Here is a 72,089-nt window from a genome sequence, read left to right as displayed (position 1 = left end):
AACGGCGTTCTGGCTGAGTCTGGCTTTTTAAATGAGAGGTGAGCATTTCAATCTAAACATACGCATGTGACATTTGTTTTAACATGAGAGCACCAGAAACCACAGATGTCTGCTGGCTGGCTGGCTGGCATGCCACAACTGCAAAACTTTTTTCTTTAAGCAAGGAGGAACATATATCAAGCCATGGTGATTTTTCCCGGACCTAGGAATAGTGGAAGGGAAAAGGCAAGCAGTGCCTTTTATCTGAGCCGACATTTATATATCTTGCTCTTATTGAGTAGGTATGCAATCAAGCGAGGAAGACGTTTCCTTGCTCACTTGATAGGGCATCCTTTCCTTCTGCTTTTCAAGTCTTTTACTCGTCTGGAGGTTTGAATGCCTCTGCTCAATCTCTACCTAGTGGTTCTTATTGTCCTGTGCCATGTTTGTTCTTGTCTCACAGCTTCTTTCTCTATAAAAGTTATAGCATGTTATAGCTTTGCAATTCGATGTTCCCTTCAGGTATTCTAGTAGTTCTTCACATATCATCCCCACTGTTATCTAATCTGGAGGTCAAATTTGTGGTTTTGGATTCAAAGTTACTTGAAGATAGTTTTTTTTTTTAATGACAAAATATCAGTGCTTTATTTTTTTTTTCAGACAATGGGATGAAAATAGCAGGGAAGGTAGACACTTTAGAGCAGGAATGGGCAACTATGGTCCCTTTACTATCTGTGGACTTCAACTCCCAGAATTCCTGAGCCAACATGGGAGTTGAATTCCACAGGTCATAAAGGCCCATAGTTGCCCACTCCTGTTTTACAGGATCTTCATTTGTCAACTTTTAGTCAGAGACACTGAAATATCACTCTTTTAAGGCAGAGATCTCAGGGATGGCACCAAGACCTCCGGGCTATCCAGCAAAGGTTCTGTGACAATCTTGCATGGAGCCAATGCAGAAAGGTCCTATTCCAACTTAAAATAAAAATATTTTCAAAGCTGTCTAATGTTTTATATAACAAAACACTGGTTTGCTCCTGTGGGTGGCTGATACATCTGATCCCTGGATTTTGTCAGGAGACAGGAAGGTTCTATAGCAGTGTTTCTCAAATTTGGCAACTTTTAAGATGTGTGGGCTTCAATTCCCAGAATTCTTCAGCCAACATGGGTCATTGGAGAATTATGGGAGTTGGAAGCCCACACATCTTAACATTGCCAAATTTGAGAACAATGGGTCAATAGCTAGTGGTTGTACTTCACGTTTTCCAGGAAGGACCAGTTCTCACAGACTTCAGGTAAACAACTTAGTTGTGTCAGCTTTGTGGTTTGCTGGCAATAGTCTAAAGTTAGGAGAGGCAGCAGATGCCAGCTGGCACAGTGAGATACAATATTGTAAGATAAATATTGTAAGATATAATATTGTATTATAAAAGGCTGGCATTGAGAAAAAAAGCATTTCAGGTGAACCTCTTTTACCAGTTGCCTTGATTAATGGCCATTCGCTGCTATGACAGTGTTAAAAATGTAACCTTGCAATCAGTGCTGATTTTTATGAGCCTCATAACAAAAGAAAGCTGAAATAAGATCATAAGCACAGTCACAAATTCACTTAGCACCCTGCTTTGCTTTATGACTCAGGTGCTGGTCTCAACTGTAGCCACTAAATGAGGACTGGCCTTATAGACACCCCCATTCTTAAAAGCAATCAATGTTTGGGCCATATATTGGGCCTGGCACCGATTCACTTATTGTTAAAGGATTTAAACTTGCTACAGTCCTGCAGATTTCAAAGGCTATGATTGATCACACACAAAAATATCCTAGATTGGTCAACTTTAAGGCTGAATTTTGAGGGCTAAGAGCTGAACCGAATGCCCAAGGCAAAAGATGTAAATGAAGGACTGTGGCTGGCCACGTGCAAGAAATTGACAAAATGATGAAATTCAGATTAATGTTTAAAAGCTCTAATAGGGAGTGTAATGAGGTGATAAAACCCATTGGCCATTGCTGTCATTGTCAAAGGACCCATTATATCACTCATCCCACCCACCCCCCAGCTCTCTCTGCAAGTTGCAACATAAATAATGTCTGTTTCTGCAAAGTATTTCAGTGCTATCAAATTCAGTTCAATTCTACGGAGCAGAATCTATTTGGATTATCATGTTATATAGAACATGGTGATGTCATTGTGGCACTGGGCCACTCTTGGGAAGATTTAGGCCTAATTTTCATTTAGCTATAAAAAAAACACCTACTGGATAATTTGGGCCCAATATCTATGAAATAAATGCAGTTGGTTGAATTGCCATGCATTTAAACCAGGGGTCTCCAACAGGAACTTTAAGGCTTGTGGACTTCAACTCCCAGAATTCCTCAGCCAGCATGGCAGTTTCTGGAAGTTAGATCCTCCTAACTAGAAGCAAAGTTAGATTTGGATCAGTGCTTCAGGTCTGGATCAAAGAGGTTATGTACATCTATGGAGCATGTTGCTGTGGAGCTTTGAACCAGGGAAATGCCTGCAGACATGTTCCATGAGCAGGAACCTGAAGCTCAGACCAGGAGATGGAGGGGGAATATAAGACTGCCTCCAGCCTCTGTAGACCACAAAAAACAGCTTTAGTCCAATTCAGACATCATCAGCAAATAGACAAATCAATACTCTGCACTTGCATAATGATGGAGATGCTGGGATTTGAGCTGATTCTTAACTGGCACAAAAGGCTTTTCTGGAAGTATTGTAGTTATAAACACAGGGTGACTAGGTAGCACATTAGACAACAGAGATGGTTTAGCTAAAGAGTTGCCGAAGACAACAAAGGTTTTTGGTTTTTTTTACTTAGCCTGTTGTGTGAGCAAAGTTATGTAAACAAGGCACAATATTATGGTTAATAGCACAAGGGAATTTTAAATTAATAGGATTGGGAATTGGTTGCACCACTCATTGCACAAGGTAGGAGCACTAAGCCTTCTAATTTCATTCTCCTGAAAGAGAAGTTGCATTCTATTTCACTGTTTTGGAAAGTCACTTCTACTGCAATCTGGCATATTTAAATAATGGTAATACTTACTCCAGGAAAATACTATCATGGAATGCACACCCTTTATGCATATAGGGGGGCTTACTGGGAGCTCATTCGTTCAGTCACAAATACATGCAGTACACACACTGAACGCATTTCTCCAAAAGATCTTCAGTAGAGTTGCTGGAACAAAAAGGAAACTTCAAGATTTCCTTTCCTCTTCTGAGCCTGCTTACAAGGTGGTTGTCTTCCCATTGTCCCTAAAGAGAAGGAAACCTCGTCTCTCCTTCCCAGTGTTTTTTGTTCAAAATGTCTACTTTTCATCCAGCATTAGCATCAGGAAAACAGTAACGTATACATTTGCTGGACACTTGATCAGTCCCTAAATTTAAAAGGCTACCAAGGGACAACAGTATGTATGGGGCGGGAGTGGGGTGGGGAAACTCATTTATTTATCTTGTCGAGTTGTTGTAACTGCTAAATAACAAGCTTTTGAATGCTGCATAAAGGTTATGTATTGGTTTGATAACATGCCTTGAAGAATAGTTGACTACATCTCATTAATTAAATATGGGTTTTAAAAAGAAGGCTGCTGGCACGATGGGCTGTTCTTTTCCATCACTCTGTGTCATCTGTCTTGCAAACTTTGGAGATGCTTTCCAAGAAGAGCTTTCTCCGGCTCACCAGTAGGCTGTGTGGCAAAGATTTCTAGTTAGAGGAGGAAGAAATTACTGAATATAATGTGGATTAATTTTGAGTAAGCTGATTATATTTCCATTGTTTCAGCGATTTGTTTGCACTCGCTTCTTAGTATCTAGTGCGTGGAAGGGCCAGAATAGTTGCTTGTTTTTCAGAAAATTCCACATGGATTTGGTCATGCAATAGAACAGTTTCCTTGAGGGATTGGCTTTGGATGACAAACAGAACATCTCACTGCACTCTTTATATTTGTTATTGCCTGAAAATTAGCCAGAGCCACTTTGCTTTTCACTCTGCTTAAGAAAACTGTGAGAAGCAGCAGCCTCATTAGAGATGCCCATATTTGGAGTTAAAAAGAGAAAGCTGCAGTTGTCTTGATGCTTAAGCACTTGTCAAAGGTGTCTAAAGGAGACTTGTTTAAACTACAGGGTTCAGACTTTCCCAAACACATCAGTGTTTACTTCTGACAGAGAATTAAAAAATGTATGTATGTAATGTGCGTGTATACACACACACACACACACACACACACACACACACACACACGTTTATTTATATATTTATATTTGCTGTGAGTGCGCACTTCGCACGAGCACCGCAGCATTCAAAATACAGCAATTTGAAGGTCAACTGCTTTCTAGAGCAGTCCCGATAAGTAGAACAGCTGAGGCGTGGAAACCAGCTGTGCCATGCGAATCAACTGAGCCAGAAAGAAGGAAATATAGGACAGAATAGGGCGGGGCCGGGTGGGCGGGGCCAGCTGATGGTTGGAACTACTGAACCGGTCTGAACCGGCATCATCCCACCGCTGCTTGTGGTAAATATTAAATGCAACAGCCCAGTATTGATGAGAGTTGCAATCCAATATATGGGAACAGGATGCCAGGTTGGGAATGCTACTCTATCACAATTATTAAGCTCACGGGAAATCAATATTTGAGAAAGGAAATGAGCAGCCTATGACTTAATTATCAAGATTTGGTGCTTCCAAACCCAACAGGAAAGTGCAGTCACTAATTCAATGGTGACAGCTTTTTTCCCAAGGATCTACAGGAAAGACTGCTGCACTGTTTAAACAAGGAACAGGCAGTTCTTTATTTTAAAAAAAGGCTACTTGGGGTTGGAAATGATGGTACTCTTCCATGCGTTATATTCACTTTCGTTGTATTTTACTTTGGAGATAATGATTGTATTTCCAATCCAGCCTTGTGCTGCATCAACCCCCTTCATAGTGGCTTTCTGTCTTACAGGCCATATAGTCCCAATATGATCATATGACATAATTGATCATAAAGATAATGCTGCAGTCCTGGTTTGTTTTCCAACTGACCAGCTTCCCATTTATTTATTAGCTTATTTTTTAAAGCAAGGTGAAAATCACAAAATTGTGCCTCCCTTATTTTGACCATGTCACATGGGGGAATTCACTGGAGAAAACAGTTATGCTTGGAAGCTATAGAAGGAAACCGGGCCAACAAAGAATACAGTGGCTGGACACCATCAAAACTGACAATAGCCAGAGCACAGAACTACTCAAAGAAGTAGTGCAAGACTGGAAAATGTGGAGAGACCTGGCCCATAAAATCACCAAGAGTTGGACATCCCTGAATGGATAATATCATCATGAAGGACTCAGGTTGGAATTAGGAAAGTTGCTGCTGACACAGCAAGTTGCAGCTGTGATGAGTGTAACAAATGGTGGGACACTGCTGCCTAGCAACAAGAAAGTTAAAAGTTAGAAGGACACACTAGAACAGGGGTGTGTTAAACTGGTGGCCCACAAGCTGGATATGTCATGTACAGGCCACGCCCACCCCAACTCCAGAAGGGGGAAAACATCACGTAACGACAACATGACGCTGTGAGTTTGACACGGGTGCACTAGAAGTTCAAATCAAAATATTCTCAAAGATCCATCTCATCCTTTTTTTTTTAATTGTTACCATCTGGCAGATGGTACAGAACAATAAAAACAAAAACAAGTAGGTTGAAAAACAGCTTCTATCCCAGGGCAGTAGCTCTTCTGAATTCTGCTGTATAGTGCAGTATTGGTGCGGTGTCGAGGGTTTTCGGTTCAATGTGCAGAGGGTGAAGGGTGTGTGTTTGTGTTTATTTATTTATTTTCATGGTCATGGTCATGATGTGCACTGAAGATGGTGTTTGATTTTGTTGTACAAGGTGCAATGACAATAAACTAAACTAAACTAAACTAAACTAAACTAAATTAAACTAAACTAAACTAAAGGAAGCTAGCTAAGGCATGTAGATATAAACGTTGGTAACTTCTAGCTTACTACAATAGTAAAAGACTCGCCTCTTTTGATATAAAGGCTTAACGTAAACATACAGTGTGTGAAGAAGGACGGTAAAATAGAAGAATCCAATCAAAAGGAACATATGTCAAGGAACCAACGTGGGAATCTTAGGGTATTAAACTTCCTTAATCATAACTGTATGCATTTTTTTTTGAACTTGTGCATTATTCGAGGTCTTGGTTTCTTTAACTGCTGAGACCCTTTTGCTGGCATACTCCAATGATGGAAGCTAGAAAAGCCATTCCTCATGTCTGGTGGCCTTTATTGGCTTTGGCACCAGGCTAGGACCCCTTTTGGGTACAACAGTCCAAGTGAAGTGAGGCAGAGGACCTGGTCAGAAGACCAGGGTGGTGTCTGTAGGCATTTTGGACCCCATAGATGCAATGTGGGAGAACTTAGAGCATGGCAAGAGAGAGAGAGAGAGAGAGAGAGAGAGAGAGAGAGAGAGAGAGAGAGAGAGAGAGAGAGAGAGAGAGAGAGAGAGAGAGAGAGACATCAGACTCCCACAAATACCCATAATGCAAAACAACTTGCATTTTCCAGCCTCTGTGCCTTCTGGTGCAAGAAATGGCAAGATATCTCTCATACCTGGTGTGAAGTGGGAACAATATCTTTAGGCTCTGTATTTAATAAGCAGATAACAAAGCACCTGTCAACCTACTCAGCATTTGAGAGGTGACTTCGATGGCAGGGTTTATAGACTTATTTCCCATCAATGAACAGCCCTGGTGGCATTAATTCGTCCCATTGAAACAAATGAGTCTGTGGATGGATCTGGCTGCATGGCTTTCTAGGGAATTCATTCTGTATCTTTCATGTTAGCGATATCTGAGAAAAACAGGAAACTGTTTTCCTATCTCATTCACATAATAGATAAGATGAGAAATTAGCTGCTGGATGAGCATCCTGGGGGCTGTTTATTTTGTCACAATAAATAAGGTTTGGCTGAGGCTGAGGCTAAGGCAGTGTACGTGTGTGCCCGTGTGTGTATGTGTGTGTGCTCATGTGCCTCACAAGCCCACCCAGCTAGATTTGCCATGAAAGCAGCTCATTTTTCTCACCGCCAAGTCAAACTCTCTCTGTGAGTAGGGGCTGCTGGGTACATGCATATAAAGGGACATATTTGCTAAATGTAGCCATTAAAATTCCTTGAGGATCGTGAAACTATTTTAACCGGTTCCATTGAATGAAGACACTCAGGTCATAAAACAAAATTATTAGATGTCAATTGGAAATAAGAAAGATGCCACCTACGTCCATCAGGATGATCTCAAGCACACATGGGCTATTTCATTTCTTCCAGAGAAGAAATGAGAAATAATGAGAAATAATTCTCATTTTCTGGGGCTTTTTAAAAATGCATTATTTGTGAAATTCTCCAAATGCTCCGTTACCCTCCTCATCAGAGGTGGTGCTTAGTAGGTTCTGACCAGTTCTGGAAAACCTGTAGCAGAAAGTTTGAGTTGTTCGAAGAACTGGCAAGTACCACCTCTGACTGGCCCCGCCCCCATCTATTCTCTGCCTCCCGAATCCCAGCTGATTGGCTGGGTCTTCTTTTGTTGCCCTGCACAGGAGAACAGAGCTGGAAAGCAGGTTAGTGGGGTGGGGAGGGAATGGGAGTTTGCAGTAACCTTCCCCTGCCATGTCCACCAAGCCATGCCCACCAAGCCACGCACACTAAGCCACACCACACTTACCAAGCCACACCCATAGAACCAGTAGTAACAATTTTTGAATCCCACCACTCATCCTCATGGCCATGTGTGCTAAAGCGGATGGGACCTGATATCATGAGAGGCTGCATCAGAGATGATATTCAGTAGGTTCTGACCAGTACTGGAGAACCGGTAGCGGAAATTTTGAGTAGTTTGGAGGACTGGCAAATACCACCTCTGACTGGAGATTTTATAGTAGCCTTCCCCTGCCATGCCCACCAAGCCACACCCACAGAACCGGTAGTAAAAATATTTGAATCCCACCACTGGGCTGCATATATTCTCTGCCTTCTTTGAGATCAGAAAAAAAGTGGTGAATGAAAGACAATAGCAGCTCCAGAACATAAAAATCCAACTGGATCTAAAGATCTACTTAGCTGAACATCCTCTTCCTCGTGATGTTCAAAGGCACTGTCCTTTGTCACCTCAGCTACTGCAGTACAGGAAGTCCTTGACTTACAGCCATTCATTTATTGATTGTTCAAAGTTACAAAGGCACTAAAAAATAACTTATGACCTTTATTTGTACTTACTATCTTAGTAACATCCCCATGGTCATGTGATCAAAGTTTGGATGCTTGGCACTTGACATGTATTTATGTCAGCTGCAGTGTCCAGGGTCATATGATCACCTTTTGCGACCTTCTGACAAGCAAAGTCAATGGGGAAGCCAGTCTCACTTAACGACCATGTTACTAACTTAACAACTGTAGTGATTCACTTAAGAATTGTGGTCACATGACTGGGTGGGCATGGTTTGGTGACTGGCAAACCAAATACAAGTGGTCCTCACTTAATGACTGGTTGCTTAGCAAGTGTTCTAATTTATAACTGGCCTTCCCAGAATTACTTGACCTGTTTTTGGAGTTTTGACACCCATGCACGCACACACACACACACACACACACACACCCTTCTAACCCCGATGGAGCAGGTCATTGGACTAGAATCGACAAAGCATCTCTGATTAGATTCTAGAAGTGTATAGAATCTAATCAGAGATGCTTTGCCGATTTCTTGTTGATTTGTTTTATTTATATTTCTTTATTTTATGTTGCTGAATTGCATGTGTGTCCCTTCTTGTGCACAGCCCAGAAGCTTTTGTGATTCTTTGCAGCAAAAATTACTGACGTCTGGCTTTGCTCTACTTTTCAAAGGCACTGCCACTGCCACATTCTAGGTGCCGGCCCTGCAGGTCCATCCCACTGAGCCCGCTGCACTGGAGGGACCTGCCCAAGCAAGTCCGAGTGGAGCAGTGCACCAAATCAATTGGGTGAGCCTGGGAGAGGGAAAGAGAGAGAGAGAAAAGAGAGAAAGAGAGAAGGAAGAAAAGAAAGAGAAAAGGGAAAGAAAGAAAAGGAGGGGAAGAGAGGGAAGGAGAGAGAGACCTGATACATCAGACTGAAATGAGGCCTAGTTTAGAGGCCCTTTTCCACATTGAAACATCTTTGCCAGCACATTGAAACATCTTTGGCTTCTATTAATTAAAAGTTTTGTGGACGAAACATGGCCAAGACTATCAGGAAGCTCTCACATTTGTTGAGGCTTTAAAAAAGGATCCATTGGACCAGATCTCCACCCTAAAAAATTACTTTTCCCCAATGTATTACAGTGCCAATTCTGAAGAAGGCAAAACCAAAATGCACTGGTAAATTACAAGGAGAACACAGACACACACACACACACACACACACTCCCTTCTAACCCTGCTGGAGCAGGTGATTGGACTAGAATAGATATCTCATTATCTTTCTCCTCCCTCCCTCTCTCTTTATTTCTTTTTCTTTCTGTCCCCTCCTACCATTCCCCCACTCTTTCTTTGTCTGTCCCATTTTCTTTCTGTCCCTTTTCTCTTTCTCTTCTTCCTTCTCTCTCTCTCTCTCTCCCCCTCTCTCCTCTCTCTTTCCCTCTCTCAGGCTCACACCATTGACTTTGGGAAACCACTCCATTCGGACTTGCTTGGGCAGGTGCCTCCAGTGCAAGGGGCTCAATGGGGTTATCCTGCGGGGCCTCGTCCCAAACGCAGCGTTGAGAAAGGAGAGCAAACCAGAGCGGCTTTGCTTTCCTTTTCAAACATACCGCCACTGCCGGGTTCGGGGTAACACCCCGCAGGATCACTCCTTTGACTTGAACACTCTGGTGCAAGGGGCTCAATGGGGTGATCCTGCGGGGCCGCGCCCCGAATGCAGCATTGGGAAAGGAGAGCAAACCAGAGCAGCTTTGCTCTCCTTTTCAAACATCCCACCGCCACTCAAATGCAGCAGCGGTGGGATGTTTGAAAAGGAGAGCAAAGCCATTCTGGTTTGCTCTCCTTTCTCAACGCTGCATTCGGGGTGAGGCCCGGCAGGATCACCCCATTGAGCCCCTTGCAACGGAGCATGCAAGTCAATGGGGTGATCCTGTGGGGCCTTGCCTCAAACGTGGTGGTGTTGGCAGAATTTTTTTCTCACCCCTGAATTGTGCCCTGCAAGGGGCCCACCTCCAGCGCCCCTTTGCCACCTCTTAGCGCCCTGCTGCCAGCCACCTTGCCTCTTAGCGACCCCCTAAGGCAGTGATGGCTAACTTATGACACGCGTGTCACTCGTGACACGCCGAGGCACTTTGACTGACACGCCTGTTGGTGTGGGGAAAACCTGTACATTTAGAGGCTGCCTGTGCTCTGCTCCAATCCCTGTTCCCTGCTTGTTGTGTGGAGGCGTGGTGTCACCACTGCCGCAAGATCTTTGCAACAGAGAACCAGTTTTAACCGCCATAAACTGAGGTTTGTCAGTTTCATTACCCCAGGAACGCTACAGGAGGAAAGGAGATCCATGAGGTTCACAGCCCTGAGGTGGCCTTCCGATCCCCACATCCTGCACCTGCAGCCCTGAGACCAGGGAGACGAGTTTCACAGCCCTGTGTGATCACCCCAGCCCAGTCCGTCATAAACCAAATTATTGATATTTCTTGAAGTGACACACGAACCTAGGAAGGCTACATTTTTTCCCGATTTTCGACACACCAAGCTGAAAAGGTTAGCCATCACTGCCCTAAGGCATCCCACCACCCCCTAGGGGGCAGTACCACCCACTTTGGGAACCACTGCTCTAGAATATAAACTGATAGCAAACAGCACTCCTTACTAGCACTGATGATGTTACCTAGTTGGGTAATGCAACATCTGCAAGGAAACAAGCAAGCTCAGAGAGCACCAAGGACCCCTCATTTCAACCCTGAGCTACAAATATTCTCCTTTATTTTTGGCTCAGTTATAGGTGTAAGTTGAGGACTTCCTGAACTCTTCAAATAGATCCTGCCTTTGGACCAGGAAATTTCCTTTAAGACCTTTCAGGGACTTGTCCTTCAAGAACCAAAAAGATCTGTAAAGTCAACTGAGCTAGTAGATAGTTCCCTAATTATATATGGTGACAATCTGTGTAAGATAACTACCGTACCACAAGAGTTTCAAACCAACCTAGAGTCTGTTTAATAAAAGCTAGAGCCAGAACAGGAATCTCCTTAGAGAGTTATTTTTTTCAACAACCATCCTGCAGTTTCAGACGTTTGTGACAGTTTTGCTACCCTGCATACCAGGATAAGAAATAGGATAATTTTTTAAACTCCTTTTTATTCCCTAGCCCATATTTTACTTTATTATTTGTCAAATTTATATACCACCTTTTGTTCAGGAGCTTAACCTATCTCTCCAGCCTTTATGGGCATGTCCCACAAGTCATAATAAGCAGTACTTGGCACTGTAGGAAGTTAGGAACACTCTCTTGCTAAGTCCTTATCAACACACAGAGTGACTGGCTTTATGTATCTATTTCCTAGCTATTTCTCTGCCTGGAAACAACGAATCTTCCAGTTTATTGAAACTGTCATTGAAAGCAAATGACAAACTGTTGTGCTACAAACAACCTTGGGGAAAAAAAGTATCGCATTCATTGTTTGTCTGTAGATTGGATCAAAAACTCATCAGCACTTAGAAAAATCTTCTGACTTTCTATATTTGCCCTGTACTTGATAGTATCGGTATGTTTCTTTATATTGTCTCTTCCCCCACACCCCGAAACAATGTGTTCTGATCTTGTATTTGGCTGTCGACCTATAGCTCCTCAGACTCCAAAGCACCTAAAGGTTTTATTAATGCAACAGCAAAACATATGATTTTAACCTTAACTCTTGACCCTCGGTTGCAGGTAAAAAATCTCACATACGGAAAATGACTACAGCGTGTTGTTTAACAGTACAGCGTCCCTTCTTTTTTTTAGCTTTGAAATCCAGTGGTTCAGATTTATTTATTTTTGACAGATATTACTGTTAGTATAAGCCCTGTGGAAACCAGCATTTAGGGCATGGTGGAATTCAGATTTTATCACTGGCCCATACAATAATCTTTATAGCATAATCTCGGGCAATCTTATAATTCATGCTTTCCAAGAACATTGCTCGATACCAATCCCTTGCTATAATGTAAGGGGGCTGTCTTGACACTTGGAAGAGGAAGAGGAAGATGAGTCCATCTATTTTTTTTTCCCAGAGAATCAAGCCCTGCTGATTTTATGGATGCTTGGCTGCATGTTCAAGAGTTGTCTTTCTTAGATGTCTTGCTTTTTTCTGAAATGACTTCCATTAGGGTTGGCATTTCATATGACCATGGTTCATGAGTACTGGATGCCATTCTGCACATTTCTTTCTATATCCCCTTCTACTGTCTTTTCATCATAACGGTATCATTGCTTATCCTCATAAGCATTCCCTGTGTGATGGCAGTAGTGGTGGGATTCAATTTTTTTTACTACCGGTTCTATGGGCGTGGCTTGATGGGCGTGGCATGGCGTGGCTTGGTGGGCGTGGTAGGGGAAGGATACTGTAAAATCTCCATTCCCTCCCGACCCCACTCACCTGCTTTCCAGCTCCATTCTCCTGTGCAGGGCAACCAAAGAAGACCCAGCTGATCAGCTAGGACTCCGGAAGCAGATAATAGATGGGGGCGGGGCCAGTCAGAGGTGGTCTTTGCTGGTTCTTCAAATTACTCAAAATTTACACTACCGGTTCTCCAGAGCTGGTCAGAACCTGCTGAATATCATCTCTGGATAGCAGGATATAAAAGACTGCGTGCAACAGGCAATGTGGGACTGGAATGGGTGACTTTGATTCCTTACTGAATAGCAAAACTTCAATCATGCAGGTTGACAGGCCTGTGATCATTCACCAACTCCCTAAATATATACATATACAATTTTGTATTTATTACGGAAACTATCATATGTCCCATATGCAGCAGTTCAGGGTCTTTTGAAAAGTAACCCACTACCAGTAACTATACACATCAACACAAGAAAGTGTACTGTAACTTTTAGAACTCAAGAATCTCATTGTTTCCTGTTCAGTTTCAACATTTGTTCTCCCCCCGCCCCCTACAAACTGACTACTGGACTATAGTTCTGGCTGAACTGTAGTTTGGGTAGCATAAACCTATTGATGAAGTTTTGTCATAGCAGTCTATTGCCAAAATGCCAGAACATTGTTTTTGTTTAGTTGCAGACAAAGAACAAGCAGTGGGTTCATCTATCATCTTGAAGGCATCTGCTTGCACTTCAAAGTGTTCTTTGAAGTTAAAGAGCCACAGTACTAGAGCAGTAGTGAGGTGCTTTTAATATCTCCCATAGTTTCAGGAGGTGCTCAGGGCCCACTTTCATTCAGTCTCAGGAGTGCCATTATGGAAGACTCATTAAGGAAACGTTGTACAGCATGGTATATCATTCCAAGAAAAAAGCTGTATTGCCTTTTCTTTTCAAGTGCAGGCATCCTGGCTATAGTCTTTAACTTCAGCTTATCTGGGTTCACACCATCGGTAATGATGGCATGTCCCATGTAGCTTACCTCATTGATCATAAACTACATTTTGTCTTTGTGGAAGTGAACACCCAGCACATTTGCTCAAATGGCATTGACGTGTTTTCACTTCCTGCACGTCTATCTTGGAGGAACAAACAACTTTCCTGTCATGGCTTGTAGCTAAGCTTGTGTTGTGGTTTTGGCTCTACAGATATTCACAGCCTGACTGGCAATAAGCTTGGGATATTCCAGTTTTCCTTCAGTCTGCTGAATTTGACGTTGAACACAATTTTAACATATAGCATCAAGTCTTCCCTGCCCATAGTTCAGCATCTCTTATTTCTTTTTCTTTTTTTTGAAAATTTTATTTGGGTTTTCACAAAAACAAAATACAAAAACATCTTTTTTGAAAATAGCATGGTCCCAGGTTATCACTTCTTCATACAGACACAAAACTCAATTTCATGCTCATTTTTATATTCTATTCCATATCTTATTACCATTTTATATTTTCTACATAGTTTTTCCACTCTTTTAATTTTCTCAACTTTGTTTTAATTATCTCATCTCAATTCAAATCATTATATTTATACTTTTGTCTGTCCTGTTTCAATTTCACATTATCTTTTCTTATTAAGCAATTTTTTCCCTGTAGTTACCAACTAGAGTATGACACCTTTATATCCTTTAATTTTATCCATTCAAACTCTTATTTAAGCTTCAATGTATACCTTTAAGATTATAGCATTCAATATAATACATAACTTCAAATCGAGTTCTGCTTGGTACATTCTTAAAATAGAGATTATATTCTTAAAAAGAAAAAATTATATATATATGTAAATAAAACACACATTCCATTCCAATTCAATTCTATCATTAATATGCTTTAAAATGTTAACATCTTTAACATTTCTTTTCAATTAAATATCATACTTCCTTGGGAACACTTATAAACTTTCCATAGTTAATTCTTTTTTTCCCCATATTTCTCACTTATATTTTTATAAATCATTACTAATAATTAAAAATGTTCCCTTTTAATTCTCTCAATCATTTTAATTCATTTATTTATTAACAAACATCCCACTACATTAAATATTTTATCCATCATCATATTTTCTAAAATTATTTCTATTTGTAATATAACAATGCTATCTTATGTACCTTTGCAGAATCCCTTTTGCAATTAAATTTGCACCCATTATCTCTAAACAAGCTTATGGTTACAATCCTTATATCTTTTCTCTGTTTCTCCATTTCTTGTTTCTGTTTTTTACAACTTCTTTTCCTTGCCTTCTTCCCCCTCTTCTTCTCCTTCCCCTTTGTACCCCCTCGTCTCCCTACTTCTCTCTCATCTGTAATCCCCTCTTCTGTTGCTTTCTAATATTATACTTATCTTTCAAATTGTTCTTCTTTTTGGTTGTTTTTTCTAATCTTAAACCTTTCACTCTCTTTCCCCCCTTTTCTTTTTTCTCCCCACTTAAAATTATTTGATCATTAAAGATGGCCTCTTCTTTGTCCTAATCTTCTTGTTCTGCAAGCGTTTCTTGTTGTTTCTCATCGTTCCAAATCTCCATTTCTAAGAATTGAAACACAAAGCCAAAAGAACTTCTCCCTTCTTGTGCATCTTCTTTCCATTTTTTAAGTTCCATTTTCAGTTCTTCTAAGAGTGATACCATTTTAAAAACTTTTAAACAACCACTCAGTTAATTTTAGTCATCTAGATGCAAAAACCAAAAATCACCAAGTAATCCAAATAATCCAAGGCTGTTTCTACTTGCTTCTTTTTTCCACTTTTTCTTCCTGGGGTTCTATTATTTTGTTACCAAGTTTCCATTAAAATGTATCTTTGAGGAATCTTGTTAAAATTTCACTGTAAGTTCCTTTTAATTACAGTTCCATTCCTTAATTCCAGGCAGTCTCCTCCATTTTTCCAGATCCTGCCCTTTTATTCTTTTTTTTTCTCCTTTCCAGCTTTTAAAAACTTTTAAATGTCCAGAAATCTTTATTATCCCTTTGACTTTTATTTTCAGCTTAGATGCCTATTAATGTCAAAGTGGATTTTTTTTCAATTTCTTGCTTAAGTCTCTTAGCAATCAGTATAAGGAAGGGAAGAAAAAACTAATCCTTTCCCTTCTCTCTCTCCTTCACAGCTTCAAAATCTTCTTTGGGAACAATGTTGTTGTTTAAATTCCAGGGTACCTTATTTGTTGCTTTTGCTGTTTGACCCGGTCAACCAAAATTTTCTCTTCTTATCTTCCTCCTGCACATTCTTTTCCGGTCGAGTTCTTTGTGGTGGCCGTTTCTGACCACCGCTACAACCGCCTTCGGGAAAGGGAGTAATGGCCAGCTGGGGAGGAGAGATGTGGCTCTCCTCAACCTTGCTGGCAGTCTTCCCCCTCTTCACCACCTCTACAGGGTGGCTTAGCCCCAAAACCAGCTGGCTCGGGGTGCTCCAGCGACAAGCATGGATCGAAGCCTCGCAGAGACGAGGTTTTGGTCTGTCGCCGAAGAAGCTCAAACTGGAAGCCCCAGAATCTCTTATTTCTGTTACAAACTTATCTCAGCCTATGCTCTCAGGACCAGAAGGAATGCCTTTTTAATGGTTTGGTTTGTCTTTGGTTCAGAGTAGTTTCTGAACGTCAGTATACTCTTTGTCAGGGTATCTCTGGTTAGGTATTTCTCGTACTGTTGTAGATTTATTAAACCTCTCACCTAACCCAAAGGTGCTTTTTCAAGAGGCAACTGGACTTTCTTGGTTTTCTTTGAAGATGTTTCGCTTCTCATCCAAAAAGCTTCTTCAGCTCTCTCGCCTAACCCCAATCCTAATCCTTGTAACTTCAGCACATCGTGTTCTTTACTCACAGGTAGAGCTGTAATTTCTGTTCCCTCTAGTACCATTTTCCTTAGCCTGAGTTCTAAAGGAGGTTTAAATTCTTCCTTTTCTCCAAAACCTCCTCACCAGTGGTGAGATTCCATTTTTTTTTACTACCAGTTCTGTGGGCATGGCTTGGTGGGCATGGCAGGGGAAGGCTACTGTAAAATCTCCAATCAGAGGTGTGGTATTTGCCGGTTCTCTGAACTATTCAAAATGTCCGCTGCCAGTTCTCCAGAACTGGTCAGAACCTGCTGAATATCACCTCTGCTCCTCACTGGAGAAACTAACTGGATAGGTTGCAGACTTCGTCATGCTCTGTTCCCAAAATGTGCTCCAGTTGGCTTGGTTTCCTCTTTTGACTCACTGGGGGCTGCCACTGCTAGAAGTCTCCCCTTTTTGACACCCTGTCACATATCATCAGAAACAACCTGCTTTGATCTTGGGTTGCCCTGCCTACCTTTAACGCAGGAATCACTCCAAATGGAAGGAAGGCAAATTACCAGGGACTCCATTATCACAAGAGCAAACTCAAGAACTGTAGCCTGGGCTGCACATCTCCAGCTCCTCCCAGTCCAGAAATACAGATAGTGACTGCAAACTATTCTTCAAAAGTACAGTAACAAGCCTCATATATGGATTGAATCCCTATCATGGATGGCTTTAGAAATCCCTGGTCTCTGCAGAATAGGACAAACTGAACACTATTGCATGAGGTCTTTGGGCCTAGCAAAGCAAAAAGGGTTGAAGATCCAGTACTGGTTTGGATAAAAAAGAATGAAGCACTTATGGGTCCTCAATGGTTTTGTTATCAAAGCCACCCACTTATACCCCCATTCACTCTATCCCTGAAAATAATGTGATGCGAGTGACTTTGGGGAAGCACATATGCCCAGAGTCCACCCCCACCATTGGAAACCCACTGGGGTCTTTGGGTGGGGTGATTTGTTGCCCCATGTCAATCTGGGCAGAAAAGATTTCTGTACCTTAGAAAACTATGAATCAAGCAGCATGCTAGCTTTTGGCCATTTCATCCTAAGGGGAAGCCTGAGACCAACCCAGGACCTCAACTTGTACCTTTAAGCAAGAACGATCCTTGACTTCATTTATTGAGAAAGGTATACTTTCCTAAAGGTCAAGTGAAATACAATAAAGCAAAGCCAGAACTGAAATCCATGTGCCAATATGTAAGTATAACCCCTCCGAGGCACTTCTCCCTGCTGGTCTCTCATTGTCCAATTATATTTGAATGTGGTGTTTTGGGAATGGTCTCAACTTTGGGCTGGCCAGTATGCAGCTGCATGCCATTCCTAGCCATCTGACCTTGAAGTTGTATCTCTAGAAGGTAAGGTGAATACTGAACTGTCCCTCCTCCCATCTACCTCCCCACCCCCAGAGTTCAGGGCAGACTGGCATCAAGTGATAGCAAGCACAGGCATGAGATAGCAGTTCTAACACCTCACACCTTTGTGACTCTCATGCTAGCTTTTGGTACAAGTCCCTTGTTGCTTTTGCTTCTCTAATCTTGGGTGTTTTACTGGCAGTCCTCCTTTGGCAGACATCGGGATGTCTATCACTGTCTCAATCAATGGAAAGAGTCCATAAGGCACTGCTACCCGTCTTCAGAGTAGACCCGAATTTTTGAGGAGTGGGTCTGGGTGAAGAGTAAGTTTGAGTAGCAATGACTGCCTGGAACTTCACAGACTGTCCCACTTATTCAGTGAGTCTGGGGTGCATATCAGTGAGAGAGACAATGTTGGTTTGTACCAGAGAAAGCTTAAAGAACCAAGCCAGATGTAAGCAGACATGGCACTTTGAGGACAATGCCACTACTGTGTGCTATTGTTTGCTGGACACTATGGGGGCAGACATTAGATAGGTCAGAAGTAGCTCCATTGTATCCAGTCCTTGTCTGTCTAGAGAGGAGTTAGAGGCTTCCATGCCACCTGAAAGCTTGCCTGCTAATGGGATTTGTATTCCTTTCTTCTCCTTTTTTTTCTGGGGCCCTGCGATAGCGTTCTTCCAAACCCACGAAGGAAAAGCCAGGTGATGTTTTCCTGAAGATGGAAAAGTTTAATTCCACAGCCGGCCTGGGTTGTGTGAGGGCCCTGCCTCCTCTCACCTTCATCAGGGCCTTGAGAAGAAGTGTGAGAACTTTTCTGGGAGAAAGGAACAGAGGAGAAAAGGAGGCCCATAGTCAAAACAGGATGTTTTCTGTTTGCTTGTTTAATGTGTATAAAACTAAAGAAAAGGGAAATCAATTATGACTCTTACCTGAATTTTATTTCCTCACCCAAAACCAAATTACTCAGCAAACTTATCGCTTGCTATTGCAGGCCTTGGTATTAAAGAAAACAATCAGGGAAGCAGGATTAATCTCTGACAGCTGCCTTATCTTTAACTTGCACCTTTGTTATTTTCTGATGAGCTTCTCTTTTTTCGCTGCCTCGTTGTACCATACCTCACTGGTTCCTTTCATTTTATCGTCAGGCAGGAGCGAAGGACCTTTCAGTTTATTAAAAAACCTTTATTTGTGAAGAACAAAGAGGCAGAGAGAAAAGGCAAACAATGAGGTCAGACAATCTCCTTCTTACCAGGAGTCACTCACCTGTTATTTAGAGCGTTATCAGGGGTTTTTTTTGGGTGGGGGTGGGGGTGGGGAGACTTGCACCATTGAAAAATGGGACACTGACAGGCTACTCTGTTAAAACGAAGACGTGCAACACACCCCACACAAAACCAGCCACACTCTGATGGGCACAGATCACCCTCAAGACAATGACCTCGTCAGTTGTCAAAGCAGCTATATTTTCACTTGCTTCCTGGGGGCGGGGGGATTTGTTTTACTGACTTTCCTGTAGTTAGGCAGTTAGAAAAGCCTCCCTCCCCCCCAAAAAAACCCTGTTGATAGCTTCAGTGGCAAAATGTATGTGAAAATCATACCTGCAAGAAAGAAAATGGCTTAATCTGCCAATAAAAAGGGCTGTGTTGTGAGTAATGTTTTCTTACATGCTTTTCCTTTCCTTTCTTTTTCCATTTTCCTTTTGCCAAGGTACACAGCAAATGCATTGTGATTTATGCAGTCTGGCCTCTGCATGCTTATTCAGATGTAAGTCTAGTTGACACCAATTCCATTAGCCCAAAAGAGAACAAAGCCAATTATTCTAAATGCGTAAGGGATAATTGCACAAAGGACTGCAGTCTAAACCAACGGATCAAGAAAATATTTGCACTTCACTTGATTTTATATTACATTGTGATTATAATCATATCTCCTCACGTTTAAATGGGGTTGTTTTTGCAGCTGAAGGAACAGGGTTGGAAAGATTATCCAGTAATATGATGGCCAAATTTGGCTCTAGGTTCTGCCTCCGCTTACTTTTTCCAGTAAGCAACCGAGTTGGAAGATAAGTTAAAAACAATTTATTACAGTCCTCTGATAAAAGTGGGGTCTCCCTATGAAAAGAGGGAATTTGGAAAAATGGCTTGTATTTACTCTTATAGTTAGCACAACAAAGAGTATCAAGGCAAAAGTTGATTAATTTAGAAATAGTCTTCTGTCTAGTTACATCACAAGAATTAAAGCATCCATTAATATGTGAGCATGGGCCATAGAAAAGAGCATTGTGTTCTGAATAAAACTAAAAGGAACATTTGCAAAGGAAAAAATATCAAAACAGATATGGGTAAGATACATTCTCAGTGCCTCCTAAAGTTGGGCTTGAATATTTGCTTTGTTCATGGAGGGTTAAGAACAGCTGAAAATGAAACTGTTGTGGCCCTCCCTATCAAGGGTCAAATCCAAAACTTCTATGTTTGTGTGTATAAATATTATTCCATACCTCTTGAAGGCTGCAGATATATGAACGTTGACTTGACCATAAGTCCCACCGGGAGTTCTGAATTGGATTGTAGATTTAGAAGAATGCCAAGTATTCTGTACTTGAGATTCTCAGTTTGAATCCAAATGATGCTAAGATCCTGAAAACGTGCATCTTGGATTTGAAACCTTCATTTGGGTTAGTAGAGCTGGTCTTCAAACATTTGGATATGTATGCAGATTTTTTTTCGCCTTCCCATTTTCATCCTTGGTACAGAAACATTGATCCCACATTCTCTGCGTATATTTGCCAATGGCAAAGTACACATGCTGTAGTGGTAGCATCTCGCACGGGTCCAAGAAAAATTAAATTGTTTGCAATATATCTCCAAAGATTGGAGGGCATGGTGTAAGAAAGCCTACAGAGGCAGGTGAAGAAACATAGCCAGGAGAATGAGCAAATGAATGGGTGATTGTGAACAAGAGGAGAATGGTCTCAGGGTGGACACTCTTCCTCTCGAAGACACTGCCCAGTAGATAAAAATGATCCAGAGTCTGCTCCTGCTATAAAATGTGAGCCACCTTAGTCTATCATCTTGGACATTTTTAGGCCTAGAAATGAGTGCCAAGTCTCTTTAGCAAACTAGTTTTCTCTTCCTCCTAGTGATATAAAGCCCCATTTACACTGCTATAAGAAGTGATATAGAGGACTTCAAAGTTTGACATTTTTATTCAAGGAAAGTGATTACTGACCCAGGACTGTTTCTTGACTGGAAAGCAATTCCACATCTCCGAGCAGAGGCTCCCTTGATAGGTAGGTTTTAATAATGGCTATTAAAGGAGAGGGGTGATTTGATAATGCTAGTATGCATTCTAAGCCTGGGCACATCGGACAGGTTTTCAGCTGCAAGAACTTGACGGGTTCTAGGAGAGACTAAATTTTCTACCACTACAGCTTTGCTTCTTGATCAAGAGTCCTGGAAATTAACAACAACAACAAAAATTCTCACAAATTCCATGGCTTAAAAAATTGCAATGGTATCACAAAAAAAAAAAACCCCAAACCAGGAGGACTTTCTCTTCTAGGGACCTAGGAACTTATATCAAGGGCTTTCACACTTTTTGTAATGATATGTGCAAATGACCTTGGGATATGGGAGAGAGAGCTGCACAGTGGACAACCAGTATGTAAAAGATATTTCAATCTCCAGGAGAGAAGGAGTGGAAAATGTTTCAGAAAGAAAATTGGGAAAGATCCCTCCGAAAATATTTCTGATACTTCTCCTCCTTCGGTGGCCTGAGATATATTTCAAACACCAGTTGTGCAGTTTACAGCTTTCCCTCCTGTCTTCCATAGTCATATCATTATAAAAAGTTTGAAATTGATGATATTGATGATATAATCCCTAAGTCTCTAAGAGAGAAGCTCCCACCAGTGGTAGGATTCACATTTTTTACTACCGATTCTGTGGGTGTGACCTGTTGGGTGTGGCATGGCTTAGTGGGCGTGACTTGGGGGTGTGGCAGAGGAAGGATACTGTAAAATCCCCATTCCCTCCCCACCCCACTAACCTCCTTTCCAGCTCCGTTCTCCTCTGCAGGGCAATAAAAGAAGACCCGGCCAATCAGCTGGGACTCCGGAGGCAGAGAACAGATGAGGGCGGGGTCAGTCAGAGGTGGTATTTGCTGGTTCTTCGACCTACTCAAAATTTCCGCTACCAGTCTTCTAGAGCTGGTCAGAACTGCTGAATACCACCTCTGGTGCCCACCTGTTTTTTTTTTTTTTTTTTTTTGTCCCAAAAGTACACATTTTTTCTCGTTTCTTCCTTCCACACATGGACAGCAAGAGGCAAGGCAAAACGGACATGCAGAGGCACCAAAGAGAAACCAGTTTATTTCATTACTCATTCTTGGAAAGATAAGAAAGAAGTAGAAACGATGGAAGGGTTATGAGATGGAAAGAATCTTTTTATGCACACTTCTGTTTCTGTTCTCTTCTGATAAAAAAAAAATCATTCAAAGGAAATAAAACTTGCCTGCTTTTTTTGCCTGCTTTTACATTGGTTGGTCTTGCCTTAAAGCTTTTTCATATGAAAAGCTGGCCTGACAGAGAAGTTATATAAAAGAAACTTAAAAAATTATAACCAGGCAAAACTTACTGTCAACACAATTAACAGAAAACATCTATTGAGTACATTGGTGACAGAAGCAGCAATATATGGTTGATAGCAGTGGTGGTATGCTGCCGGTTCGCACCAGTTCTAGCAATCCGGTAGCGCCGATCAGCAGTTGGCCCCACTCACCCATTCCTGCCTTTTCCTGTCCTATATTTCTTTCTTTGTAGCTCAGATGTTGTGCGCAGCAGAGCAGATTGCTGTACCTCAGCTGTTTTACTCACCAGCACTGATGGTAAAGTAAGCTTTCATACTCAAAATTGCCCATTTTAGAATGCTCCCTGCACCCACAGAAGCAATAATAAAATATTTTGAATTCCACCACTGGTTGATAGGCAGCGGGTTTTCCCCAAATTAAACTGACAGACAGGACTAGACCTTTCCAAAGAGGCTTGTAATTTTCTTTTAGATACAGATCTAGAACAGTGAATCCATATTTAAAGGAACAAGTCTAGCACTCTTCCTATTAATAACCACATCATCATCCACATTATGAATGAAGGATGGTCAAAATTATATCAGAAGAGAGAAAATACTACTTTAGAAAAGGGACTACATTAAATCACCTGAGTTGTGAACTGGAAATGAGAAGAAGAAAACTTCATGAGAACATCTATATACTACTAAAATTCTCATTATAATGGTTTTCATCTGGGTGAAGTGATGCATCACAGGCAACAATTTTTGAACCCAGGTGTCTGAAATGGGCTAACTAATAGAATATGTCCAAAATCTGGGATCCATGACTCCCAAAGGAATGACATGTAGGAAAGTTATGGCTGCTTCAGTGCTACTGACTGCTGCTGCAGCCACATGATCTTCATTTACCATGACAGTTTCCCAGCCACTCTCACAATCCTTCACTCCCTCCGCAACCCAGCAGTAAAGGAATTGACCCAACTTGTCACTCTTAAGGAAGCAATGAGTTTAAGGTGAATAAAGAAATGCCTGGATATTTTATTGCTTTTATTGCTCTTCCTTGGCACACAAAGATGCATGCAAATTTTTATTCCAACTTTCTTTATGAATTCAGAGTACACATATAGTGCTCCATCTTCCTATATTTCTTTACAATAATCCTGTGAAGTAGGTTGTGCCAAAAGTAACCATATAATATTAAAATATACATCACATTTAAACTAAGAGAAAAAGAAACTGTGACTCTTATTTGTTACAAAATGGATTTCACTTTTTCAAAAATTATGTGAATTTTTAGCAGACTTAACTGAAGAAGTAGGTTTAATTAGATCACTCATAGCTCTATTATCTAAATTGGGAAATAAAACCTGTTAGGATTCCATTAAATTAAATTTGGCTTGAATAGTAGAACCATTGAGTTGAAAGAGCCATTAGAAACCATATCGTTCAATATTTCTCAACCGTGGCAACTTTAAGCTGTCTGCATTTTAAGTCCAACAACTTAAAGTTGGCAAAGTTGAGAAACACAAATTTAATTCATGCCTCCATCCTGCAAGCTATTACATCAGGTACGCTTGATTACCTGGTCTGGACTTAAATATTTCTCATAAAGAAAAAGCCCTCATCTATCAAGGTAGTTCATTCTATTGTTATGCTACTTTGGTAGAGAGATTCTTTCTGTTTTAACTTTCATAATAATTTACATCCATTGGTGTTGACAAAGAATAACTCGGCTTCATTTGGTCTGCCAGCTTATATTCATTTGTGGGAAGTTAAGTAGTGTAAACCCTTTTCACTTGTATTACTGCTAAGTCATGTTGGTCTCATATGCTCTCTGTGCTGAGTTTTGATTAGCTTCTAAAAACTAATGCCAGCCTTTGTAGCCATCCATGTTGAATTTTGTCTTTTTATTTTTAATGTAACATTCAACTGCGTCAAAATCCTTTTTCAGTCTTGAATGTTAGCTACTTTTCTCAGCTTTGTCTCACCTGCAAATCTATATTTTCATAGAAGAAGCTATTTGTAAGCATGTTAAGTAAAATAAGATGTTTAGAAGATTCATTGAAGTTCATTCAACAAGACTATTCTTGCCTCCTGGCTGATATGAAACCATTAAAGAAATCTCTACTTGTTCATACGTCTTTTATAACAATAATCAATTATTTTTCAGCACCTCAAGTTAGATTAAGTAGAAATAAGTTAAACAGTATATAATTTTTCATATTTACACTGGAATATAGAACTACAGAATCTTTTAATGTTGGCTATCTGTAGTAAACAAATCCAAAGACAGCCAGTGGGTGATGGATATTCTAAATTTTATAGGGATAGCTTCTCCAAATCCATTCATCAGCTGATCAACATTTCAGGATATTTGTTGTATTTTAAAACTACATCATAAATTCTGATATTGTTGCAGAGAAATTATAAAGTAGTATTTAATCTGGAACTAATTCATTTGTGTCAAAATACTGCAGGCTGTAATATATTTTGAAAGCAAGTGCATTTCACTGCCGGAATAGCATCATATATAACTATAAATAACAGGAATGCTATTTTCATTTTTGTTAAAGGAACTCCATCTGTGTAATTGCGGGTCTTATTTTTTTCTCTGTTCCTTTCTGAATTCTTTCTAGACGACTTCAATTTCTTCTGTTCCTCAAGCAACATTCATGCCTCTAAATCCATATTAGGGTAAGCTAGTGAAAAGACATTCTGGGAAAATAAGTTGAGGCAACCAGATAAAAGGAGGCAGATGGGGGGGGGGGGAGGAAGAGAGAAACAGCTTAACATGGGAAGAAAAGATAAGAAAATTTGGTGGATAACATCATTCTTTTGGAGCTAGCAATATTGCTATTTGTCATTATTTTTAAAATATTTTCTGGCCAGTGTTTACTTTCTTAGCCTATTATCTGACACATGCTACAGTGAACTGTTCATATAAATTTGAAAGCTTTGCATGACAATTGAAGTTTATGGATTGTGAAAGCAAACCGATCCTTTATCAGATATTCCAGGTTAATCTGGGATTAAGAGGTATTTTTAAGTTATTTATTAGCAACTTGTTCTCCCCCCCTTTTTAACGACCAAGTTCAAGAACATTCTTTCCTCCAAGTCATTTTTACCGTTTCCATTAAGTAAATGTACTGTTTCTACACTGAAGTCCATCCCAATGTTTAGGAATAACTCCTGAACTCCACTTTGGGCTCTGTGAAGAATTTTTTGCATTGTTCCTAAAAGATAAAGGCAAATTTTATATTAGCAAAAAAATGGCAGGGGATTAAGCACTTTCTGAAGGATTGAATAGTTCTGTGCATAGAGCACAAATATGCCAGCCATCTTTCCTGATCATTTGGCTCACCTTTATGAAATCCTGCTATATTTGATTTCATAATTTGCTGGCTCTGTTTCCACTACTCATTTTTCTCAGTCAGCCACTAATCCTGTCACATTTTATAAGTGGTTTTGGTATACCCCATAAAACCAGTTTGAAGAAAAACAATGAGGGGTGTGTGTAGAATTCCTCCCCATTTTCTCCCAGGAATATTTCCTTTTTTTTTTTTTTTCCCTGACACAGCTTCTTGAGGAGAAGCTCCTTTAATGAATAGCTGGTGGTTGCGGTGCTTGCAAGAGACAGAGGCTGTCCTGGCACAAGAACCCCACTTATTAAAGTTCATGCAATTCTTAAAATGGCAGTACCATGTGAGGAATCATACTGTCAGTTCTCATTAAAATGACAGAACTTTAGCTATGTGACTGTCAGGTGCAAAGAATTACGACCACACATTACATTTCAGTTATGAAGATATATTGTTTATGCCTACATGCAAGAATCTAGTCAACTAATAGCATTATTAGAATTCTATTCTAATAATTATCTAGAATTCTATTTAGAATTCAAAGGGGTTTGGACTGGGATCTCTGGTGGCAATGTAATGACTCCAGACTGATTCCTCTCTTGACTCTGCTCCCATACTCTGCCTCATATTCTTCTACAATAACTCATGTTTTCCACTGAATTCTGCAGGAAAATCTGCATAGCTTTGGGTCACTTTGGCAAGAGGTACCATAATAATGGACTTGGGACAAAGTTCAAGGATCAGTTATCTTGACATGTAGCTGCTGAATTTTAATTAAACCAAAGTGTCCAGAATTCTCCTTAAATTATATCAAGTAATCATTCTTCTTCTGCAGCTTGGAAAACAGATGGTCCTTCATATGTTGGTATCTGGATGAGTGTGTACAAATGATTATAAAAATAGGAAGTTTAAATGGAAACATTTGACTTCATTTTTTGGAATGTTTTACTTCTTGCCCTTTAGAGAAATAGAAAAAGCACCGTTGCCTAACTAAATAGTTCCTCTTTTTTCTTATTGTGCCTTCACCTTAATGTCTAGGTGGGAGAAGCAAAATGTCGGGTACATATGATGCTAGCATTAATTATTATTACTACTAATTTTATCTATTAGATTAAGATTTCACAACGAACTGAATATTTAGGAGACCCATTGAGTTTAATTGGTGTTTGGAAAAGATATCTATTGGAATGCTGCTTACAGCATTTAATATTAGGTAATCCTAGAAAAGAAGATTAAAATTAAAGAAATTTGTGCAGTCCCTGTAAGTTAAAAAGCAGAATTAAAGGCAACTCAGCCTCATCTAAATGTTTTCACTTGTTAGAGATGCATGTATTTAGAGTAAAAATAATGGGATTGATTTCTACTTCTATAAGCACTGAAAACCAATAAAATCCTTGGAGACATGGCTAGTTTGGATTTGGTAGGCTCTGTCCTCAATAGGATTATTAATTAGCATAGAATCACAAACTATTATTGTTCAAGCCAAATGGACCAGAAAGAATGCAATGTCTTTTTTGGAACTCTTGCTTCGACTGGCAAGCTGGTGACATAATTGAAGGAAGTATGTTCCTATCAATAAACAGAGCATGCTTAAATGACATATTTAAAGACGATATCTTTTTAGCATACCAATTTGATATTCACATCCTGGAACGTGTTTCCCTTTATGTTACATAAAGTGTATGGTCGCCTCAGATTTTAGGGTTATGTCTAACTTTTCTCACTGATTTCAGTAGGTCTCCTCATAGACAAATGGCTAAAGTGGAATAACATTAATCTTACGACATTTTACAGATTTCTTTTTAAGGAGTGTTCTCGTAAAGAAAAAATTCTGTATTGCTGAAGAATTGGAACACATCATCCTGTACAAACCACAATTCCACAAGTGATGAAACATCACAGTGTTTCATTGCATTGGCACTGCGTAGAAATATGCAAGCAGGCAACTACACTAGGCAGAAGAAAATGTTGGAAACAGATGGTCACTTTAAGGACAACAGTAAAAGCATCATTTCTTGCTACGTGGGAGAAGATTGTAATAAACCATTTCTGTGCTTTACCAAGAAAACACCTGGATAGGCAGGATAAAATGATTGATGATAGAACGGCTCGAGTTAAATGGCATTCAATATGTTATTGAGAAAGAACTGGGGACATTTTGTAGTACTAAAATGTCATTTATGGTATATTTGGGACATCTAGTTGCTGATGTTGCCATGCAGGAGAAGGAAATCCAACATTCAAAGACAGAATTGCAGTGGGAACAAGAAATGTTGAAGCACGAACATAGGAAAATTCAACATATCAAAATATGAAATGCATCAACTGCAGTACACATCAACATCATGGGTACCCCCATGCTTTTTATTTGGGACTCTGTCCACTTAACAACATGCACAGTTGCTTAATCCCCACAACTGGGAGTGTTGGGATTGTGAAGCATTGAATGAAGCAATCACATAGAACAGGGCTGCCAAACTCTCGGCCCGCAGACCAGATACGTCATGTGCTAGCTACACCCACACCTGGTTTAACAAAGGGGGAAAATGTTCCAATATGTCACGTGATGCCCCCCTGACGATGTGTGTTTGACACCCCTGACATAGACAGACATAACAACCACATTGCTCAATGACTGAGATTCTGGCCCCAATTGTAGTTATTAAGCAAGGACTACCTTCATTGATAGAATAGAGTAGAATTCGTTATTGGCCAAGTGTGATTGGACACACAAGGAATTTGTCTTTGCTGCATAAGCTCTCAGTATACATGAAAAGAAAAAAAATACATTCATCAAGAATCATAAGATACAACACTTAATGATAGTCATAGGTTACTAAATAAGCAACCAAATCATACTTGGAAACAAATAAAACAATATAAATCATAGAGATACAAGCAACAAGGTTATAATAAATGGGAGGAGATAGGTAATAGGAAGGCTGAGAAGAATGATAGTAATACAGTCTTAGTAAATAATTTGACAATGTGTGGGAATTAATTGTTTAGCAGAGTGATGGCATTCTTGAAAAAACTGTCCTTGTGTCTAGTTGTTCTGGTGTGCAATGCCCTATACATTACACACACACACACACACACACACACACACACACAATTTAATAGTACAAAGAGGTGGAAGAGGGGGCTGACTGTGGAATAGATAAACTTATCTACATTAATTTTTTTTAATACAAATTTATTGCTTGAAAATCTGCTCCTAAATTGAACTGGTCCCCTTACCCATATTTGTAGGCACTTATTTCTGCATGTGGTGGCTGATTCTTAGCTCAGGCATCAGTCTGACATTAATTCTTTTAACCAGAAAAACTCCATAGTCTGAGTGATATACATTTTGCAATTTGCAACAGAAAAACTGAACAATAAGGGGACAAAGGGCAAAAGAATTGTTTAAAGTGTTTTCTCAGCTACTTCTGTCAGTTCATTCGAATGCTACATTCATTTGAGCCATTTGAGAATAAATATAATTCTCTGATAAGCCATATAAATTAAAAAAACAACAACAGCCTAAGGCTATGATGCTGGATTCTAAGCAGAGGACTGGAGCTTGGCAAAAGTACTGTTCTAATACACCAAAGAAATAAAGCTAGAACAATTTGCAGTATGGATGATGAAAAGATGAAAGTCACGGGATCACAAAAAATAAAACATGGTAGAGACAATGCATTGTAAATATAGGAAGTGATCAAAATATGGCGTGTTATATTATTAAGAGTTTTTATGTTTTATGAACTTTTTCCCAGTCAAGATTCTTTTGAAATAAAATAAAGTTGGTCCTTGAGTTATGAATGTAATGGAGCCTGCCCATTCCAGTCGTAACCCATGGATTTGTGGGAGTGAATCTTATACCTTGAACTAATCGAATGAGCTAATTGAATGTGTGGCTTGTTAAGTGCACATGAGGTATTTCAGGGTGGAGAAGGCCATGGGTGGGGCTAGTGATGGAACTGGCCACCTGCCTAAGACCACCCAAGACCTCCATGATCCATTGCAATATATCATGTTCCCTACAATTGGTTTCGCCTCCCACCTGCCATGCCAAGTCACTTACTTTGTGAAGCTCTAGCAAGCAGTCTCCTCCCCAGCCTCTCAGCTACATGCGCCTCTCCAACCCTCGGTTTGGGCCTCCACAACAGAGATGGTATTCAGCATATTCTGACCAGTTCTGGAGAACCTGTAGCAGAAATTTTGAGTAGTTCGGAGAATTGTTGGTAACCTTCCCCCAGGAGTGGGGAGGGAATGGAGATTTTACAGTATCCTTCCCCTGCCATGCCCACCATGCCATGCCCACCAAGTCAGGCCCACAGAACTGGTAGCAAAAAATTTTGATCCCACCACTGCTCCACAGGCCTCAGCTGGCATGTTGCCATCTGAAATGGAGCTTCTGAGGGGTGGATCCGCCCCACAGAAGTTCCATTTTGGCCAGCAAGGTGCAAGATAACTGTTGCAGAGCCTCTGCGGTTGTTTGTAAGGGTGGACAACTGCGGTGGTGCTGCAAGATTCATAGTTTCAGGACTTGTTCATAACGCCAGGGGGCACTTATTGTGTAACTTCACACGTTTACTAAGGGACTGCTCGTAACCCAGGGATTACCTGTACCTTGTTTTCATTTTCATTTTAGTGAGTAGGGCCCTGTAGATAGTGAGAGGGGAAATATAATGTAGTGGTTAAGGTTATCGGACAGGATTGCCAAGACCCAGGTTAAAATCTATTCAGCATGGAAATTCACGAGATATTTTGATCCAGTGGTTTTCTTCAGCCCTCTCAAAGTTGCTGTTAAAAGGGATTAAATGAAGGGAGATTCTATTTATTCTAAAATCTCTTGATGGAAAGGAAGGATAGAATGTTAACAGGTTAAGATATACACAATATGGAAACCTAGGTTAGAGCTACGATATCTAGACCGCAAAAAAGTCAGGTGACCATTAAATTTTGGACTCAGTTGTGGTTGTAAGTGGAGGACTATCTGTAAGGGAGGTATTGGCCTGAGCCACTTCCTTATTTATTTTCTTCTGAAGATAAATGTTTCGGTTCCTTTGGCGTAGGTAATAGTTCCTCCATATCTCTGTCACAGTCATCTCTTTCTTACTGTCTTCCAAATGGCAGTCACTCTGCAGTTTTGGAATTACAACTATCTGATAGTTATTGTCAAATAAAATAAAAAATATATTATTTTTCCCATTTCCCATATTTAGAAGAGGAGCAACAATTCTGTCTTGTGTTTTCTCTTAAAAAGAGGAATGGCCCATAGAACCCGTTGCAGAGATACACAACACACGCAGTGAAAAATATGTTCCGTTGCCCGGCTGTGTCTTGATAATGCATCATTTTGGAGCAAAACAAGAGAGAGTCCCCATTTTATCTCAGAAAATACTACAGCAAATTATAGTTAACATGACTTCAGCAGAATTCCATAGCTTTGGTGTGGAGAAGGACTTTGGCTTTGTGGGCAGTTCACCCCCCCACCCCCTTTTTATTATTATTTTAAGAGTTCATTTACAGCAGTTTGTAAATCATTGTTTATTGAGACCTCAGCAACTGGGTTATAGAATCCCGGAAAAGCATTCAGCTTAAAGCCCTTTTAATGGGACTTTGGAAGAGTATTTAATGTGGGAAACGGGACCAGCAACCTCCTGGTTTTTAAAGGGAGCCTTGGGCTGGGCTGCCCTTACTCCTTCCCTGGTGAATGTAACAACTGTAGCTTGTCATTTTGCCCTTCCGTTTTGTGGGGAAAAAATGCCAGTGATTTCTTTTGACTTAAACTGGGCATTCAGAAAGCTGTGGGTTTTTTTTTTTTATATTATTAATGAATCATATTAAGCCACCAGTGAAAGGCTCTCTGACTCTGTTTAAATAACAGGCTATGATTCCTCCCACCCACCCTCCTCTCGGTTGGCTCCACTGCTATTAATTGGGGAGTTTCTTTGTTTCTTTCCTAATGAAGCTAACAGAGCACATCTGTCAGGTGCTTGTATTCTTCACCCGTCTATAGTATGTAATAGCCCAGCTGGAGGCTATAATGCTACACAATACCCCTGGCCGTTACAGCAACTATTTATTCCTGGGCTTTTCCTCAGATAGGGATTTGGAGAAAAAAAAAAGGGGGGGGGGAAGAGTCTGAAATTTGGGCCTAATTGCTGTTTACAGAGCAATAGACACCTGTTCTAGCCGAGATCCTGGCTCATGAATCTACACCTCGGACCTTGGGGAAAGGAAAGAGGAATTTTTAATCAGCTGCCCGTTCAGCTTTGAGAAATCTGCCTTTGCACTTTATATAGGATGGTCTATGTCCAATAATTGCCCCAGTATCATGCTGGTGTGTGTGTGTATTCATTGGGAGACCAAAAGGGTGGGTGAGCGGGGCTGCTTTCAAAGACAATCCGATGTTTGTGTTTCATAGCTTCTGCTCCTTTGAACCTTAGCTTAAAGCTGGCCAGTTGGTATGAAATATTAAAGCGCTTTTGATGAATCCTGCTTTTAAAAGGTTTCAGCTTGTAGGCTGCAAATAACATGAGTTTGGTGTAATGGACTAGACTGGAGTCTTTGAAATAATTCTATTTGCAAAATAGAGTTAGAAGTGCTCAGGTTTGCTCTGTGAGCTATCGAGGCACTGCAAATATCAGCCCCAAATCCAAAATATGTTACAGCATTATAATGCAAGGTAGAGTTAGAAATTTGCCCAATACCTCATGCCAATGTAACATTACAGTCCAAAGTAAAGGTCCTAACATTTGTGGCAGATGGAGAATCATGTCGTACATCCTTATAGTTCTTCAGGGGAAGAAATTTAGTTATGCTTTACTGTTAGTTTTTTTTTTGTGTGTGTGCAAAATTCCAATGTATTGTGCTTAAAAAGTGGACCCAGCAATCTTCAGGTTTCCTAATCTCTCCATGCTGCCCAAAGCAAAAAAATACGTCACAGACAGAACTGTACACTGCTTTGAATTCATTGCTTTGCTTCAGAGTGCAAACAGAGTGCAAACCTGCCTACAACTCTTTAAAGCAGAACTGCCTTTCTCCTGTTTGCCACTTCATCTTTCCGCCTAGTTCAAAACAAGGGAGTTTCCATCATGATGGATGATCATAGAGTGATGATCCTCCTAGTTAAGGCAATAGAGGTCTGTGATGACCTGGGGCAAGGCATGGAAACAACACAGTCAGCTGATAGTTCAAACTCCCCTTTATCGCTCCCACTTCCCACCAAACACTCCCACATTTATGGCAAGTCCCAGAGCAAAACGCTCGCACACACCTCACCAGCAGCCTTTGGTGGAGAGTAGTCAGGGGTGGGATTCAAATTTTTTAACAACCAGTTCTGTGGGCATGGCTAGGTGGGTGTGGTCATTTGACCGGGTGGTCGCGGCTTCTTTTTTTGGCAGCACCTCCACCCCCATTTTTGGGCCTTCTGGGCCTCAGGGAAGCCTCCTGGAAGGACAGTTTTGCTCCCAGAAGGCTTCCCTGCGGCTCAGGAAGGAAAAAAAACAGAATGGGGGGCACGCAGCAACCCCCCCCATACTCCATTTTGGGAAAGCTTCTCTCGGGCCCAGGAAGGCAAAAAATGGAATGGGGGTGGTAGGGGATGTGGGGGTGCTGCTCCCTCCATTTTTTGCCTTCCTGGGCCTCAGGGAAGCCTCCTGGGAGAAGCAGTAAGACAACGAGGGGAATCCCAGCACAGCTTATGATAGGAACAGCTGATTGTTGGGAGGGAAAAAAAAAAGAGAACTACTTTAAGGCAGTGGTCCCCAACCTTTTTTGTACCACGGCCCGGTACCGGCATCACAAAATGATCCATGGACCGGTACCGGCATCAGCACGCACAACCAAGGCAAGGCGAGCCGAGCGACCGGCCAGCCAGCTGTTCCCCGCTTCTCCCTGCCACCTTCAACTCCTCCTTTGTACCTTCTAGTGGTCGATGGGCTTTTTGGGCTCTTTCTTAATCTCCTCCTGAGTAACGTGAGACTCCACCGCCATCTGGACCCTCACCCTCTTCGACGAAATTAAGACGCGAGGATTCCTTCAGCACCCAAATGCCGCTTTCCAACCGACGACTGACAAGCACTTTCTCAAGCGCCGTCGAAACAAGATGGCGGCACCCAAGCAAAGTAGGCGGCCCGGTACAAAATGATCCACGGACCGGTACCGGTCCAGGGCCCGGTGGTTGGGGACCCCTGCTTTAAGGAGTGGCTGGGCAGGGAAGAACGCAGTCAGCAGCATGCATGCTTTTCCCATCCTCAATAAGGAGACTAAAATGGTATTAAACTAAAATAAATATTTATATATTATCTGAACACAGTACAACATCAAGTGGAAGACATTACAATTATAGCCATTAATGTCCATGATTTTTTCATCCAAGCTTCATAATTAGTTCAGTAATGTACTAGACTTTTATTATGGTAGTATTAGCTGTCCTCGATTGATTACAAATCAAAATCATTATAATACTATAAGCTTGGAAGGTTTGTGAGCATTTCAGGGGATGCTTAAGATTCCCAAGAATACACCTTGCCCTTTATATTTTTTTCCTTGGAATCCCTTCAAAAGTTTCCATTATGTTTATAATTTGTAGTTTGACAGAATGAAGTCTTTATTAAATATGTGGCAGTAACCATGTGAAGTATATGATTTAAGACAAATTTAATTATATAGAGGTTTTGTGTTCTCCCTTTCCTCCTGACTGATTTAGTCCTACTAACATCGTCCCCTGACCCTTCCACTTAAGGGCCAAGTACAGATAGTCCTCAACTTACGACCACAATTGATCCCCAAAATTTATGTTGCTAAGTAAGACATTTTAAAGTGAGTTTTGCCTCATTTTACAACTTTTCTTGCCACAGTTGTTAAGCGAATCATTGCAGTTGTTGTTAGTAACCTGGTTGTTAAGTGAACCTGGCTTCCCCACTGACTTTGCTTGTCAGAAAGTTTCAAAAAGTGATCACATGACCTCAGAAACTGTCACAAATACCAACCAATTGCCAAGCACCTGAATTTTGATCATGTGACCATGGAGATGCTGCAACAGTTGAAGGTGCAAAAAATGGCTATAAGTCACTTTTTTTCAGTGTCGTTCTTTGAATGATCACTAAATGGACTGTTTAAGTCAAGGACTACCTGTATAATGCTTGGCCTAAAAATGCTGTTTATATTGGCTCTAGAGCTCTAGGGTTGCTGAGAGTTAAGCTTATTTGGATGTTGCTCTCTGCCAGGCCTAACCAATTGGCAAATCCCGTCTACATGGAATAGGCTGTATTATTCAGTTTTAAAGAAAGAAACTTTCTGCATGATATCAGAACAATAAGTGTTACAGAGATGAGCTATATTTCAAGTCTGTCTTTTTACTTTTCTTATGCTGACAGACATAATACTCTGGCTTTTCCTTTCCTCAATCAGTTTAGCAGTTGGGGCTAATGGCTGTTAGCTCCTTCTTTCAGATAGCTTTTATTTTCATATCTAGCCTCCAGAATGAGTAGCTCAGGTATCCTTGAGACCTTTTTATACTAAATGTACTAATGGAAGAAACTCGGTGCATTGAATCTATACAGGGTATTAATGCAAGTTAGCAGCTTTTGCAATAGAGTTTAGAGTGCAAATTGATCAAAATGCAATTAGGCCATACAAGTCCCCAGCTCTTTTGTCAAAAAACAGGCTAAAGGAAGAGTTTGATCTCTACCTATTACCATTATCACTCTTCTCTGCGTCTGAGTTTATTTCTGCTCGGTGCCAAAAGAGAGCCATTAATCAGGCACAATGAAAAAATAAAATTTAATCACTCTGACATTTATTCTTTTGTTTGTGGGGCAGGAATCTCTACTGTTAATGAGGAAAAGTTGCACACAATTTCTAAAACTTTTCTCTCCACTCACTGTGAATATTTGTAACACTGACATGGTAATCTAATTGATTGTATTTTTGAAATATTTGGTTATTCCAAAACTGAATAAGAAAAGCCATTAAAGAAAGGGAGCAGAAAAAATGCAGGTAGTGAATTTTTAACCATTAATTGGAAGACAAAATATGTTTCACAAAAATGAGTGCAGATTTCCATGAAAAGTGTGCAAATGGACCTAAGGATTGCTTTGCTGGTAAACAGACAAGCTGAAGGGGATTTTCCTCCATGAAGCATGAATCAGTTTTAATGGCTGTAAAATACACACACACACACACACACACACACACACACATACACACACAAATATACCTTTCCTTAAATCTGGATGATTTCCTTAGAATATCTTGTGAGGTGAGTGAGACCAGCTGGTATCTTTAAGTGGTGCAAATGGACCTAAGGATTGCTTTGCTACGAACTATGTGATCGGGCAAGTTTTTGGGGAGGAAAATAAGGGGTGGGGGGGAATTGTGCCTCTGCCTACTGGCATCCATTGGTATTCATCTGGCTAGTGTCCTGTCAGTGTGTGAGAGAGTTCAGAGCTGTTTTGAAACTTAAACAGTATTTGCTGTGTGAGCAAGAAGGATACAGCAAGGAGCCTGGGTGTGGCTTAGCTGAACTGCAGCTGGAAGAGATTTCTTTTCAGTTGGGGAGGGGAAATAGAACTCCTTAGTATCGGAGCCTGTTAATAATAATATAGGAAATACTAATGCTCTGATAATCATTTCAAAAAATCCTTTCTCAGTGAGCACCTAGAAGCCAAGAGGAACATACGTGCCAAATTTCAAGTTCGTAGGCTTTATGGTTCTGGAGATGTTATGATGATGCATGAGTGCTTTTTCATATATATATATATGAATATATGCCGAACAAAGCTGAATGCTATATATATATATATATAGCATTCAGCTTTGTTCGATATTTTCATTGTATTGTCATACAATGACGTGGGAAAATACCTGAACAAAGCTGAATGCCATACATGTAAGTACCCTGAAAACTTAAGAAAACATATATATATGGATCTTTGGTTGTTCGGGTTTTCCAGCGTAAGATTCAAGTATCTAGAGCAACGTTTCGATGAAGTCTCATTCATCATCTTCAGGCTTCTGTCTCCGGCTCTGTGCTTCTCAGAGTAATGTGAGATTGCAGCTGCTTCCTCCTTTTAACTGCCAGTGGGGGTGGGACTTGATTGGGTGGGGGCTTGGCTGTGTTCTGATTGGGTGGGGTGTGTTCTCATTGGTAGGGGTTTGGCTGTGTTCTGATTGGTTGGGGGTTAGCCGTGTTCTGATTGGTTGGAGGCGTGTTCTGTTCAGGTGGGGGCTTGGTTGTGCTCAGGTTAGTCTTAGTTGCTGGGGATTTGAGCTGGTGAGTTGTGATCTTGCTGTTTGGCTTGAGTTCGTGGTCCTTCTGCATCTTCATAGTGGGTGTCGGTTTGCTTCATGTATGGCTCGGAGGGGTTTGAAGTGGGTAGTGATGCAGCTGCCATGCAGCTTCTGGTCCATGGTCGTGTCTCATCTTCTGAGTGGGTGGGAGTCTGTTTTCTACATGGAAGTGTGGTGGTGGCATCTTGTGTGGCTCTCATGGGTGTGGGTCTGGTGTCCTTCTTCATGTTAGGTACTCGTCTGTTCATGAGGGCGGGTTTCCAAATGGCTGGAAGGCGGAAGGTGTCATCTCGTTTGTTCATGCTGTGTGGGCGTTTTTCTATCTCTATGGCTTCTCTGATTATTCTGCTGTTGAAGTGTTCAGTTTTGGCGATAGTTCTGGTATTTTTAAAATCAATTTCATGTCCTGTGGCTTTGAGGTGTTGGACCAGGGAAGAGGTCGTTTCTTCTTTTTTGATTGAGTTCTTATGTTCTTCAATGCGTGCACTTATTCTTCTGTTAGTTTGTCCAATGTATGTGGTAGGGCAGGCAGTATATATGTATGTTTTCTGAGGTTCTCAGGGTATTTATATGTGGATCTTTGGTTGTTCGGGTTTTCTCCGCGTAAGATTAAGTATCTAGGCAGCGTTTCGATGAAGTCTCATTCATCATCTTCAGGCTTCTGTCTCTGGCTCTGTGCTTCTCAGAGTAATGTGAGATTGCAGCTGCTTCCTCCTTTTAACTGCCAGTGGGGTGGGACTTGATTGGGTGGGGGCTTGGCTGTGTTCTGATTGGGTGGGGGTGTGTTCTCATTGGTAGGGGGTTTGGCTGTATTCTGATTGGTTGGGGGTTAGCCGTGTTCTGATTGGTTGGAGCGTGTTCTGTTCAGGTGGGGGCTTGGTTGTGCTCAGGTTAGTCTTAGTTGCTGGGGATTTGAGCTGGTGAGTTGTGATCTTGCTGTTTGGCTTCTAGTTCGTGGTCATGCTGCATCTTCATAGTGGGTGTCGGTTTGCTTCATGTATGGCTCGGAGGGTTTGAAGTGGGTAGTGGTGCAGCTGCAGTGCAGTGCAGTATATTCTCTATATATAGAATTATCTCCAGACTATTTTCCTCACATTAGCACTGTTGTACATAATACAAAACTGACATGGAGGCTCCAGTGCACATTTTAAAATGTTGGCAATTTTGAGGGTAAGCCCTGCTGAAATCAAAAGAATATATGTTTGCGATTTTTTTTCCCTCATAAACTTATATGAGCTGTCATGTGGCAAAATCACTCAGGGTTGGGCCTTCCTAATAAAAAAGGGGGAAAAGTAAGAGGTGATGTGACCGTTCAATAGAAATCTCTTAAATCTTTAAGGACATGCATGTCCAAACATATAAGACACATTTTTTTTCTTAAAAAAAAACACGAATCGAAGACTCATCCAAGAAGCTGATGCTAGGCATTGAGGTTTGTGAGGGAGATGGGCAACAGCGCTAACTTTATCACTCTGCCTCAGGGCTCACAAAGATGGATGGGTATAATCCAGAGAGTGAAATTAATTTCCTTTGGGAATCAACAGAAATTCAGTGGAAGGTTTGGGGTCACTTAAGGACAGGTAATAATGAAAATAGAGGTAATGAATATTGGAGAAGTCTGGGCCAGCTGAGCTCTTGCTAGGTTGACTGGGTTCAGAAAGTTTATTGGAAACAAAGGGCAGGTAACAGATTAAGAGTATCATCTGATTCAAAAAAGGGGGGAAGAAACAACCTGGAAAGATTTACACCTACCTTTTTGCATTTCAGAAGTGTGGCAAATGTATCTTTTCCATTCCCAGACCTATCAGCTGGTCCTAGCTAGAGATCTGCAAAGAGTCTCTAACAAGGGAGTTTACAGTAATGTATTATAAAAATATCCTTGGCTTGTTTACTTGCAGTTGTTTCGTTGCCCAACGAGATAACCTCTTCTTTGCTATGAATAGTTGGGTTTGCCCTTTTCTTTTAACTAAAGGGTACCAGGCAATATGAAATTTCCTGTATATCTAAAAAGCAGGTGCCTAATTATGCTATTTAAAATATGTTACTTCTTTTTTTAATTTGTGCTTTGGCAACCAAAAAAAAAATCCTTACTGATTTTATTCAGCTCATTTCAAAGTTCATACAATGGAAATGAAATCTTTGAAATCATTGCTCAAAATTTTATAAAGAACATATTTCATTGGCAGAAAGAAAACCTCTTTTTGCTTCTAGTATGAGAAAGGCTACACATTGGACCTTTGAATTTCATTCTGTAAGTGGTAAAATTCTGCCTGGTGTTGAGATGCAGGATTCTTTCCCCTGTATTGTGCCTTCTTTTCAAAGCCATTGATTTCAATTGATTTCTGTGAAGGAAGAATAGACACTGTTGTTGCTAAGGGAAGAAGAGCAGATCCAAACATTCAGCTGGAATTTGGTGCTGAGTCCATTGTTGAATATTTTCAAAAACATCTTTGGAAATTACACTCACTTAGGTTTATGATGACAACCGTAATATGACAATGATCAGAAAAGCAACAGGCCAGAAGTGGAAACGCCAATGGCACTGACTGAAGAAGCACTGGCGTTTGTCAAAGCTCTGGCTGTTTATAGCTTATAGCTCAAGGCCCCATTTGATTCTGGTCCCACCAACGGGCCAGCAAACTCTCATTAACATCCCTAGCATTGTCAGACATTTGGATAATGTGTGCAATGAGAATTCACAAAGAGTTTCAAAGCCTGAAGACCTCATCAGCAAGGGTGTACAGACTGCCACCTTTGCAGAAGTTACGACCAATTTCACGGTGTTGCCTGGCTTGAGGAGTCAGGCCATATTAATTTTGACCCCAGTTGTTCTGAAACTGCAATAAAGCTGATTTTCCCCTTTGCAAAGCTTTAGCTCTGCACGACAGGTAGTTGGGCTGCTTTCTACTGGCGGGAACCATTCTCCTTGAGTTCTGGCTCAGGATTCAATACAACCATTATTCCTCCCGCTTCTTAAGTGTTAATATCTTGTTTAAACTGCACCTCTCCCTTTCCCTACTCCAGTCACCACGTCAATGTGCAGCTGTGATTAAAACTCCTGGAAAAATGTAGCAGGGTGACATGTCATCATTTCATCCTTACAAACTTTCACGAAATTTTTTAATACAAGAGAGGAATGATATTTTTTCAGCCAGCAACAACTCAGATAGCGAGGATAAGGTTTTACACCAGTATTTCTCAACCTGCAGTCCGTGGACCCCTGGGGGGGAGGGGTGTGTGTGTGATGTTGTCTCAGGGGATCTGTGAGGGCTTGAAGAAATGTTACAATTTAAATCTTGAGTTAAGTCTTGGTGGTTCGTGGATTTAAAAGTGGATCTGTGTTGTAGAAAAGATTGAGAACCACTATTGTTCTACATAAGTGTGCAACATGAACTGAAAACAATAATGGCTCACTAGGCAATGATCTCCTCCATCCTCCTCCTCCTCCTCCTCTCTCTCTCTCTCTCTCTCTCTCACACACACACACACACACATTATCTTGCTCTGAGGATAGTATCTTGAGAAAATAAATTTTTCCACTCTCCTATTAGTCTACTGAAAGGTAGAAACTAACTCATAGTATCCCATGTGCATTCTCAATAGAACCTTCTAGTATTGACAATTCTCATATTTCTTCCCTGGGCTTCTTTGTCTGCAGGCCAAAACCTGAATCCGACCACTGAACCCCAAATCCTTTATTTAAAAAGCCCCTTTGCTCCCCCGTCTGTTCTATATCTCAAGCTACAGACAAGACCTAAAGGTAGTTTTTGGCTTACATCCACAATCGAAGATGTGAAAAATGGTAATAAGTCACTTTTTTCCAGGGCTGTTAAAACTTTGAACTGTCACTAAATGAATGATTTAGTGATACAGTAAGTCAAGGGCTATCTGTATATTGTTCCAGTGATTCTGACCTTCTACGTAGTGCTAAGCTACAACTTCCAGTCTCCCACACCATTGGCTCTATAAGTTGGGGCTCCTGGAGTTCATTGACATTTAAAGTGCCAAAGGTTTTCACTTCTGATTTATAGTGTGGGCCTGAGTGAGGCAGCTGTAATGGGCCTCTGTGAAGTGCCTGTTGGTGCTGTGAAGCACTCCTGTTCTTCCTGCTGAGGCACACAGAGGCAGTGCACTTCATATCCTTCAGATTTTTGCATTGCTCCAAGGCTTTGTGTAGCAATTGTGATATCTAGTAGAGGTTTCTGTGCCTGTACTGAGCATACACAGAAGGCTCTTGCAGTGCTTCTACAGCGACAAGCGGATTTCTGCAAAATTCTGGCTACTGAAACAGCTCTGCTTTATCTTAAGATGTGGGACGGGGCTTAACTTTAAAAGCAAAATTTAAGGTTGGTTTGCATGAACCTCTGCTGGAGATTTGTCTTTCCCCAATATAACAGCAAATGATGAAAAGAAAGGCAATAATGTAACCTATTAGTGCAGGGATGTTAAACTCACGGCCCACCAGCCGGATGCATCATGGTGCTGGCCCCGCCTCCAACCCGGTTTAGTGAAGAGAAAAAAAAGTCCCGATACGTCACGTGATGATGTGAGTTTGACACCCCTGTGTTAGTGAGTTATATTAAATAATAATTGTTAAAACTTTCTGGCATTTTCCCCCACCCTAAAATACTTTAAATATATTCAAATATATATTAAAATATTTAAACAAAAAATTAGGGTATACAAAACATCTTGGAGCTGGCTGACTAATTTTCCTGGCTTCTTGATGCTTTGCTTTGAGATTCTCAGATTTTTTTTCCCCCCTCTTCAAAGTGGAATCTTCAAATTAGTACAAAATGTATCTTTGCAGGAAATAGCACATTTTATCATTGGAATAACAATCATAGCAAAGTACGGGTAGCTCCTGACCTATGACCACAATGGAGCCCAAATTTTCTGTGGTTAAGTGAAACATATGTTAAGTGAGTTTTGCCCCATTTTTATGACCTTTCTTGCTACAATTCTTAAGTGAATCACTGGACCTTCACCATCTTCTTCATCTTCCCCCTGTTGCTGAGGTGTGCCTGGCTCGCCTCTTCATGAAGCAGCTCCTAGCCACGCGAGGCCTTCTTCTCCAGGTTTCGCGAGGAAGCCATCATCATATTGGGGAAGAAAGCCAGACATGACCAGCAGCTACCTTGTAAAGGGCCAGGCTGGGCATGCTTTGTTTTGTGAGCCAATTCTCATTCAGTCTCTCCATATTACCAATCCATTTTTGGCGTACTTCTTTCATTCTGGACCTCCACCTTTCTCTTCAAGACAAATTCATTCACCACCCGCTCCTTCTCGGTGCTATCTCTTCTTGTCTTACCATGCAGAGTGTCATCAATTCTAACTACGCTCAAGTTGCATTTATATTGTCCTGACATACTCATGCTCTTACTTTCCTAGAGCAAAAATAGGCAAAAGCACATTCTTATATATATAAAAAACCATTTACATTTCTTTTGACAAACATTCCTCACAACAATACACGTGTTATAAACTACCTTCCTACAAGCATTTGCATGTCTTAAATTTTCTCCATCCGTACGTCAGGGACAAATAAGCCTCCCCCCCACCTTTTAAAGAGCTGCATTAACTCAGGCACAATTTGTCAGGTGTTGCCTGCAGACAGTAGATAGGGTTGAAGCCAGAGTTCATTGCTTCTCCCAGAATTGGCCTTCTTTAGATAATAATGTGAATCACACCACTTATTGTAAGGTGTATTAAGTTGGTTGCTGTTAATCTGAGATTTTCCTGCACCAGAGTCCTGTCTTGAATGCAACCAAAACTGGTTAATCTATTTCCATTTCGCAATGCTCAGTTTTCCTGAAATTTCTCTTGTTTTCCTTGCAGTATATTGGAAATATCTGGAAGGGCAGTATACAATTAAAAAAATAAAAATAAAATAAAGTATAAATAAAGATTGAACAACCATTTTTCTGAAATGATATAGGGTTTCCTGCTTGAGCAAGGGGTTTGACTAGAAGACCTCCAAGGTCCCATCCAACTCTGTTACTCTGTTATTAATGGATCTGTCTTACACCCAAAACAATTTTATCTCCATTTCTCCATAAGAAACTTTTATATTGCTGCACAGATTCCAGATGGTGATTTACGATGTTTGTAACAAATAAACCAAGTTCAGAAAGAACTTATTCACATTTAGATTCCCTTGTTGTGGGGAGAAAATACGCTATTTCGGAGTGTATACTGATTCTGGTCCATATTAAGAAATGTTAGTACTTATTCTGGAAACCTTTTGTGGAAATATAATTCTTCATTTTGGGAAAATTAGCACCAAAATTATTTTAAAAATAGTGGTCTCATTCAAAGAATGCAGCAATTGCTTTGCTGCCGTTCAGGCACTAGATGTAAATACAAAACAGAGCAGTAAATGCTGGGTAAACATCTGGTAATATAGTCTGCAGACATTGTTTCTGCTTTGTTTAGATTTCATTGATTTTCTCCCCCCCCCCCTTTTAGTACAATGAATCCCTTTGAAACAAAGACTTATTTTCATTCTAGTAAATATGGATGTTTAGGATTGCAGCAGGACTAACATTTACAGGCATTTATTTTTTCTTTAAGAAAAGAGAATTTGGACCTTTCTGGTTTCACCATCCAGAGGATTCAGTGAAGCAATCATAAATATCAGAGGGCCCTTTTTGGTGGACGTGGCTTGGTGGTCATGTGACTGGGTGGACATGGCTTGGTAGTCATGTTACTGGCTGGGTGTGGCAAACTCAACATCACTCACATCGAGGCATGTACCTCCTCACCTGGCCTCTCGTGACTTTGGGGATGCTGCAACAGTCGTAAGTGTGAAAAATGGTCATAAGTCACTTTTTCAGTGACATTGCAACTTTGAATGGTCACTCCACATAAGCAAAATACCAACAAAGGAGGGGGAAAAAGCTCCAGAGAAGTCCCTGAGACAGGAAGTCTAGTCCTGCCAAGAATGTAATAAGGGTTAACAGAGAGTCACTTTCTGTAAGCAACTCCAGAATGTTTCCTTCCTGCCTTCCTTACAGGATTAGGCCAGTAATTTCTTCTGGCAAATACTGGCAAAGACAAACTATCAAAGTGGGAAGAAGACAACTGAAGGACTGTTTTAAATGTTGTGCTTTGATCTTGAAAGTGTCTTTCTAAGAAGCCATTATGTTTTTATTGTGGCTATGCAGGTTTCATATGTAATTCTACATATATCTACCAAGTTCAGTGTGACTTCCTTTGGAGGAAGTATGCTTGAGTTTCCTTACATTATTCTGAGCATTCTAGTATTGTAAATCAATATAAGTTTTTTTATAGTAGTGGCTGTGTAGATTTTCTATTTTTGGTGGTGAAACCTCCATCTCTGATTAGCTAATTTCATGTGATGGAACAAAAGTTCTTCTAATATATTCCAGTCCATGAAGAAACAAACTTGTCATGATGTCTACAATCCATCTTCTGAAAAAGAAAAGAAAATTGGCAGTTTAGTTGGAATTCTAAACTCAAACAATCTTAGAGATAATAACAAACTTGAAGGTTAAGTAGATAAACCAGGATTTAGAGAAGCTACCAAGATACAAAATGAATGAATGAAGAAGTCGAATGATTTAAAGCAGGAAGGGAGAACTGATGCCTCTCAATCTATGACTATATATATATTTTTTAGAATGCCTCATAATTGGCCCGATCATATTTATAGTTTCTGGGAGTTCTACTTTAGTATATCTGGAAAGATACCTTTGTCACAATATACACCTATGGAGATTCTCTACCAGGACTCACTTCATTTTGAAGATCAAAGGAGAAACTCCCAATGTAATCCAGCCAAAGCTACATGGAATTGAATTTGTAATGTTTTCTTGTGCTTTCTCTTTCTATATTGTCTATCTTTTTCCCCAAATTAAGAATATAACATTTTTTAGGAGCAGCATTTTTTGTGGGTTTTGTAATTGATAAAACTTTCTAACAAAACAATAATCATACAATGATGATGATGATGATAATTACCATGTATGTTTATCTGCTCCCCCAAAAACAAGCAAGATCTTAAAGGAAAATGAATTGATTAATGTATAATCTGTAATGAAAGGACACCTGTCTGTCAATGCAACCATGATGATGAACAAACATAAAAACTTTCACTGTGAATTCTCCCTCTTGCTTATCCACTGATGTGGCCTAGTCCTTCAGCTTTTCACAACCACACATCAATGCACCAGCAAATGGCACTATTTGCTTCTATGGTTTTGAACAACTCCTTGATGGTTGAAATCAATTCTTCAGAGTTTCCCTGTCTTCAACCAGTACAAGAAAGCTGTCATTGTCTTATGCACACATGGAAACAGATGATAAATTGATGCTGTCGACATGGTTCTCTATGATAGCTGAAATTGTCAAAATAGTAATTTTTCATCCCTTTGTAAAAGTAATAGGATTGTTTTTGGAATATGAAATTTTTATTAAGCAAATAATAACATTTGAGAATTTAACTATAGTGGAAATAAGCTAATTCACGCTGAATTTTCTCTCTGCTTCATTGCAGAGAAGTTTATGACACTGCTGATAATTTTCAAAGACTAAGTTAAGAAAATAAATACACCAAACTGAAAAAAAGCTCCTGTGTGACCTGAATCTGTTTATTAGTAGCTTGAAACTAAGAGGTCTTTTAGAAGGGATTGTGTAACATTCTCTGATAGCTAAAGCTCAGCTTTGAATTTAAAAGTATATTTCAGACAATAGCAATGATACTTTTACATCATCCTTTTCCAATAAGGAGTTGTCCATAGACGTTTCACTTCAATTAATGCCCAACCTGCAAGATTAATTAATTGTTCCACTTCAATTAATGCCCACTCGGGAAGATCAACAGCTTCTGTAAGTTCCACCTGGTAAGGTTAATATGCTTGCATGACAGTAGCAATAACTAACAGCTTCATACAGTAAGCTGGCCAAAGGGTGGACTTGGGAGGTGTCCATCATCGACACCTTGTATAATGCTTTGATGTAGCACCACTGCAAAGTACTGTGGGTAATTCAAATGCTGATGGTTGGCGGCCACCTGGTGCAAATCCTAGCAATGCTGCTATCATTCTAATTAAATCATTTGGGAGGTACAGGATTCAGATGTGGTGCTATTCCTGAAAAGGCTTCTTTCTCTGCTCTTTCTGAATTGGGTAAAGAACCTGTCACTTATAACACCAAAATGCCATTTCTACTTTCTACTATTATTTGATTCAGTCACTCATGAGTTCTGTTGAAATTTGTGATATTTCAGGTAGTCAGATTTTTGGAGGCTGCTATTTCTCCACCTGTTCACAATATATAATTCTGATTTGCTCACCTGTTTCTTTTTCGAGGGTCCTGGAACAATCATATTTTTATCCCCTAAACTATGCAGTTTATTTATTGCCTTTTAAAATCTACTTAACAGAATGTCATCTGCCGCTTAAAAGGGTTCTTTTAAAAAATCCTAATGTTTCTCTGGGTGAGATCACTTCATACACAATAAGTTATTCTTATTCATTTCTAATGTTAATAAACACTCCTCAAAACTGTACAGTATCTCCACACACATACACTAAATTATACATTCTTGTTGCTGTGTTCCTCTTAAACATTCCAGCATAGTATAGATAGTCTTTGACTTACGACCACAAGCCCAAAATTTCCATTGCTAAGCAAGATGATTAAATGAGGTTTGCCCCATTTTATGACCTTTCTTGCCATGGTTGTTATGTGAATCATTGCAGCCGTTGTTAGTAACATGGTTGTTAAGTGAATCTGGCTTCCCTGTTGATTTTGCTTGATGCAAGGTCTCAAAAGGTGATCACATAACCTTGGAATATTGCAACTGTCATAAGTACATGCCAGTTGCCTTGCACCTGAATTTTGATCATGTGACCACAGGGAGGCTGCAACAGTGTGAAAAACAATTATCAGTCACTTTTTCCAATGCTGTTGTAACTTCAGTGGTCACTAAATGAATGACTGTAAGTCGGGGACTCCCTGTATGTTATTTAATAGGCCCCATCCTAGCTCTCCCTTACCATTCACTCCAAATTGCCTCAGTAAAAAGACTAAAAAAATATGCATTTAAAACTTGTGCTGCTCTTGTAGGTTCCTCCCTAGATGGAAGCCATCATTTTAAGAATACGGTCATTACCATTATCGTGAAAAATCTTCTCAAGGAAGCAATTCCACCTTCTGTTTCTGACACCTCATTTCTCTCTTGTCTCCAGAGCCTCTTTTATATCTCCTAGGAGCATTGGTTCCCATCTTAATCTCTTTGTGTGTAATCTCATTACAGATAATCCCATTTGCTGGAGATGTCAGGAGTACCACTTCTCAATGTGAAGAAGGATTTGTGCTCATCTCATTTTGTAACTGATCCCAGATACATTTATTGTATAAACAGACCAGCTCGAGTGGGAATCTCCCTCAGGTTGGGAGTCGTCTGTCTCTACTGGCACCGGAATATGTCTGCGCGATGCAAGGAAGGGGAGAAATATCAGTGCTTTGTTTCCAGCTCCTCTCAGCAAAATGACTCACTATTTACACGAGATGGAGAGGGAACGTGTGATATTTTTCCAGCTAAAAGAACAAGATTTATAAAGTAATTAAAAAAGAGGGGGGGGAAAAGAAGAAGAAGCTTTGAATGACTTTTAGAGACTCATTTATCTTGGGCTCAGTCAGTCTTTTGGAAGAAGACACAGTGTGAGCTGTCTTTACTTTTGATTCGGTGTTTTGTTTTGTTTAAAGTCAATGGCTGTTTTTCGTCTTGTCAGTCTTGTCAGCTTATATATGACTCGCAGGCTGTAAAATGGTAACCAACTGAGCTTTTTTTTTTTTTTTGCAAATCTTGGGGCTTGGGGTTCAACTACATGCATAAGATGAATCAGAAGCCCATTTTGAGAAGTCAATATATTTGGGGAGCCTAGTACTGCTTGGTATTAGAAGATATTTTAAATCCAAGATGGCTATTAACAAGAGTGGGAGGATTGTTTTTTTTTTAAAAAAAAGTCACTTTCATTCGATGGTTTGGGGTGTAGTGGGGGAGAATGTTTGTACCACTCACTGACTGGCTAATGAATAATCAGATTTCACAGCTTGAGTGCTAGGGTGGTAATTTGGTTGCACGCCATGCTCCAGATCCACGGAGTTGTACTTCATTAATGTGAGGACCTGTATAATCAAACAATTAGCAGTCTCTTTGCCACTAAAGCAGCTTTTCATCAGCACATGTACTTGGTTGTAAGATGGGGCTCAAAATATCCGATCTATTAGCTGAACTGGTTTGCTAAACTGCGGAAACCAGCTAGCAACATGGACTTAAGATCTATGTTTTCATTCACAAAAGACATGTTATTGCTCTAGTGTAGGTATATTATACGGTATATATTGTATAGTTAGTATGACGAAGTATAAGGTATCAACAGCTAATAGACATGCCTTCCAGGACTAATAAAGAGTCCAACATAGGAAAATATATTCCATTGCATCAATACTTTTATTCTTCCATGTGCTGCCTTTTAATTTCCTTTCTTGAGCAAGTTGGCTTTGAGACAGCATTATTAGTTTCCTAGACTTACTAGAGAAGCTAATAGAATGCCAAGGAGGTATTTATTTCAGAAGATGTATAAATATGGGCCTTCTGCTGTAACTTTGCCACTTTATTTGCCCCCCAAAACTATATTAAAAATGACAATTATTATTTGACATGTTGTGCATTTCACATCTCTTTAAAAATTGAACGTATATGAAGCTTTGTGTTTCTAGTGTTTGAATCTTTCTCTCTAAAGTGGCCAAGCTTGGGTCTCTTCTACCTGGTGGGCTCAGAGATCTCCCCCAAGTTGTTTGATAGCTACATGAAACCACTGGAAGAAGTAATTGTTGGTTTGGATATGAGATGTCGCCAGCATGCTGAAGATATTTCAGTTATCCATTGCCATTCTGGTTCAAGCCAATGATGCCTACAAGACTTTGTGTCTAGAGACTGTGAGGATCTGGATGGGTCAAAAGAAGTTCCAATTAAATCCTACCAGGATGGAATTAATTAATTAATTAATTCGATTTCTATAACAGCCCAACTCAACCAAGTGACTCTGGAGAGCTGAACAGTTCTAAAATTATAAACAATTAAAATAATCAAAACACCCAGAAAACCAATGTAAACAGTAGCCAAGATAATTAATCAACTAACAGTAAAGCCAAGACACAAGAGCCTTAACCATTCCAAGCCCCGGGCCAGGCATTAGCTTTTTAAAGTCTTGAGAAAAGCCAACAGGGTTGGGTCTGCTCAGGAATTGCTTCTCCTGCTCAAACTGCATGTGGAAATCATAGCTTGGGAAACTATGCTCTGTATTTGTTGATACAGTAGTTAGGATCGTTCTTGAACCAAAATGTCATGACTTTAGTAACATATTTCCTTCTCAACCGTGGTTGGATGACAGTAACAAGTTATACTTGGGGCTGCCTTCAGAGGTAATTTGAGAATTGCAACTACTGTAAACTGAAGCAGAAGACAATTGGCAAGATAGACCAACCAATGCAGAAGGACTATTAAGCCACTGCATTGGTGGTTAATAGGCTTCTAGATCCAATGCAAAGAGTGATATATTACCTTTACTCCTTGGTGCCTCACTGGGATAGATCAAGTGACACCCTTACCACAATTGAATCTGCCAGGTTTTCTACTCTTCAAGAGGTACCTCCACATAGTTCCTTTTCTTCCTGAGGACCAGGGGCATGGATGAAACAGCAGGTCTTCTTTGTAGTAGTCTTCATCTTGTGGAATCTTCCCCAAGTATTGCTTGTGGCTTCTACCTCACAATAGTTCTGCCAGCAGGTTAAATCTGATTTACTTCATGATGCATTTGATCCTAGGCGACTGAGGGTGGGTGTCTATTGGGGTTTTTGCCTTGTGGTTTATTTGGGCTTGTTGGGACTATTTTGATCTAGTTATTTCTTATTATGTTATATGGTGTCTTGTTGTTGTTGTCTTTGTTTGATGTACTCTACTCCACCAAGAATCCTTTGGGATTGGGGCCCATTTGTGAGTAAGACCATGAAAGTAATTTTCAACTGTGACAGCACAGAAATATGCTTAATAAATAAACAAACAATACTTTAAAAAGGAAGGAATTAATAATCTGATCTTTGAAAATTTTGTGCTAGGTAGCAGACAAAGTAGAAACAATGTAAAGCATTTGAAATCCCTAACATGGGACTTGTCACATCTTTTCTTTAAAACAAAACAAAGCTAAATTAAACTAATAAATTGCTGAAAGGCCCTTGATATGGACAGCTTGACAGCTGTGGTGCAAAGGAAGGAATATTTAATAGTTCTCCTTGTGCTGTTTCTCAACAAAAATGGTATCCTTGAAGTTATTTGCTGCATATATATATATATATATTATATTTATTTTCATATATATATATATATATATATATATATATATATATATATATATATATATATATATATATATATATGGTATTCAGCTGTGTTCAGGTATTTTCTGACGTAATTATAGTTGTGCTTTTAAAGTTGTAGCAACGTTTTGGCAGAATCTCATCAGGCTTCTGTATAGTGTCCGTCTGTGAGTCAGGCTTTCACAGCTGTTTCTGTTTTAAATTTGGTGCTAGCCTACTGCTGTGCCAGAATGGTTTTTTCTTCATCTTGATTGGTTGGGAGTCTTGGTCTGTGTTTATTGGTCTTGGAGTTTGCTGTGTTCTGCTTGATTGGTGTTTCTAATATCTTCTGTCTGTTTTGTAGCTTTTTTTTGTCTTGATTGGCTGGCAACGTTGTGTTTCCTGTATTGGAGGCTTTTAGTGTGGCTTGGCTCCAAGTAAACGGGTTAGGGTTGGGGTTAGGGTCAAAAATAAATACCAACCACCCAAACACCACATGGAACTTACAGAACACTGCTTAACCAACACATATTTCATATACAAAGAACAAAGATACAAGCAAATTGAAGGAGCCCCTATGGGATCACCACTGTCATCTGTCATTGCAAATCTGTTCATGGAAAAATTTGAATCCAGAGCCCTAGCTAATGCCACCCACAAACCCAAACTGTGGTTAAGATACATCGATGACACATTTGTGATTTGGCCCCATGGAAAAGAAAACCTAACAATTTCCTAACACACCTAAACAGCACACACCCCAAAATCAAGTTCACCATGGAAACAGAAACAAACAAACAACTACCATTCCTAGATGTATTAATCTACAAAAAAACAGATGGCACGCTAGGACACACCATATACCAGAAGAAAACACACACCAACCGCTACCTCAACGCCCAATCCCACCACCACCCAGCACAGATAAACTCCGTGGCCAAAACACTAATTGCCAGAACCAAATGCCTGGCAGACAAGACACACATAAAGACTGAACTATGCACCCTGACTAAAGTACTGACAGCCAATGGCTTCCACAAAAGCAAAATCACTGGTTTGATCCACAAAAACACACTGAGACATAATGGAGACCTAGAAGATGAACGGACCTATGGAACAGCTGTCCTGCCCTACATAAGAGGTACTACAGACAAAATCAGTAAGATACTACGCAGGCATCACATCAAGACCGCCTTCAAACCGACAGAAAAATAGCAGCCACCCTAAGAAACCCCAAAGATAAAATTGACCTGGAAAACTAAGGCATATATAATGTCCCCTGTGCATCATGCCCTGCCACATACATTGGACAGACCAATAGAAGAATAAGTACCCACTTGGATGAATACAAAAATGCAGTAAAAAAGCTGGAACACACTTCCTCACTAGTCGAACACATGAAAGCCACAGATCATAGCATCGACTTCAATGGCACCAAAACCCTAGCCACTATAGAAAACCCCAGCTACAGAATTGTCAGAGGAGCCATAGAGATTGAAAAAAACCCTGAAAGCATGAATAGAAGAGATGACTCCACCAGACTGTCAATTATCTGGAAGCCTGCACTCTCAAACAAAAAATATCTCTACACCACAAGCCAGGCAAACACCTGGGCACAAACAGACTCCCCCTGATACCTCCAGCTCAAACACATCCCAACCAGGCACCCAGATGAATTCTAGCTTCCTAATAAATGATAGCCGTCCCTTTACCCAAAGCCAAGCTGCACTAAAAGCCTCCAATACAGGAAACACAATGTTGCCAGCCAATCAAGACAAAAAAATGCTACAAAACAGACAGAAGATATTAGAAACACCAATCAGGATTAGTTTTTTTACCTATGGAATTTTCTATGAATCAGAGCTATTAGACTTACTAATATCATGCATAATAAACCACCTTTTTAAAATAATAATATTGATAGGCCTACTCTGCGTAGCTCCACGTTGCAGATCCTCTCTAGCATTTGCTGGCTAAAATGTATCCACTCAACTGAGTCCATATTTGAACATAAATTAAATGACTTTATGAAAAATGCCTGGTATGATGGCTTAATCTTAAAAGAACGAAAGAGACATTCGGATCATTCTGGTAAGAAAACATGTTAATATTTTGCTTCTCTAAAACTGTATTTAGAATAGTAATATTAATCAAAATATTTTTTTTGTTTTGCAGTGTGCTAACTTTTAAAAACGGCTGCTATAAACCAACCTATATCTATAGGCAAAAAAAAAAAAAGGGCCTCAGAACGATCCTTTTCTGTTTGCATATATTTGATGTAAATGACATCAAATTGTATTTGAAATAGCAAACTGGCATTAATGCAATCCCTCCCCCCCCCCCCCGCTTGCTTCGGGCCTTTTTAAAACAGATGAGCATAAAAATGCAGTCTGCATCATTAAGTTTATATGAAACTAGTGAGAATAAAAATAACCATGTAAGTTTTTAATAAGATGTGTTTTTCATTCCAGTTTAATAACCCGAGTCTATATTCATCTTCCAGTATAATAAATGCAGTGAAAGGAATGCATTCTTTTCTGGGCTTTAACGTCTTGAAGGTTTCAGAAGATAGAGCTTTCCAGGAAGCTGGGAGAAGAAAATTCTTTAATATGGCAGCGTGGAGTATTATTATCATAAATAATTAATGTGCACAGCGGAAGAAAGCCGAGCTTCATTAATAATTCTGATTTTTAGTTGGCATGAGCTAGAGATGCTATATCTTTGTTTTTCATCCAATCTCTGTCAATTTCCTTGATTTTAATTTAATACATGTTAAAATTTAAATGCTTTGTGCTCCATTTGACAGTGGGCTTATGTATTGCACACTGGTTTGCATTTGTTTCTACCTCTGCATTCATAGCTCGGTACTAATTTTCACTCACAAAGGTATTTTTAGTAACAATATATATATATGTATATGTGTGGCATTCAGCTTTGTTCGGGTATTTTCCCACGTCATTGTAGTTGCTGAATGCCATACATGTAAGTACCCGCGAAAACTTAAGAAAAACACACACACACACACACACACACACACACACACACACATATATGCAGACAGACAGACATGGTATGGTGGATATCAATGTCAGTTCTTTTCATCTTGTGGTTTCCCCATGGGAAGATTTTTCTTTAATTAGGACCTTAATGGAAATATTAAGAAGCCTTGCTATGCATTTAAATGCATTACAATCCTATCCTTCCTTCCTTCCTTCCTTCCTTCCTTCCTTCCTTCCTTCCTTCCTTCCTTCCTTCTTTTCCTTTTGGTTTGCAATGGCAGGTTCTCTTATCTTAGTAGCATCTGCTACTGCAATGATGAACTGAGAACTAATTTTTCTCACTGATTTACAAAGGGAGACTCACTGTTTGTTTTTTCCCCATAGCAAAAACGGTACTTGTTGAATTATTTGTTTGTGTGAAAACTGTTAGCACAGATACATCATTATGAATGCTTTGGTTTGCTTTGCATCTCAGCTTATTTCTCCTTGTTACAAAGCAAACAGTTGCGCACCAAAATATTTCTGATAGTCTTGAATCTTCAAGGAAATAACTTTGTTATGGTTGCATTGGGCTAAGCAGAAAATGGTTCACACAATGATTTCTGAGAGCCGATCTAGATGAGGTGTTATTTTTCCCCCAGCATATAATCAATATTCAGATTGCAGGCGATCATTTAGGTTATTGTTTTGAGGGAAGCTAGCTACCCCTCCTCCCAAAATAAAATGCATAATGAATATGGAAGGTGTCATCTGAAGTGGGAACTGTGGAATGGAAAATGTTTCCTTCTTTCACTATAATTTGATGACAAAAAAATCTCAAGTCAGAACTCAGTCAGTTGCTTTTTCTGCTGCAGTTCACATCCTTGGCAACGATTAGTAGGGCTAACAAGCTCACCACGTAAAGATCTCAATTTAAATAGTGAGTACTATATATCTAAACTAAGGTCATTTCCCAGGGGTATGTTAATTACTGGACAAAAGAATTCCTTCCTTCCTTCCTTCCTTCCTTCCTTCCTTCCTTCCTTCCTTCCTTCCTTCCTTCCTTCCTTCCTTCCTTCCTTCCTTCCTTCCTTCCTTCCTTCCTTCCTTCCTTCCTTCCTTCCTTCCTTCCTTCCTTCCTTCCTGGAAAAGACTTGGGCTAATGGCTGAATGCAAAACAAAGGGCCATACATGAATACAATCCTGAAAAGGGATGGATGGATATTCGTTTTATTCTCCTCTTGTCTTTAATAGAGCACTCAGCTGATCATCAGAAACCTCACATATTTACTCTGCCGCTCTAATTTGCTGTGAATATGGCAAGATTGCTTATGAAAAATAAACAAACCTTGCACTTTTGCGCGGCATTTGCCATACAAGTAGAGAAGTACAGATGTAACATTTGCATGTCTCACTGCTTTCACAATGTGTTCAGAAAGCAATTATTGTTTCTTTTTGTGTGTGTGTGTGTGGTTTAATTCATTGTTGGTGTTTTTATCTGTATTCATAGCTGGTATCTTTGTCAGCTCTCTGAGATGCGTCCCCTTCCTACATTATCCCTCCCTCCTTGTGCTTCTTGAAACAGCGTGAAGGAAAGGAAGCGAAGAAAAACATTCAGTGAATTACAGAGGCACCTTATGGCCCTTATTCCTTAGCCACAACTATCTTTCTGCTCCAAAGGGGAAGAGAAAGACAGCCTGGGCTGTTTCTGAAAACTGTGAGGGGACTGGATAGTCACTTGTCTGAAATGGTCTATGGTCTCCTACTTGAGGAGGGGGGTGGACTAGACAGTGGCCCCCAGCCTTTTTTGTGCCACAGCCCGGTACCGGCATCACAAAATGATCCGCAGCCCGGTACCGGCATCAGCATGCATGACAAGGCAAGGCGAGCCGAGTGACTGGCCAGCCAGCCGTCCCCTGCTTCTCCCCGCCACCTTCAACTCCTCTTTTGTACCTTTGTCGATGGGCTTCGCTTCGGGACGGCTTTGGGACGGTTGCTCGGCTCGCCTTGCCTTGGGTGCTGAAAGAATCCTCGCGCCTTAGTTTCGTTCGAAGCCCCCCCCTTCGATGAAACTAAGGCGCGAGGATTCCTTCATGACCCAAACACCACTTTCCAACCGGAAAAGCTCACCCGGAAGCACTTTCTCGTCAAACAAGATGGCGGTGCCCAGCAAACCAGAGGCCTGGTAGGAAATGTTCCACGGACCGGTACCAGTCCACGGCCCGGTGGTTGGGGACCCCTGGACTAGAAGACCTTCAAGAACCCTTTCAGCTCTATTCTGATTGAATTGAATTACTTAGTACAGGGCTAGCTAATATTGTTTCTATCGAGGATCAAGATCCTATCTTTGGGAATAGTCTACTGAGAACTGCATTCCTATTCTTGGGAGTAATCTATTGAGGATCATATTTTTTTTTCTTTGGGAGTAAAGGCCACAAGGTTGGCAGGGCTGATGCAACTATTGAGTAGAGCCAGATTCCAAAATAGGTAAGGAATCCCACTCTTTCTCTGACACCACTTTTTTTCTGATATTTTTTCTCTTTGTCTCTTTCTCTTTGAAACAGTAGACCACAGAGAGGGGACAGAGAAATTTTCCCTGAACTAGTATTTGGGATGGGGAGAGGGATTACAGCTATATTAAAATTAAAATGAGGCAACCCTAGAATTTAATGAGAATTTAACTTAAGTCACATCTCCACCCAAGTGAAGTGCTAAAAAGGAGATGACCAGCTACTGCATGGAATAAATGCAAAACCTTGCAACTATGTTGATACAACAATATTGGACATGGCCAGGTGAGGAGAAGGGTATTTTGCACAGGCAATCTAATCTTTAAAAAAGAATGTGAATGCGCAAAGCAACAACAACAACAAAAACCAGAGCCAGAATGATGGCGTATTACCTGAACTAATAGGCATGTAGTAAAAGCCTAGTTTCTAAGTATCAGAGATGTGTGAAGCTGTAGGTAACAAGTCTGTGAATAACAAGGGCCATCTGTATTGCTAATTGCTCAGCTCCTACCTGTGGAGAGAATTTGAGCACTAACTAAAACAAAACAGCTACTGAGTGTTGTGCAAGTTGACTTATTTATTTAAAAATATTTCTATACTACCAGTATTTTCCATCAAATAATCACAAAGCAGTGTAGAATGGAATATATATATATAATATATATATATAAAATCAAATAATATATATAAATATATATATATTGAAACATTTATTTATTTGATTTGATTTATTACCCATCTTGCAAATGTGACTCTGGATTTAACAATAGAACAATTAACAGAACATTAAAAAAAAACAACCCACAATGTTAATTGAGAATCCTGTAACTCTAAAACAGCTAGCAGAACAAGAAATTCCAGGCTATCTACTTTCTGATCCCCATGTCCTGGAGCATATCCAAATCTTCAATGTTTTGCAAAACACTGGCAGAGTCAGGATCAATTTAATTTCAGAGATATGGTATTGTGGGAAGCATCCTCCCCCTCCCCCAAAGAATGAAATATTTTGGGAAATTTTAAAAGAGGCAGAATATTATATTCCTCCAAAGGAGAAATAGAGAAAAATCTTAACAAAGAAAGTAGCCCCAATAGCCTCCAGCAGATGCCGGAAGTCTTTAGAGATGGACATTTTGTGCCCAGGAAGAAATCCAGGCCAATCTATTCACAAACAAAACACCTTCAGCTCCAGTTGATGGGATTGAGAAGGACAGGACATGACCTTTAGGACATAACCACCAATCAAATAATAAAACCACACAAAGCAAACCTCAAAATTACAAAATACTGTAAACTGTATAAAAATCCTTGCATTCATCAAGATAATTTGTCAGCTGTCCCAGAACTGCATGCTGTGGTTGGCTCTGCTCAACAATAAAGAATTGTCCTTCTTTCCAGTCAGCCTCCATTTTATTTCCAGTGCCTTTCTCTCAGCTTGGAACCGGACTGGATTTTTCTTTCTACGGCAGGGTTGTCAAACTCAATTTCGTTGAGGGTTGCATCAAGGTTGTGCTTGACCTTGGGGGACCAGGGTGGGCGTGGCCAGGGTAGGAGTGGCCAGCTCAACATCACTCGTGTCGTGGGTGCCAGTGGTGGCCCAAGAGTTCTGCCAGCAAAAATGGGCTCCCAAGCTCCGTTTTTGATTGTGATGGCCTCCTACAACTCTCTGCCAGTGAAAATAGAGCTCAGGAGGGCTGCCTGCAGCCCTTGTGGGCTATGTTTTCAGCTGCGATGGCCTCCTGCAACCCCTTGCTTGCTTGAAAATGGAACTCTGGAAGGGCATGTGTGGCCCTCCTAATCTCCATTTTTGCTGGCAGAGGCATCACGGGCCGGTCCTTTGCTGTTTCCGGAGTGGCACTGTGGGCCAGATTTAAGCACCCTGCAGGCCAAATCCGGCCCGTGGGCCTTTAAGTTTGACACCCCTGTCCTACATTATTCTATCTAGAGGCAAGCAATGCAACAGAAAAAGCCCACTTTCAAGATCCCATTATAGGATGTTATTTACCTGAGGGGTTTCAGAATGTGCATGGAGTGGTTAAGTCACCAGGCCATGAGTTCTAGTTTTGTCTTAAGCATAATATCAGTTGGATGACCTTGGGCCAATCACTCTCCCTCTCTCAGCCCTAGGAACCACCTCTGAAATTCTTGCCCAGAAAACTGCAGGCAGTCCAGGCAGGTAATTACTCAAAGATACCAATAAAGATTTTATTATGCACACACACACACACACACACAGAGAGAGAGAGAGAGGGAGGGAGGGAGGGAGGGAGGGAGAGAGGATACATGGATTTTTATCCTCTTATAACAAATCTCACTGGAAATGTGATTTTAATTTTAAAACTGATTGGCAATTGCCAGAGATTAATAAGCATGGGTCTGTGTTGACAGAAAGATGAACCAGTCTTCATGCTAGCTCTTAAAACTTTTGAAATCTGGTTTTCCTCATGTAAACATGGACGTTTGAGCTCTCCGTATCTCTTTGCCAGAAAAAGACCATTTACAAGAGAGTGAGGGGAGGAAACATCTTGTTATAAAAATGCTGCTGTGAATTACTAATTGCACGATCACTCCTTGCTCTAGCAGGGAAGCGTGATGCCATTAAGGACAGGAGAGGAAACACGAAGCCTGCAAAAGGAGAAAAATGTTGGTCGTATAATTTTCCATTTTGCTTTTAAAATGGTGCTAGATGCCATAAACGTAGGCCTGCTTATGTGTGCAAGTGGCAAAAAGTACAATAAGATGTACACGGGGGAATTTATCCTCACTTGCGCACGGGATGAACTTTTGCATGCAGATTATGTATGGTGTCACACTGGTATCTGGTATGCTGTAGATTCAGAGAAAAATGGGGAAAAAATTCTTTCGTGTGATTATAAGGGCAGCGGTGTACACATTTTGGCCCCTGAAATAATATTATTGGGGAGTTTAACTGATGTTGCAGCCCATGATTGATTCACTCTCCTGATAATATCTGAACCTGGAGAGATCATGGGTATCAGTGATGGGCAGTCTGTCAGTATGGACTGAAATGCCATATAGCTCATCCTGCTGTCAGACCCTTGAGCTATGCTTCTGGGAATCTCCTGCTGGCTGAGGAATTCTGGGAGTTGAAGTCCACACATCTTAAAGTTGCCAAGCTTGAAAAACAAGGTCCTTGAATATATGTAATCAGTCTTTATCTACATAGCGGAACTAGATGGCAGCAGCTAGTTCCTACTTGGCTGATTTTGGAAATACTAAGTGGGTTTGGGAAACCACTAAGAAATTTATTTCCAGGTAAGCTTGGAAATAAATTTAAAATATTCTGAGGTAAGGCAGTGGCAAACCATTTATATATTATAACCAAGATGTGCCTATGAAATTACAGGAGTTGGACCCAACTAGACAGGACCTTTTTAAACCTAATTATAGGCTATTTGCACCCCACTTTTTTCATATGTGCTGAAAATCCAGGTGAAACTCAAAAAATTAGAATATCATGCAAAAGTTCATTTATTTCAGTAATGCAACTTTAAGGGTGAACCTAATATTTGAGATAGACTCATTACGTGCAAAGCAAGATAGTTGAAGCCGTGATTTGTCATAATTGAGATGATTATACTTTACAGCTCATGAAAACCCCAAATCAGCAATCTCAGAAAATTAGAATATTGTGAAAAGGTTCAATATTCTTGGCTCAAAGTGTCCCACTCTAATCAGCTAATTAAACTATAACACCTGCAAAGGGTTCCTGAGCCTTTAAATGGTCTCTCAGTCTGATTCAGTAGGAATCACAATCATGGGAAAGACTGCTGACCTGACAGTTGTGCAGAAAACCATTATTGACACCCTCCACCCACTTTCCAGAGGGAAAGCCTCAAAAGGTAATTGCAAAAGAAGTTGGATGTTCCCAAAGTGCTGTATCAAAGCACATTAATAGAAAGTTATGTGGAAGGGGAAAGTGTGGAAGAAAAAGGTGCACAAGCAGCAGGGTGACTGCAGCCTGGAGAGGATTGTCAGGAAAGGCCATTCAAAAGTGTTGGGGACTTTCACAAGGAGTGGACTGAGGCTGGAGTCAGTGCATCAAGAGCCACTACACACAGACGGATCCTGGACATGGGCTTCAAATGTCGTGTTCCTCTTGTCAAGCTGCTCCTGAACAATAAACAACGATGTCAGAAGCCTCTTACCTGGGGTAAAGAAAAACAGACCTGGTCTGTTGCTCAGTGGTCCAAAGTCCTCTTTTCTGATGAGAGCAACTTTTGCATCTCATTTGGAAACCATGGACCCAGAGTCTGGAGGAAGAATGGAGAGGCACACACTGCAAGATGCTTGAAATCCAGTGTGAAGTTTCCACAATCTGCATTGATTTGGGGAGCCATGTCATCTGCTGGTGTTGGTCCACTGTGCTTCATTAAGTCCAGGGTCAATGCAGCCATCTACCAGGAGATTTTGAAGCACTTCATGCTTCCTTCTGCAGACGAGCTTTATGGAGATGCTGACTTTATTTTTCAGCACCTTCCCACAGTGCCAAAAGCACCAAAACCTGGTTCAATGACCATGGGATTCCTGTGCTTGATTGGCCAGCAAACTCGCCTGACCTGAACCCCATAGAGAATCTATGGGGCATTGCCAAGAGAAAGATGAGAGACATGAGATGAACAATTCAGAAGAGCTGAAGGACACTGTTGAAGCATCCTGGTCTTCCATAACACCTCAGCAGTGCCACAGGCTGATAGCTTCCATGCCACTCCGCATTGAGGCAGTAATTGCTGCAAAAGGGCCCAAACCAAGTACTGAGTACATATGCATGCTTATACTTTTCAGAGGTCTGATATTATTCTATGTACAATCCTTGTTTTATTGATTGCATGTAATATTCTAATTTTCTGAGATTGTGGATTTGGGGTTTTCATGAGCTGTAAGCCATAATCATCTCAATTATGACAAATCACAGTTTGAACTATCTTGCTTTGCATGTAATGAGTCTATCTCACATATTAGTTTCACCTTTTAAGTTGCATTACTGAAATAAATGAACTTTTGCAAGAGATTCTAATTTTTTGAGTTTCCCCTGTATACTAGACATTGGTGTAATCATTTAGCATAAGAATCAAGTTGCAGTACAATTATGTTTATATAAATCTCATTAATGTAACTTTGTGCTGGATGAAAAAAAATCAATCAATTTTCTTAAAAAGAAGTTGACTTCTTTCTATTCTTTTTATGAAGAAATTTGGGGCTTGTACTTAGCTTTCATTAAAAACAACAAACAACAACAAACTGGAGAAAATTATCAATTACTATATATTCTTGCAGATAAGCAGAGAATTTTAGGTGGATACTTTATTGACTTAAGGGGCCATCACTGAATCAATTATAAGACTATTTTAGAAAATGAAAAAATAGAAATCCAACAGCCCAGGGCAAAATGGCTGACAAAAACAATGGCTAGCAATTTGAGGAGAGAGAATACGTCAGGCCCTTCAGGCAATTGGAGTTGTGGTTGTTGCTATCATGGAATGAAGTGCTGGAGACCCTCAATTCTGAAGAGATGTTTGGCTGAGGTGTTGACTTGAACACTGATTTTATTGCATGTCAGTGGCTGAAGTACTGTATGTTCATTCACCTTTGATGATGATCATATGGCTCTGGCCTCAAACTCAAAAGGACTTCATTCCATGCTGGCCAGGGCATTCTGGGAATTGAAGTCCATGAGTCTTAAAATGGCCAAGTTTGGAGACCCTGATTTAAATAAACCACACTGATCAGGAGCAATGCTACATCGGAAGTATAAATAGCTATTCACAACGAATCATCTCACAAATACTTCTCTAAAACTAGTGCAGAAGGTGTGACCCTCCATGCTTTCTCGGGACCCCCTTCCCCCCCCAAATGACTTTTTGACATGACAGGAGTAACAATATTAGTAAGTACCTGGAGATAATCCAACTACTCTGATCTTTGCTTTCAATACTTTTAGCTGCTCTTGCTTTGGCGATAATTTCACGGTGTTTGTAATTAATACCTGGACTTGTTGAAGGTTAACGCTACACCTTTTCACAGCTCCGCCTTTGCTCTGGTGGTAGATAGAGCTGTTGGTATAATGATGAATTGCCATGGCTTTCTTCAATCTCCTTTGGGTGTTGTATTACAGAAACCACAGGAAAAGATTATGTAAATCACAGCCTGGGGAAAGAGCAAACCAGTATGTACTAGGGGTGACATGATAGCAGTGTTCCAATATTTGAGCGTCTGCTATAACGAAGATGGGGGGGGTCAACCTATTCTCCAAAGCACCTGAAGGCAGGACAAGAACCAGTGAATGGAATTAATAAAGGAGAGAACCAACCTAGAACTAAGGAGGCCTTTCCTGACGGAACAATTGATCAGTGGAACAGCCTTCATAAAATGTGGGTGTTCCAACACTGGAGGTTTTAAAGAAGATATTGGATAGCTATTTGTCTGAAATGGTATAGGGTTTCCTGCCTAAGCAGGGGGATGGTCTAGAAGACCTCCAAAATCCCTTTCAACTCTGTTTTATTCTACTATTGTAAGGAGAACTTCTCAGGCTATTCACTACCCTGGGTTATTGTGACAATCCAAACACACTTGGTGCTGCGATTGGTATTTCTATGGTTGCTTCATCCACACTTCTTTTTCCTTCTTGCTTTTGATTATACAGCTGCTTTGCGGCTGCTTTAAAAAAAAAAAAGATTTGCTTTGACAATCATTAAATAAATAATCCTATCAGGTTTATCAGTGGGAGGAAGTTGGAAGGAAATAACCCATAGCAGCATCTTACAAATAATCTCCTTTTGGCGTTGCGATATATGACTCCGCCCAGTTATCAGACAAAGCTACACAGACCCAGCTCTGTGTCATGCACACCCTCTTGTTACAGTTCAAGAAAAACCCCAGAGATTGCCAAATGCACCTTGAAGTAAACTTTCTCTATCAACATAAGAGACTTCCTGGTGCTGCCTTCCGTTGACTTGTCTACCCTTCTTATCCAGCTCCAGTGTTTACTCCACCTGTTTAAAGATACTCATTGCCAGTTCTCCTCCCAGCTCAGAGGCTAATCTAGTGTAGAATTATTATTTTTTTATAAAGGATTGGTAAGGTGACTGTAGGTGGGAAGCTCATTCAACAATAGTTTTAAACAATTTAGGGCAAGAGTTCAAATATATTTGTGCTCCAGGAACATGAAGTTGTCCACCCATCTTGTTAGATCTGGGAGGATGGTTCAAGAACGGAGGCAAGACTCAGATAACAACAACAGCTCTTTATTAATGACTTCAGATCTGAGCGAGCTATCCCGGCCGCAGCAGCCCCTTATATAGGGCTGGCTGCAGCTAGGCAGCCAATGAAAGCGATTTGAGTTTGCCACTCTTGGCAGAGCCAATCGCGGCAGCCCATTTACTAGCCAATCGCATCAGTCTGTGGCGACCAATCACGATCTGCTATTCGCAGGCCAATCAGAGTTGCAGGCTTTCAAGCCTGCTAGTCCGGAACACCCCTCCCCTCTCGGTTCCATTTAAGGGGTGGAGTAATATAGTCTCACAGGTAGGCAGGTCTTCGCACCTGTCTACCTGACTTACGCAATTCCAATTGTCCATGTTCGAATTCAGGTTCAGATGGACTGTTTGCTGGATCTAGCAGGAACGGTGAACCGGTGCCATGGTTAGGGCTCTCTTCTGATGCCCCTGGGGTGATAGAGTCCTCAGCTTCATTGCTACTGCTATGGCTCCCTGGGCTCGCTGAACCTGCTTGGCTGCTGCTTCTTGGTGAAGTGTTCATCTGCCCAGGTTCAACTACAGCTGGTGAGTATTGCAAGCTATGGTGTGGTGATCTTGGTGTTAGTTCAGAATAAACAGGTGTTGGTTCTATTTCCGGGCTCATGGCTTCCCCTCCCCCTCGGTGTCAAGGTTGGGGTCAGGGATGGAAGTTGTGGCCAGTCTGGAGCGTAGCTGGTCAATATGGCGTTTCCATGCTCTGCCATCAGTGGTGAGTAGACGGTAGGAGCGGGGACCCGTAACTTGAGTTACTTGAGCAGGAATCCAAAGGGGATCCCCAGAAATTTTTTTTGCAAATACAAGGTCTCCTACCTTAAAGGCGCGGTGCTTGCTGCTGGAACCCAGGGGCTTTTCCAGGGTATAGGCAGGGTGCAAGCAGTCTAGAGGCGATCTGAGTTTCCTGGCCATCAGGAGTTCAGCTGGGCTCTTGTTTGTCGTGCTGTTAGGTGTGATGTGTTGAAGAAGCAGCATTCTAGTAACTTTATCGTGGATATTACCTTGTTCCATTTTCTGTAGAGTTTTCTTTGTGAACTGAACCATCCGTTCAGCCCTACCATTCACCGCTGGATGAGCCGGCGATGTGAGTGGGTCTCGGATGCCCCGTTCAGCTAGGTATTGTTCAAAGGCTAAGGCAGTAAATTGGGGCCCATTGTCAGAAACCAGGACATCAGGTAGGCTGTGTGTGGCAAAGAGTCTGTTCAATTTCTTGATGACTGCCTCAGTAGTGGTTGTTTTCATTTTATTGACCTCAAGCCAATTAGAATATGCATCTACAGTTATTAGGAAAGTGTTGCCTCTAGTAGGTCCCGCAAAGTCAATATGAATGCGAGACCAGGGACCCCTGGGTGTTTCCCATTCTGCTGGTGGAGCTTTTGGTGGGGCTGAGTGGTTTTCCTGGCATCTGTTACAAGAGGCGACCAGGTTTCAATTTGTTTGTCCATACCTGGCCACCAGGCGTAACTTCTTGCCAGCGCTTTCATACGCACGAGGCCCAAGTGTCCATCGTGTAGCATTTGCAGGACTTTTTTTTGTAGTTTAGTTGGTATAACAACTCGGTCTCCCCATAAAACGCACCCTCTTTGTGAGAAAAGCTCTGTCTGTCTGTTTTTGAATGGCTTAAAGGTTTCCTTGGGGTTGTAGTCTGGCCATCCCCTCTCCACCCAGCCAAGAACTCGTGCCAAACAAGAGTCTCTTTTGGTTTCAAAGGCGATGTCCTGGGCCGTTAGTGGAGGTGAGGGAATTGTCTTGATTTGTAGTACTGGGAGTGTGGGAGCTGGGTCTTCCTGTGGCTCAGGTAGTGGTGAGCGCCTCAAGGCATCTGCGTGAGGAATAGATTTCCCCGGGCGATACTTTAGTTGATAATCATAGGCAGCTAGAAATTCGGACCATCGCATCATTCTGGGGGAGAGAATGTGTGGGGTAGGTTTGTCGCCCACCAGAATGCCAAGTAATGGCTTATGATCCGTGATAATAGAAAATGGTCTCCCATAAACATATTCATGAAACTTTTTAATTGCAGAGACAATATCAAGGGCTTCCTTATCTAAGTGGCTATAGTTTCTTTCTGTTTTTGACAGAGTTCTTGGAAAAAAATGCAATTGGTGCCTCTGAGCCGTTTGGTAGGACGTGGCTCAGGATGGCCCCCACCCCAAATGGTGAGGCATCACAAGTAACAGTCAAGGGGAGTGTCTCGTTATATTGAATTAGCACTGCATCAGAGGTAAGGAGGTCTTTTACTTGCTGGAAGGCATGTTCCTCCCGACGTCCCCAAATCCAGGAGGCGCTTTTATCGAGTAGTCTATGAAGGGCTCTGCAACAGTCCCCTTCTGGGGTGGGAAAATGTTATAAAAGTTAATAAGTCCCAGGAAGGCTTGGAGGTCAGTTTTGTTTTTAGGTCTTGGGGCATTTTTGATAGCTGCCAATTTCTTTTCTGTAGGATGGATTCCTTGTTTGTCAAGAAGGTAGCCAAGAAACTCCACCCTTTCTGTGTATAGCTGGCACTTTTCCTTCTTAACCTTGAGGCCAGCATCTTTGAACCTTTGTAGGACTGTTCTGAGGTGTTTCTCTAATTGACTTTTTGTTGGGGCTGCTATTAATACGTCATCAAAATAGGGCACGACCCCTTTTATCCCTTGTAATAGTCTCTCCATCAGGCTTTGAAGGATGCCTGGGGCTATGCTTACTCCAAACTGGAGCCTGTTGCATTTGAATGCACCACAATGTGTGACTATAGTTTGGGCTTCTGCAGTTTCGGAATCAACTGGCAGCTGTTGATATGCTTGGGCCAGATCTAATTTTGCAAATATTCTGTCACCCCCAAGTGAATGCAGGAGATGCTGAACAACTGGTACTGGATAGGCGCTCTGCTGTAGTGCGTGATTGAGGGTGGCCTTGTAGTCACCACAGATTCTCAAGGACCCGTCAGGCTTTATGGGGGTGACAATTGGTGTCTCCCATCGGGCATGGTCAATGGGTTCTAACATGCCTTGTGCAATTAATTTGTCCAGTTGCTCATCAATTTTGGGTTTGAGAGCAAAGGGAACTCGGCGTGGCTTTAGGCGAATGGGTGCAATGTCGGGGCGAAGATTAAACAAAATAGGGGACCCCTTGTACTTGCCTAAGCTTTCGCTGAACACTTCTCGGAAGTCGTGGATGAGGGCTGCCTCCCAGTCATCGTCTTCAGTATGATGGATGCAAGCCATTCCAATTCCTAATGGTGCGAACCACTGAAGGCCCAAAAGACTTGGCCGGTCTCTGTCTACAATGGTGAGTGGTAGAATTGCATTATGTCCTTTGAAAGAGACCTGGAAATGGCGGGTACCTGTGACTGGAATCCGGTTGCCTTGATAATCTTTCAGTATGAGTCTCTGACTGCTGAGGTCTTGGCGTCGGATGTTGGGAATCAGTTGCTTGAGTGTTTTCCAGGATACCATGGATAGTGATGACCCAGAGTCGACTTCCATGATGCATGGTTTATTTTCAATGGTGACCTTTACACGGATTCTTTTAGCGTCGAGCGATGAAGCGTGGCTGATAGTGATGGTTTGATGAGCCTCTTCTCGTCTGGGTGTGCTGTTAAACCTTTGGGGTCTGCTGTACTGGGTCCACTGGTTGCTAGGGCGGTCCCTCTGTGTGGTGGAGTTGCCATCATTCCTTTTTGGGCTGCTCCCTCTCCATCTGGGGCTGGAATTTCTTTTGTTTCTGCATACTTTCGCTATATGCCCTCGTTTTTCACAAAAACGACACATGGCATCTAAGAATCTGCATTCAGATCGAGGATGGTTTCCCCCGCATCTGGCGCATTGGTAGTTGGATTTACGACCCCGCTGGTCCGGTTGCTCACATTCTGACCGGAGTCTGTGGACTTCTTCCTCCTCGCTGTCTGAGGATGACTCAATGTCTTCATGATGTGTACTTGTCTGAAGGTTTCCCAGCATTGTTGGTGGGTTGGCGGTTGGTTCTGCTGGTTCAGCACATTCGTGCAGCTGATTTACGAGTGGCTTCAGCTGCGGTGGCGTCTGCTATGGCATCTGCAAGCGAGATGTCTCCCTTGGCCATGATCTTGCTCTGGACAGTTGGATCTCTAAGGCCAAGGACAATTCGGTCTCTCATGGCTTCTTCGAGATTGGCGAAGCCACATAAACCGCCCAGGTTCCTCAGGTCTGCCACGAAATCCCCAACGCTCTCACCTTCACGCTGGTCCCTCTGATAGAACTCGTGTCTGCGAATGAGAGTTGGTACTGCTGGGGCGTAATGGTTGCGCAGGATGGGAGCAAGGGTGTCCCAATCCATAGTTTTAACTTCAGCTGGTTTCACTAAGGCTTTTGCCATCTTAAAAACGGCTGGTCCACAATGGGTTAGAAAAACAGCTCGTTTCTTGCTGGGTGTGGCATCTTTGAGGTTGTTGGACTCTAGGAACATTTGAAATCTGTCCATATATGAGTCCCAGTCCTCACTAGCTGGATTGAATGGGGCGGGTGGCATAGCGCTGCTGGCCATGTTGCCGTCGTTGCGCTCTGTCAGCCACATGCTCCTTCAGCTAGCTCAGTTCTCGTAGACTTCGTTGCCTCCGTATCCCATCCTCGTCATCAGTGTTAGATCTGGGAGGATGGTGCAAGAACAGAGGCAAGACTCAGATAACAACAACAGCTCTTTATTAGTGACTTCAGATCTGAGCGAGCTATCCCGGCCGCAGCAGCCCCTTATATAGGGCTGGCTGCGGCTAGGCAGCCAATGAAAGCGATTTGAGTTTGCTGTTCTTGGCAGGTCCAATTGCGGCAGCCCGTTTACTAGCCAATCGCATCAGTCTGTGGCGACCAATCACGATCTGCTATTCGCAGGCCAATCAGAGTTGCAGGCTTTCGAGCCTGCTAGTCCGGAACACATCTAATCTGGGCAAAGGGCACGATTTTGCACTTCAGGGAAGACTTACGTAGTGAGGTTATTTTAAGTGGAGAGAAGACTGGAGTGCATGTCATGGCTTCCATTCAGATGGGAAGTTTTATATAAAAGGGAAGCAAATCTCTGTAGAAGGTTCCCTTCCTGGAAGCTAGCAATCAAATCAACTGCAGTTCATTGATGCTTTTTTGGACAACTGATAGCAGGCCATTACTAGGAGCTCTTTTAGGAGACCCTAATAATAGATTCTTAACTACAGAAAATGAGAAACAGCAGAGCCTGATAACTGATTCTGTTTTTGATGGTCAGGTTCTGCCCTTCTTCTACAGCTGTATTTTGAGATTTGAACCTGCCAGCCATTTTGCTGGACATATTTATATAGATCTTCCTCTATTCATAAGGCATTCTGTTTTATTTTTCATTCATGTTACACTTCAATCATGCTTTGAGATTTCAGCTTGTCAGGAATAGCATCATCTTAAAAAAACTGTTTATGCCAGGCATTTTAATGTTATTTATTCACCGGGAAGAATATTTTTTGCATGGCTATCTTCAATTTCAGTGACAAATACTTTTCAGGTTACATGAGATTATGGAAGAGTGGAACTGAAGGATGAAAAGCATCCAGATAAAAAATCAATTTAATTTTTTGCTTGATTTAATAGTGGCATATTTTGGACTTTACCTGCCTCTTTAATAACAATCTGAGAGAAGTCCAAATTTTTGGTTCATTTGAACATATGTCCCTTGTGTGCATGTTCTTGTGTGGCATTTTGAAGGATTGCATGTTAATTAAGTTTTTGCTGGCTATTTATGAGAATAAGCAGGTTTTCCATACATTGAAGACAAAGGTGCTAGCTATGATTGTGGACTTTTTTCATTTTTTTATGCCTCTTTGTGTGTCTTATTGCCAAATCTTTGGTCACAAATATTGTTAGAAGGTGCAGGATGATTGTCACAGAACAATATCCATACAGATTTTCAATATGACTGATATTACTTTGGATGGAGAATTAAAGCCACGGGATTGTGCAAAATGTTATGAAATAGTTTTTGCTTCTAATTCCTTTATATTGTTTTGTGGTTATGGTGGGGCTTTAGAATATTGAGACGGTGCAGTGGCCACAGAATGGAAGAACGTTCTTTGTAATTTTTAATATTCTGAGGTACAGAAGATATACAAAGACCTGAAGAATTTAGGGGCTTTAATATAAGATTTACCTTCAAGATTCAGGAAGTAATTGTGCCATTTTGATCACACTGAGAAGACTTTATTCGAAACAGCAGGTGGTACATCTGAATATTTTAATTTAAGGAAGGTGCTGATAAATTAAAAACCGATTCCAAAGAGACTTCAAACCTGATAGGAAAGGAGTGGGCAACTATCCCCTCTCATTTTCTGCTTCAGGTCTAATATGTGAGCGATTTCCCTCTTGATAGAATTCAGGATCTGTCTTTTAAAAATACTAGGGAGTGGAGTGAAAAAGAAATAACCATGGTTCCAATTCTACATATTGTAATGAGATATGTCACAGGGTCAGCCAATCCATTTTTGCTGCCTTACTCAAATTTGGGTGTTGCCCTCCAGATCCACATATATAAATTGACAATTACATCTTATTTCAGGACTAATACACAGAGGCAGGACAGTGGGCTAGTTTAAGAGATAACAGGGTCTCATTGTAACCACTTTCAGACTTTGGCGTCAGCCATCAGTAGCATAGATTCCTCTGCTTTGAGATTCCAATTTGCAAAATTTAGCTGGATTCCTTCTTACTCAGCTAGACATTAATCTACATTTATATATAGTATAACCAAACTCAAGTAATTTTAAAAGGGAATTAGAAATTGACAAGTTCTGTGAAGAGAATTCAAAAAAGAAGAGTTTGGGATGCTTTTTGAAGCAGCATAAATGTAAAAGGATTTTCCAGAACTTTTTAAATACATACAAAATCTCTATATAAGTATGTTTTTAAAGAACAAATCTTGAACTGGCATCTGTTAGTGGCACTGTGTGTGTGTGTGTGTGTGTGTGTGTGTGTGTGTGTGTGTGTATTCTTAGGCTAACAGATGGGTCCGGATGGCATATGGAATTTCTTTTTATGAATTCAATCATATGGCTTCCTATTTCCTAGACATGCTGTGTATATAGGATAAAAAGTATGCGTTCATACAATTCATTTTAATTAAAGGTTATTTCTTTTCCTTTCCTCCTATGTGAACAAAGAAAATGCAGAAGGTAAAGAGCCTAAAAGGTTATCAGCACTGCCAGCTGCTGTGTCATCACAAGGGACTAGCAACCATTTTCGAGAGCTTGATCGGATGAGGACACTCGATACGTCCCCCATTCCCATCCCAAATGTGACCTTGTATCCTGCTGTTCTTCTGTTTTGGCTAGTGCATTTTTTGTGAGTCTTCACTAGCCAACCAGGTCATCGAAGGCAGGAACATGTGCCCCCAATGGGTTAGTCTCTATTGTTTTCTAGAGAAAGCTTTACTATAATTGCGTAGTGTTTATAACAGCTGCTTTGTAAACAGAAGGTTGTTCACTCAAAGCATGGTAGCAGTATATTTTTTTTATTAATTACCATTTTTAAAAACCTGAACTATTTATTTTTCCCTGGATTTTTTTTTTCTTTTGAGTAAGTCTAGCAATGTACTATTTCATAATTTTCTCAACAAACCCTTCTAATCTCAAGTGATTGGAGAAATGTTGAAATAATGAATTACAGAATACAGAATACCAGAGTTGGAAAGGATCTTGGGGGTCTTTTAGTCCAATGCCCTGCTCCAGCAGAAGACCCTACATCAATTTGGACAAATGGCTGTCCATTTTTTTCTTGAAAACCTCCAGTGATGGAGCTCTGATAAGGCAAGGAGTTCCACTGATTGATTAGTCTCACTGAGTCTCAATTCTAGGTTGAATCTCTCTTTAATGGGGGGGGGGGAAGTAATTATATCCGGACAGATTTCAAACTAGAATGTTTTCATGTCATTGATATAATTATTGCATTACTATGCCATTACTAATAAAGGTATAGGTCAAGATGAGAGCATTTGTTTAAGCAGTTTATATGCCCTCCCATCTGAGAACAATGTTTCTGAGCAGTGAATAAGATTTAAAATCAAAATGATTAGAACAGCCAGCTATGCTGGCTGAGGAATTCTGGGAGTTGAAGGCCACAAGTCTTAAAGTTGCCAAGTTTGGGGACCCTGGATTAGAACAACAACTCAAATAACAAATATCCAGAGCAAAAAAACAAAACAAAAATAATTCCAGTTTACATTTATAAACAACGTCATCCACCAGAAACTACTAAACCTCCCTCTCCAAATCCCTGTGGGATCAGCCGGGTGTTTAGTTCCTTACAAAAAGCTAACAGGATGAAGACCAACAAAATCTCCGGAGAGATGCCAATCCTCAAGACCAAAACCTAGAGACCAAAAGGATGGTTTTTTTTTTATTTATTTTAGTTTGAAGCTGGTTCTTGTTCTTAAGTGTGTGTGTGTGTGTGTGTGTGTGGAGATATGCATGCTTTAATTTCACAGACATACCAGTGGTGGGCTGCAACCAGTTTAACAGCTGGTTCTGTGAGCACACGCTCACGCAGCATTCAAAGAACACCAATTTGAACTTCTATAGGGCAGCCCCGGTAAGTAGAACATCTGAGGCACGTGAAATCCACTGTGCTGTGTGAATCAGCTGAGCTGAAAAAGACGGAAATATAGGACAGGATAGGCGGGGCCAGCTGATCATCGTAACTGCGTCTGAATTGGCAGCAGCCCACCCCTGAGGTATATGTACATCAGTGGTGGGATTCAAATTTTTTACTACCGGTTCTGTGGGCATGGTGGGTGTGGCAGGGGAAGGATACTGTAAAATCTCCAGTCAGAGGTGGTATTTGCTGGTTTTCTGAACTACTCAAAATTTCCGCTACCGGTTCTCCAGAACTGGTCAGAACCTGCTGAATACCACCTCTGAGGTATATATATATATTTTGCTGCCCAGAGTCATTGAGATGAGTGACTATAAAAGATAAATGAATGAATGAATA

The sequence above is a fragment of the Pseudonaja textilis genome, chromosome 3 (genome assembly GCF_049901715.1).
Source record: "Pseudonaja textilis isolate UNSWEBS1 chromosome 3, rPseTex1.2, whole genome shotgun sequence".
Classification (NCBI taxonomy): domain Eukaryota; kingdom Metazoa; phylum Chordata; class Lepidosauria; order Squamata; family Elapidae; genus Pseudonaja; species Pseudonaja textilis.
Note: the sequence above shows the minus strand (reverse complement) of the source record.